This window comes from Vicugna pacos, chromosome 14, assembly GCF_048564905.1.
Source record: "Vicugna pacos chromosome 14, VicPac4, whole genome shotgun sequence".
NCBI lineage: Eukaryota > Metazoa > Chordata > Mammalia > Artiodactyla > Camelidae > Vicugna > Vicugna pacos.
In genome coordinates, this window is record NC_133000.1 from 18,700,975 (window position 1) to 18,769,053 (window position 68,079).

General features: G+C 44.4%; 1 protein-coding gene across 6 annotated transcripts; it reads right to left on the minus strand.

Annotated features, from left to right (window-relative positions):
* Window positions 1-697: 697 nt before the first annotated feature.
* On the minus strand, window positions 698-23,698 carry SERP2 (stress associated endoplasmic reticulum protein family member 2). Of its 6 annotated transcripts, XM_072937371.1 has the most exons (6): window positions 23,566-23,698; window positions 23,260-23,377; window positions 18,458-18,530; window positions 7,861-7,916; window positions 7,503-7,750; window positions 698-1,126 (listed from the first exon to the last, which is right to left on the minus strand). In XM_072937371.1, the coding sequence occupies exons 1-5, from the start codon at window positions 23,574-23,576 to the stop codon at window positions 7,700-7,702; spliced, it is 309 nt and encodes a 102-aa protein (XP_072793472.1). In that variant the 5' UTR covers window positions 23,577-23,698; the 3' UTR covers window positions 698-1,126; window positions 7,503-7,699. The 6 variants fall into 6 exon arrangements, with proteins under 6 accessions (XP_072793472.1, XP_072793473.1, XP_072793471.1 ...); XM_072937372.1 differs by lacking the exon at window positions 7,861-7,916; XM_072937370.1 differs by lacking the exons at window positions 698-1,126; window positions 7,503-7,750; window positions 7,861-7,916 and adding an exon at window positions 11,582-11,838.
* Window positions 23,699-68,079: the final 44,381 nt, after the last annotated feature.

The following is a 68,079-nucleotide window of genomic DNA, read 5'->3' on the forward strand; positions in this document are numbered from 1 at the left end:
ACGAGCCTCCCCAAGGGAGCTGGTACCAAATATTCTTCTTAGCATCCTCCACCTGCTGCAGCCACCAGCAGTGGGGATTTGGATTTAGCAGGCTTGAGGTGGAACCCAGGAGCCTGCATTTTAAGACACACCCCCTTCACACACGCACCGAGATGGGCCTCAGGCTGCCCACACTTTGAGAGGCTGTGGGGAAGGCTGGCCGGGGAGAGGAGGGTTTCGTCCATCAGCCCTGAGCCTCGCCCTGCCGTCCTCCCAGCCGACCACCCAGAGTGAAGCAGGACTCCTGCCTGCCCCATGCTCTACATCAGGGCAGGGCAGGGCTGGGCCTGAGGTTGGATGGTTTTCCCGAAAAGGCCTCAGACATCAGTGGCTCATCAAGCCCCGAGGCTGCCCACAAAGAAGATAACGGCTAATCGCACTTTAACACACATTGTAGATGCCTTTTCTGGATTGAAAAAAATGACAAAAAACCCCAAAAGACAAAAAAAAAGTCAAGCATGTGGAAAACTCAAGGTCCTGAGAGCCACCCAAGGGCTGCAATTCAGGCGAAGACCCTGAGGGTGGCCAGTCCATCTGGGTAAATCTAGCCCTGGTTCCCTGCCCTTCCCCAGTGACAGAATCAAGTCCCGCCCACCCGCCCACCCCCTGGAGCTAGCCTGACATCACCTTCACTTCGCTTTTCTCACTGGAACCCATGCGTGGTACACAGTTGAACAAAGACATTTATTTGTAAAAGCAATTCCCAGTGGAGGAGAGATTGTATCCATAGAAAGTAAAGCAGTGATCATTCAGAGGCCCCCATGCACACATCAGTGAAACCCAAGGCGAAACCACTGCAGACACTCGGGGAGCCACCAACCCTGCCAACTGCAAAGCACAAGGTCCTTTCTGCTCGAGAACACGGATGCACCGAGATGAACTGTGAGAAGGCAATTTGGTCTGACATCCACGATGAAGTGATCAGGGGACAATTGAGGGAGCCTTTTTTTTCTTTTCTGGGTGGCTTGTTGGCTTCCCACAGATACCCGGCTAAGAGCTGAAGTGGTCCTCCACCCTCCAGCGGGAGGGGGTGGTGTCAAACCTGCTCACATGCCCATCCTTATGCTCTGAATGATCTGGAAGATAGCTGAACAAGGAAAACAAAACAGACGGCTCAGACACCAGACAGCACACAGCTGGAAACCCAATCCCACCACAAGCTCTGCTTCTGCTGCCCCCGGGCCCCTGGCGTGTTAGCACACAGCTGATTAGATATTTCCTAACAAGGAGTTAAGTTAACAAGAGGTCAGTGAACTTCTTTAAAAAGGCAGCCTTGCTCTGTCTGCTGATGGATGCCTCAGGGATTTATGGATAACTCCTGCTAATTCCACCAGGAGTGAGGGCCAGCAAGCCCTTGGGCGCTGAGAGCATTGGCCCCCTTCCCCAGAACCATCCGCTGGGGCTGGAGCGTGGGGCGAGGCTTCCATTTAACAGGTCAGTGACGCTGCCTCTTCAGAATGGCTGTGACCTGGAAAAGAAGCTGCCCTTGAACTGGAAGGCAGGCCAGGTGCTGGGAGCAGACACGCGGAGCTGGGCCCCCCGGCTGCCGATGACAAGTGCATCTTCAGGCGGCCTGGAACTTTCTGAAATGCAGGTTAACATGCACTGAGAGTAACACCGACTTATCCAGGGCTCCATCTTCACTACGTGGAACTCCTTCCTGATCGAAGAGGTGGGTAGACTGTGAGCCCACAGATAATTCCTGGGGTGCCCATCCCCCACCCCCGCTTACTTTGGTGAGATCTGCTTAGATAGCTCCCAGCCTGATTTGATCTTTGTGGTTTCAATGTGTTCCAGTGGAGTAGAGTCCCAGCTCCTTTTCCACATCCTCCCCGGAAGTGAAATATACAAATTGGTCAATCATGATAAAGACAGTCATGATGACAGTAACAATGAACATGTACAGAATGACTTCGTATTTCAGGGGAGGCTGGGGATCATCTCATGTAATCACGTGTAAAAACAACAAACAGAGCATTCGGGGGTCTTACCCCTTCTCTCTTTCATGAAGCCATCCTGGAATACACCCAGGAACGCTGCTTCCTAAGTGACCATAGTGAAGCAGGCTCCCCAGAACCCCCCCAAACCAAACTGTTTGATATTTCATCATCCAATGTTAGTGAGAACATACTGCGTGCCAGGCACTGTGCTTCGGGGGTACAAAAATAAATCACACAGAGGGTCCCAGGGCATCTTCCTCGAATAGCTAGATTTGAAGGGTAAAGTACTAATGCATTTTTTTAACTAAAAATCTCACTGTGTGTATCATCACTACTTTCCTAAATTGGACATATGCCAAACACGATTTAATATTATGTTTTTATGAATGTCCAGGGTGACTATAATAAAAAATTATAACCGGTGAGACTCTGCTGTAATGTTACTACTGAGGACGCACAGTGTTTGATCTGATACCAAAATGGCTCTGGTCGGCTCTACTTAGGTTCTCATTTCTGCTTCTCACCATTTGTGTGTGTGTGTGTGTGTGTGTCAATCATTCTTATCTCTGGTGTTACTACACCAATCTGCAGTGAGCCCTCTTCTGTTATGTTTCTATAGACTCAGTTGAAAACAAAGACTGTTGGAACTACGTGTACAATTAAAGTCAACCAGTTCTGTGTGAGGGTCGGAAGGGCTCCTCTCTTGATACAGTAAAGGAGTTAACCCAACATGCTGCGATAGTTAACTCTGGTTGTGCATAGAGGTTTTCTTGGCTTATTCTGGATTCTGGGCTGGCTCTTGACAGGAGAGGTTGCTAGACGGATGAGAAAGTACCTCACCAAAATGTAGACGCCTGCCGGATGTTTCTGGCCTCCTCTACCAAAGCTGACAAGGAATAAAAATTAAATAAACATTCTGTGTTCTGGCTCCACAGAAGTGCTGGGAGGCAGCTGTGTATTCAACTACATTAGGAAAAAAATATTTACATCTACCATGCCTCGGGCTTTGTTCTTGGGATCAGGAAAACAACCCGAATCTTGACAAACAAGCTTACTTTAGAGGGGATGTTGTGGGCCAGAGGGAATTGGGTTTGATTCCCCGTCCCCCATGTTCCCTGAAGGGCTGTGTGACTACATGAATAATTTAACCTCTTCAAGCCCGTTTCCTCTTCTGTGAACTGAGGACCATGATGCTTGCAGCGCTAATATAGGATTTAAACGAGATGACATACAGGAGGCTCCTCACTCACGGAAGATCGGATGCCTGGGAGCTATTGCTATGACTACCGTTGCTACCACTACAACAATGGCTGCTGCCTCTCCACGTAAGAGGTATGAGCATGAAGACAAGAGCTCAAGCTCTAACTGCCACCCTCTAGAGGTGCGAATTTGGGGAATTCACTAAATAGTTCTGAGCCCTGATTCCTCTATTTATAAAACTGTAGATCATCTGTATCTCAAAGGATTGCAAGGAATAAATATGATAACACAAGTAAAAGATCTGCCCATCACAGATGCTCAAAAATGTCATTTTCCCCTGAGTTTTATTTCTAGACAAGAAATCCTGATCAGCAGGATGCAGGTCAATGAATGGGAAAGAGTCTGTGCTTTGGTCCATCATACCTCATTAAGTTAAGTCATGACTTCAAAAGCGCTGGGTAAGGATAAAGCCGCTCAATTCTTTTTAAGGAACTGTTGCAAATTTCTCTTAAGAATCTTAAACACAATTGGCTTGTCTCAGAGTAGCAACACTTCTATTGAAACAACTTACCTATTTGCAAGTCTGCTTAAAAAGCTCATTAAAGATCATTCCTGCCCCTAATTGAATCCATGAATTAACACGTAAAAATCTAACGGTCCTTAACAAGTTTGTAGGCGACCCTTTAAAATTGAACCCTCTTGGAGAAATTACTTTGAATATAGCCGATTTTAAGTTCACCATTTGTCTCCACATCTAAGATAACGGAGAGAAGGCTGGGTTTTATTATCCCTTATTCAGTTGTATCAATGTCTTTTAGAAGCCTTCAACTTCCTATACCAATTGCATTAACTGTACTTCTGTGTGCCTGCCAGGAATGACGCACAGAGCAACCCAGGCCTCCCCATCGCTGACTTTCCTAGGTGGTGAATGGGGAGGGAGCCAGGAGTGGGTTCAAAGTGAGAAAGAAAGTGGGGAGTCTAGACCCTGACAAGTTAATAGCTTAACAGTGGGTGAACAAAGCAGAGAAAACAGCTGAGCAGCGGCAGGGAAGGGGCTGCGGGCAGGAGGGTCAGCAGGGAGGGGCGGTGGGGAGAAAAGAGGGATGGTGGGCATTCAAGATCAGCAGGTCACAGAGGTCCAGAAAAATCCAGGCTCACGCAGGAACCACAGAACCCCAGAGCCTCTGCCCTCTCCCACCTGTGCTGAGGGTCCTAGTCCTCAATAACCATGGATAGTCACCTCTTTTATCCAACCATCCTCCTTCAATGAGATTCTTAGGCTTTTACGTGCAAGAAGCACTTGCAACTCAAACATCAAACCAGAACAATCCTCTTGACTCCACATCTCCCAACAACAGGTGCCCACTCTTCCTCTTTACAACCGTTTCCCGGAAGCTGTCTATGGTATTCGTTTCTCCAGGTCCTCACCTTCCACTTCCACCTCCCTCCACTGCATTCTAGCTTCTGTTCTCTTCACTCCACTGAAATAGCTCTTGCCAAAGCTACAAATGACCTTCCATGTCACTTAATCCAGCAAGCATCCTTAGCTGCCTCTTACTCTACAACCCTACTCACCATCGCCGAGTGCTCCCTCCTTGAAACTCTCTCTTCCCTTGCCCTCTGTGACACACTATCACCCTGGTTTCTAGTTTTCTTCCTTCTCTTTGGCTCTTTACAACTCAGCTCGTTTTATGGGAGCCATCCCAACCCCACCTGCCCGGTAAACAAGAATGTTGGATTCCCTCAGTGAGCACTCTGATTTTCTCCCCTTCATCACATTCCTTCCCCCAGGTGACCTCATCTGGCCCACAATTTCAGTTGCCACTCAGCTTTTGATGACTCACCAATGCATACTGCCAGGCTTGACCTCTCCCCAGAGCACTAGATGCACACCTTCCCCCGTGTAATTGATACCTACACACAGGTGGCTCAAAGGTACGCCAAACAAAACAGGACCTTCTCACGATCTCTTCCCACTGCCAGACCTGGCATCATCCCCCTCCATCTCACATGCAAACTAAAATCGCCAGAGTCATCATCAACACCTCTGATTGATGACCAAGACGTGTGGACATTACCGAATAAGCTTTTGATCATGCATCTTTCTCTCCATCCCTCCAGAAGCTACCTTAGTCCAAGTTATCACCATCTTTCCCCTGGCTCCCACGATGACCTCCAACTGGTCTACTTTGCTCCTCTTCAATTCTTTCTCCATACTGTGGCTAGAATTATTCTTGAAATAAAAGCAAGTGAGATTGCAAAACATCCTTGTGTTTACAGCACACCAGAAGCTTTCTATTGCCCAATCCTTGATGACGCCCCCATGACCTGCATCTCCTGGCCCCGGCAACTGGCCCAGACCCACCTTCTCCACTCTTCTCTCTTCCACGACTCCCTCATGTTCCAAAAGCTCACTGCTCTTACTACTGGGTTTCCATACATGCCATTCTTTGTATCTAAACTACTTTCCCCACCCTACTCTACTGACTAGTTTTTCTCTGTAATTCAAAAGTTATTTCTTCAGAGAAGCCTTCTTTGACCATCTGGAGCAGGCATTCTCAAACCTGTATATCACAGTCCCCTGAGGATATGTGAAAATGGATGCAGGGCTCCACCCCTAGAGTTTCTAATCCAGTGGGTCTGGGCTGGGAACTGACAATGTGTATTTCTAATGAGTTCATAGGTGATGCTGAGGTGCTGGTCACTGACCTGGAGCACGCCAGCCCTTTGTGTTACAGGCACACCTCATTTTATCGCCCTGGGCTTTATTGCACTTTGCAGATATTGCATTTTTTGTTTGTTTGTTTGTTTGTTTTACAAATTGAGAGTCTGTGGCAACATTGCATTGAGCAAGTCTCTTGGCACCATTTTTCCAACCGCATTTGCTCACTTCGTGCCTTTGGGTCCCATTTTGGTAAGTCTCACAATATTTCAAACTTTATTATTATATTTGTTACAGTGACCTGTGATCAGTGATCGCTGATGTTACTCTTGCAAAGAGGTTACGACTTACTGAAGGCTCAGATGATGGTTAGCATTTTTTAGCAATAAAGTATTTTCTAATTGAGTATTGCACTTTTTTTAGACATAATGCTATTTCACACTTAATAGACTACAGTACAATCTAAACATAACCGCTGTATGCACTGGGACACTGAAAAATTCATATAACCTGCTTTGTTGTGAAGCTGGCTTTATTTCAGTGATCTGGAGCTGAACCAGCAGTATCTCCAAGGTCTGCCTGCACCTGCTCTCACAGCCCTCCATGCCTCTCCTTCCAATATTTTCATGTCTGAAATTGGACATGTTTTAGCAGAATTACTTGATTGACTCATCTTTCCTCCCCACTAGACCACAAGCTCCAGGAGAGCAGGGACCATGTATGATTCTGCCCGCAGCTCCACCCCTGGGCCTAGCTCAGCATCCGGCACGTAGTAGGTCCTCAGTCAATACTTATTAAAGGACTGGAGGTGAAAAATTGCAAAGAGCATGGAGGAAAATACATTTTAAAAACCTAAAAACCTCAATGGATCATTTTTGCAAACCAAAAGAATCAGCATCAAATGGTGACCTTGAGACTCAGTTGTCCCAAGAGCTCAGTCCTTGAGGAGAAGCAAAGTCATGACAACATAAACTCCTTAAGGCTGTCAGCCCCCTCCACTCTTTCCCTGGGGCCGGACCCACCTCCGCTAACTGGGAGTGCCAGAAGGATGCAGGGATGTCCCAAGTGGGTCCTCTAGGAGACCGTCAGAAAACTGGACTCCAGCCAGACAACGGGGGCTTCTGGAAATGGCATTTATTGAAAGTAGAGGGTTGATGATAAGAGAGCTCAAGGAAGCTGCTGAGAGGAGAGATCAAGACAGAGGCCAGAGGCAGATTCTGTAGGAGAATAAGGCAACTCTAGAAATCACATCCCTTTGATTATTTTTCATTTAAAAACTTTTTTAAAAAGTGAAAGCACTGGTAAGAAAAGTATGGGCCCTGCAAGAGACAAGCAGAAACGTTAGGAGACAAGACATCGCCAAGGCGGGTGGTTAACGTCTCCGTAAGAATCAGCACAAAGAAAGTCAAAGGCAAGATGCCATATCCTGCAGCTTCTGCAGAGATGGAAGGAGAGGAAAGAGCGGGAGCCAGGGTCAGGCGAGGGCAGGAGAACACTGTTAAAAGGAGGGATATTATTCGCAAAGAATGGGATGCTCTCTCTCCACATTAACATGGCAGACAGAAGAAGCACTCTTCCGAGAAGGGAACCATACGCAAACCCGAATGGACCAAGGGGCACAGGGCAGAGGGAAGCACGTGACAAGGGAGGCTGCTGGTCACCTTGAGGGAGCCAATGGCTGATGAGACATCTTTTCCAGATTGTCCATCTCAGATCCTGAGGCAGGAGTTCCAGAGCAGAGGCATGTCCTCAGTCTTTCCTTCGTGGTGAAACAGAAGGGTTTCTCCAGGACCGGCCAGTTTCTCAGACATCCCACTTGCCAGTCTCTGGGCTGTGACTCCCTCTCGGTGTCACAGTCTCAAGATAGTTCTGGCAGTCTCCAGGAAAGGCCAGTGTTTATGCGGTCGACCTGCAAACATGATGAATTCAAATCTGCCCTGGAGCAAGTGTCCAGGAAAAGAGCGAGGTGACGGAGCACCCCGGTGGCCCAGTCAAGAGGTGGACCATGGCTTTACCCACCTGGGAGCAGGCCCAGGGTGGCTGGACCTCTGGAACCTCTGGACGATGCACCTTTCCTGGCAGGGGAAGTAGGAGGGAGATGTTTTAACACGGCTTCTTTTCAATGCATAGTCGTATGCTACAGGCCTTAAGTTGGTGGAAACCTGCTCCATAGCATTGTGGGTGAAACGGTAAGAGAAAAATTGCAGGGTAAGTAACAGCCTTTTGGGCTTTAGTGTGCAGGTTTTGGTCCTAGCTCTCTTCTTGCTATGGGACATTGCCTGATTTCCTCTATAAACCTCCACTTTGTGATCTGGAAAAATGAGCACCATAACGTGTGATGAGAAGAGAAAATATAATTATAGGGCCTGGAATTATAATAAGTACTCAGGGGGGAAGGCACAGCTCAGTGGTAGAGCATGTGCTTAGCATGCGCAAGGTCATGGGTTCAATCCCCACTACTTCCTCTAAAAATAGATAAAAACCTAATTACCCCCCCCAAACCAAATAAACAAAAATAATAAGTACTCAAGAAACGGTAGCCAAAACAGTCACATGAAAAGACCCTGTTCATCCCCACAGGCTGGTTTTTAGAGTTCCTTCTAGAAGTAGAGAGAAGGTCCCAGCTCCAGCTGCCCCTGCAGAGGTGACAAGCTGCCCTCTGGCCGGTAAACCCTGCCCTCCGCCTGTCCAGGTGGGACGGGAGCTCCTGGCTGGGGCTCCAGCAGCTTCCTTGATCTCAGAGCCATGCTCCCCCACTACGCATTTTTCTCGCCATCACAAAGGTCAAAGGGTTAGCCTTCTTTCCAGGGAAGCATTCAGAATCTTGGTCAGAACCTTGCCGGGGGGTTGGGAAATGCTGACTAAGGGCCGCAACACGATGATGATGATGACAACAACAACAACAATCTGTAAGACCGTTTCCAGGACTCCACTAAGCGTGTGGCATGCATCGTCTCGTTTAATGCACGGATGGATTTCCCTGGGGGTGCTAGGAGTCAGGAGCCAGTATGATCCCTTTTGAGAAGGGAGAGCTGAGACTTAGGGTGGGCGTGGGTCACTTGGACAAGGCGGCACAGCTTGGAGGTGGCACAGCTGGGATTTGAACCCAAGGGGGCTGGCCCTGGAGCTGGTACACATGTGACTCAGCCCTCTCCCTCCTCCGCACCGTCCTTAACAAAGCAGCCAGGCCCAAGGAGGGCAGGGGCCCGGGCCCTTCCAGAAATGGAGAGGCCTCCAGCGTGGTAAGGAAGGGCGAGGGCTGGATGGACCACCCGAAACAGGAAGCTGGGAGGCGGGGAGGAGTTCGGGCCAGCCACGAACATCTTGGGGAATCGCTTCTTCCTATCTGTGTGGAATAGGTTCTCCTGAAAACCGGCCCTGTCTGGGACACGTCATCTGTCCCCCCCACCCCCAGGCAGAGTGCCCAAGGGGTACAGAAGAGGACAGACTGCTAACCAACAGACAAAGGGAACATCCTTGCCCAGCAACAGGGCAGCTGCTCCCTGCTGATGGTGTCTGCTGACCTGGTAGGCTCTCGGGAAAGGCATTCACTCTAATCACAGAGGCCAGCTCTGGGCCGGACACAATTTCCTATTTGCTGGACAAAGGGGGTCCAGATGTGTATTCCCTTCTAGGGGTGAAAAAAATCAGAATATCCGGCAACACAGGAGGAACCCCCTAAACCCACATATACACAAAACACACAACACACGGATACACAAACACACACACAAAGATGTACTCACAGACACACACATATGTACGCACACACAGACACAAGACACACACACACAAAACACACACACACAAACACACAGATACACACACACAAGATGCACTCAGACACACAAACAGATATGCACACACAGACAAAAACACACACACAAATGTGAACACAGACACAAAAACACATAATCGCACACACATACAGACACAAACGTACACAAACACACACACATGACAGATCCCACTTCAACCAGAACAGCTACTCTTTCATTTGTTTCCCTCGGAGATCTGAACAAAGAGTTCTGCTGCTTTAAAAAAAAAAAAAGGAAAGGGCTAAAACCACTAGTCTAGATGCTTTGTTCTTAAAATATGCTTATTTTTTCTGATTATGCAAGTAAAATATGCTCATTGACAAAACTGGAAAATGTAGGAAACTATGAAGGAAGTAGCAGTCACCGTTGATCCTGTCACCCTGGAGGTTCCCTTTGATGGGGGCTGTAAGCTCATCAGTGTCAGGACCACCCAGGCTTCAGGAACCACTAGGACTGGCACCATCTCTAATTAGGACGTGAGTATCCGGCCTGGCCAGAGAGAGAAGTCAAATTGAAAGTTGGGGATGGATGAGGGAGAAACAGTCTGAGGGAGATAAGTGGGGTGTGGCTGGTGTGCCAGTTTCCCTTTGAGAATCAAACATGATGGTGTTAAATGGTGGCTCCACTGATCCCAGCTGGAGCCTCAGTGAGGGATGAAGACGGAGGAGATTCTCTCAGATCACTGCTTCCCGTCCACGTACGGGATCACACCAGGGCTCGGAAGAGGTCAGCGGTACCACAGGATCAGAAAAACTTGGATGCATGCATTACAACCCAACTGTGTGATGCACTAGCATGTGAAGAAACAGAGCTCGTCTCAGAGTCCAGGTGAAAGTTCTAGTCCAAGAGGAAAGCTGAAAATGCTGCAGACAGTCGCCCTAGGAACACTGTGGCACTGACACTGTTAAGAGGGTAGGCCAGGGATGTCCCTGGTGACCCTGCTGTCACTACCATGCTCATGACAGACATTTCTTACTTTTTAAAAATTTTTTATTTTTATTTTTAAAAACACTTTTGATGGAGGTACTGGGAATTGAACCCAGGACCTCACTCATGCTAAGTACGTGCTCTACCACTGAGCTATACCCTCCCCTCATGGCAGAGAGTCCTGATCAACAGCAGGAGGCTTCCCACGGAGCTTTGGAGCTTTGGAGCTTTGGAGTTCTCAGAGTCCTTCCCCACAAGGCTCTTGGAAGAGCCGAGGATGCTTCCATGTCTTGGCTATTGTAAAAAGTGCTTCTATGAACACTGGGGTACGTGTTTCTTTTCAAATCAGAGTTTCCTCCACATATATGCCCAAGAAGCAACCCAAATGTCTATTGACAGATGATTGGATAGAGAAGATGTGGTATATTTATACAATGGAACACTAAAAAGAATGAAATAATGCCATTTGCAGCAACATGGTTGGACCTGGAGATTATCATACTAAATGAAGTAAGTCAGACAGAAAAAGAAAATACCATATGATATCACTTATATACGGAATCTAAAAAAAATGAGACAAATTTATTTACAAAACAGAAACAGACTCACAGACATAGAAAACAAACTTGTGGTTACCAGAGGGGAATGGAGTGGGTGGGGAGGGATAAATTGGGAGTTCAGGATTTGCAGATACTACTATATATAAAATAGATAAACAACAAGGTCCTACTGTATAGCACAGGGAACTGTATTCAATGCCTTGTAATAGCCTATAATGAAAAATAATATGAAAAGGAATATATATATATGAAAACCTGAATCACTATGCTGTACTCCATAAGTTAATACAACACTGTGAACTGACTACTTCAATTTAGAAAGAAAGAAAAGAGAAAGAAAGAAAGAAAGAAAGAAAGAAAGAAAGAAAGAAAGAAAGAAAGAAAGAAAGAAAGAAAGAAAGAAAGAAAAAGAAAGAAAGAGAGAAAAAGGAAGGAAGGAAGAAAGAAAGAGAAAGAAAGAAGGAAAGAAAGAAAGAACGGAAGTAAGTACGAATGAATGAACGAGCTGAGGACAGAAGGGAGAGGAAAACATCAGGGGCGAGGGCTCCAGGAGCAGTGGGACGGGCTTCCTCCATTGTCTGGGGACACGCACGCAGACAGCAAGTGTCCCGCGCAGATAGCATTTGTCATATCTGTGTCACAGCATCTCTGCCGCCTCAGACGGACATTCCAGGTCACGCTTGTCTCTGAGTCTCAAGATAAAAGCAAGTACTCTTCAGAAGCTATCAAAAGCTCTCTAAAGAGGCAGGTTTTGAAACTGGGGACTCAGAGAGCCAGGATGAGCTGCTTATCTGGAAAGAGCCCCACTGCCTGCAGGAACGGAAGATAATGTTTCTATAAAAACAGGAGGGAAAAAAACCGGCCAAGTCTCTAAGAAGGTTGGGGGTGGTGGTGCTTAAATCCTTGGGGCTTCAGTGTGAATCTGCGGTCCTAGGAGATCAAATAAAGACAAATAAACGTGACCAGTTAAAAAGGCTCAAGCCAAACAAAGTCCCGGCCCAAGGCCTGAACATGAAAAGTTTCTGGTCTGGTTGGAATAATCATCCAAGGGGACCCAGGACAGGTATTTGACTGAGAAACAGGTTTTTGATTTCTGCCGGAATGTATATAATATTAATGACACAAAGGCTAGCTTCCAAACTAAATCAGACAAAGCAAGATAAGGCCCTGAGAGGTCCTATATGCACAATTCTGTGTCTCAAAAGAACACCCTGTTCCCAAGGCTTTTGTATCTCACAAAGGAAACTTTCTTTCTTTTTTTTTTTAATAGCAAAACAGTGGTGGCTTTGGGTTGCTTTAAGGGCATGAAATTGACACTTTATTTCTCACATTCAACTTGAAGTACAAACCCCTATTCATTGATTTTAGTCTGCCTGTGGGTGCTTCCTTTCTCCCGCGTGGGTTGGTCTGGATGATCCCGATGCTTTCTCGTGGGAACGTAGTCTCACATGCCTGGAGTGTTATCACTTCATTTGCTCACACTCCTCCTTGGAGTGGAGAGGTGGGGCCTAGACTCTCTGGAAGGTCAAGACCACGGTGCATGGCTGAGCGTGCCCAGTGATGGCACAGCCTAGGAGGATGAGAGCCTAAACAGCCCACAGCTCACCAGTCCCATTTATGGTGCCACTACTTTCCACGAGGGCGATGGGGATCTAGGAGGTGGTGACTGAAGCTGCAGGCTTCAAGCTCGCTGTGGGCCAGCACTTAAGACGTCCCTGGAACCGCTCAGTGCCAGGACAACCTTCGGGGCAGGGGGTGGGGGTTGGGGGTCCTACTAGCCCCACTTGATCGATAAGGAAATCAGTACAGAGGGAGAGTCATGAACGTGTCCCTAGGTTTTTCCACTGATCCCGAGCAAATCCAGGCTTTGAACCCACATCTGGCAGAGCCCAAAACTATCCTCCCTTCTGAAGCCTCTTATCCTTTTACTGCCCACTGGTCAGTTTTCAAAGAAGTGTCTTGCCTAAGAGAACTGTTGCAATTCTGGAAAGTGGAAATTGACTTCCTCTGAGGAGGGATGTATTTAGGATTGAGATGACGTCCTCTGACTGCCTCTCCATGGGGTCACGTGTGAGAGCTCACACCCATGGACCTGGGCTGGACTGGGACCCTGGGGGCCGCCGGTGACTTCCTGGTGAGGGGTGGCCATTCCCTGGGGTCTCGGGGTGCCTGTGTGCTGTGCCTTCACTGCTCCTCTGGGTTCTCGTCCCTCCTTTCCAACATCTGGCTCTCATCAGCACCAGCGCTGCTGGCGTGAAAGGCGTGTGGAGAACGAGGGAGGCCACCGGAGAGCGGCCGAGGGGGACGGGGTTAAGAGTTTGCTGAACACGTCACTCCCCATAATAAAGGGGTCCCATAACCTCTTGGAGGCTTGTTAACTTGTTTTTCCACATAAAATGGAGTAAGAGTGACCAATAAGTGAGCATATACTTAAAATGTCAACATTTCAACAGCTTTCATTCTTTTCCAGAAGATCCTAGGACGAGAGATTAAACATGCATTCCTTATGACTTGCCTGACCTGAATATTTATTTACCCTCGGCACACTGACCCTAGTTCTAAAAAGACCAGATCGCCCAAGCAACCGTGAATTACAGGACTGGGTTAACAGAGTGAGGAGAATCAGATCGACGATCCACGCCTTTACTAATATTAGAAGACTTCATATTTTTCCTGCCTGTGTAACAATCTACCAAATATGAATAACCAACCCCATGACCTCAGAGAGGGCGAGCGACCGCCGAGGTCTCCCTGGGACTCGGTGAAATGGAATGCAAGCCTGGTGTCTGGTAGACCCCAGACAAAGGAAGAGAGACATACTGGACGGGGACAGGAAGGCGTGTGTCTGCAGAGGTGGGAAATCCCAGCAGAAAGTCCGGGGGCTTCTGTGTGAGCCTGGCGGGCAAGAGCAGGAGGTGGGGGCTGCTGTGCCCAGCCCAGGCGGACGGCCGGGTGTGAGGTGCGGGGTCTCTCCTGCTCTGTGTTAGAGAACTGGAACAGAGCCAGAGGGAGGACAGCGAGAAGGGGCCCCCATCCTCCGGGCACCTGCAAGGCTCATGGCGTGAAGCAGAGGAACTGATAAAGAGGATGGCTAGGCTTGAGGGAATCGCCTTTTTTTAAACATAGAGAAGAGAGAGATAGGAGTTTATGGCCCTAGACTCTGAAAAGGGAGAAACTCGGGAGGAACAGTGGGAGCTGTGAGATAAGCTGATCCCAGAGAGGTGGGAACGGGATGGATCTAAAGGAGCTATTGTGTTTTTCAAGGCATGTTTGGTTTAGAAAAGGACATGTACAAAGACAGAAGGAAGGGCACAGTACCAGGGGCAAACCTAGAAGAGGGACACATTTCTGTAAGAACAGTATTCGACTTGAGCTGAAGCTTGGGGGGGAAAAATGTCAAAGTTGACAAAAAAAAAAAAAGAGAGAAAAAGAAAACAAAAAGGGGGGGGTGGTAGTGGATTATTTTTATTTATGATTAAAAAAGGGATGGGGCCCATTGCTTGGGGATCATGGAGCATGTTAACAGAGGGTAGAGACGGTTAAGGTGACCCAACTCCCGTTCAGTGTCTAGCCTCTCCACAGAAGCCAAGTGGTATTAACTAGAAAGATTTAAAGAAGCATCATTAGAACAATGCTGGACATGAAGGCAGGGGATGTGGTGTGTCCTTTTAGTCAGTTTAAGTCCAAATCCCCAGGCCCTGCAGGCTCCCAGGCCAGGCCCCTGGACAAATCTACAGAGAGGCCAACAGAGACAATGTACTTGATCCCAGAAAAAACGAATGGAGACTGGGAGGGTTCCCAAAGATTGCTGTCAGCAAATGTCCCAATTTACCCAAGGGAGTGTAGGGGGAAGATATAGTTCCTACTCTGTGAACCAATACGCCTGACAAAATTTTAATTAAAATGTAATTTAGAGGAGGTTTTTCATCTCTTTATAAGGGATGGATACTGGGAGCTAGTTTGAGAAGAATAAACCAGACTAAGTAACTCACTGGCTCCCCCCACTCCCCCGCCAATGCTACCTCAGGGCACAGAGCCAGGAGGGCCCCATTACTGTGTATCTTGAAGCCAAAAAAGAAAAAAAAAAATCAGCTCTGTATCTGTTCAGTCCCTGATAACATGGGCTGCATGATGGCTGGGTTCACAGATTCCTGTGACTGGCTTTGGCCATGCTTGAGCCCGGGGTACTATCTCAGGCCTCTGAGTCTTTGTCACACAGTGTCCCTTCATGTGGAATAACCTTCCCTTTGTCTGGCTGTTTGTCCTTCAAACTCAGCTCAACTGGCACCTCCTCTGGGAAACTTTCTCTTCTGCTGAGCATGGTTTTGAAGTCCCCGTGACAGTCTGTGTTCTCCCAGATCCACATGTTGGACTCTTAACACCCAGTCTGATGGTGGTAGAAGATAGTTCCTTTGGGAGGTGATTAGATCCTAAGGGTGGAGGCCTCATGAATGGGATGAGTGCTCTTATGCAAGAGACCCCACAGAGCTCCCCAGCCCCTTCTGCCAGGTGGGGACCCAAGGAGAAGTCTGTGATTGGGAAGGGGGCCCTCACCTGACCATGCCTGCACCCTCATCTGACATCCAGCTGCCAAAACAAGGAGGAGTAAATTTCTTCTGTTTAGAAGCCACCCAGTCTGCGAGGTTTTGTTATAGCAGCCCAAACGGACTCAGACCACCCCTTATCCGTGCTTGCCAAGCACTCTGGCGGCTCTGCTATCGTAGCGCTCTTTCCCTGGGTTACAACGGTCAGCTTCCTTATCTGCCTCCCCAGGGCCCGCTGCCCCCGGAGGAGTTAGTATTTCCAAAGCCCACACAGTGCCGGGGTGCACCCGGGACCCTTAAGACATGAGGACTGCTTGCAGGAGTTTAGCTGAGAGGTTCAAAGTCGACCTGAGGGGAGCTGTTGCTAATTGTGTCCTGTGGGCTTCTCCAAGTCTAGACTTTAATCAGTGACTTGGAAAAATAATAAATTTCAAGAAACCATAAAGGAGAAGAGAAAGATAATTAGATAAAAGGCTCAAGGTTCAAGATCGAACAATCTACAGGCTGGCCATAAAGCCTGAAAACATTGATAACTTTTTTTTATATAGATGGCTTTTTCTTGGTTTTTCTGTGGCATGATAAAGGCATGGATTTTTTTTTTTTTTTGGTTTGGTTTGTGTTTGGAAGAAAATCAGAGACAGATTGTCCGAAGCTCAGCATCATGGATGAATATGCTGCATTGATGTGCTGCATTCATTGCAATTTTTCACAATGCTCTGAAGTATGCATCACTAATACAAGGCAATACACTGAATACACCATGTAATTTCACTAACCATACTGCACATTATAAAGGAATATCGGTAATCATTTATCATGTATGTTTTATGTTTTCCAGACTTTATGGCTGCTCTGTAGAAAAACAGTCGACAACCAACAATGAAATTAATAACAGAAATGTCCATGAAGCTTTATATTAGGTCTAAAAAAGTCAACATAATATCTACAGCAAGGGAAATATCTGGCTTTATCCATCCATCCATCCATCTATCCAACCAGATTAAGCACTCACCATGTGATAAATACCGTGCTAGGATCTAAAAATTTAGTGGAAGATAAACACTGCCTTCCTTGAGCTCATATCCTAGTAGAGGGAAATTGTTAATAGTAAACATATTAAATCACTTCAAATGTTGATGAGGGCCATGAGTAAAATAAAACCATGTGTGATGCAGCTACGAGACAACTGTAGATGGCAGGGGCAGGGGCGGGTAGAGGCATCTTTGAAGCTTGCAAGAAGTTTATGTAAAGAAGAGCTTGGTGGGACCTGGCTGGCCAATAGCCCGATGTGAGTCTCAGATGTGCCATGACTGTTAAAAACAAACTGCAAGCCTGGGGTGTATTAATAGAAGCCGGGTGATGAGATCAAGGGCAATGACAGCCCTACTGCCTCTGTGGCAGTTGCACCACTTCCAGACCAACTTCTGCAGTTGCAAATGCTATACCTTAAGAGAGTCATGGCGTGGAATCAGAAGAAGGGTCTAGAAACCACATCTGATGAGGACGAGGTTGAGAGAACTAGGGGAGTTGAGTCTTCAGAAGGAACTGCTAGGCAGTCTTGAAAATATCCAAAGATTCAAGACATTCCGAAGAAAAACAGTCCATGCTGATCTATTAAGAAGACAGCACAATGTTGTAGTTCAAAAGAGAGGAGAGTTTCTAATTGAATCAGAGCTACACAGAAATGGGACAGGCTTTTCAAAGGAGTGAGCACTCCTGAAGTATCCCAGCAGTGGCTGGGTAAATTCTGTTACAGACGTGGGAATTCCCATATGGGGCAGAAGATTCCCTTGGAGGGCACATCTTTGGGAATGGGGAACACTTTTATTTCTCTGAGTAGAAGATCTTTTTATCTTGAAATCAAGCAACTGCAGCGCCAAGATATTCAGGCCCCTCCTTCCTCCTAAAATCTGTTGCTTCGTCGGAAGAGTGGTCTCTCAAGGGTCAGAGATACTGATCTACCTTTAGTCACGGGTGTCTCTTGCCACTGGGGCAGAAGGACATTTTCCTGGGAGGCCTAGGTCTTTGCAGGAAGATATGGACTCTTTGCTTTCCCTGCCCTCAGCTACAGTGAAGTGATGGAGGATGGGAGCGGCTGAAGGCCGACCTTGTTACTAGAAGGGACCTCCATCAGTGGTCCTTCAGAGACTCAACCCATGGGGACCAGGAATTATGTCAAGGCTCCCAGTTACGAATCAACAAGAAACAACTGCATGATCCATTTGGTCAAGTCTCCACTGTGTGTGTGTGTGTGTGTGTGTGTGTGTGTGTGTGTGTGTGTGTGTGTGTGTGTTCGAACCTGAGTCTAAGCAAAGTTCCAGCATCAGGTGACTGAACCTTGAGGCGCAGGTCTAAGGCTCTGTTCTATCAAGCAGCTCTGCACAACTTCTCTAAAGGCACAAGGCCTCTCCCTCTCTCTGGAACGTGGATTTATCTCAGGCAGACAGGTGCTCCACTTTCTGTTCCAAATGCCCTTTTTAGGCCAGGTCTTCAGAGAAAGCTTTAACTCTAAAGTGTCGCTAGCCAATTTAATTGCTCAGTGCAATCATTTTATGATTATGATTTGATAGTATATCAGTACTGTCTGGACTCATATTTGGTTTGCTGGGATGGAAACTAAATCAAAATCCATTACGATGAAGCCTTCGGGCAATGATTGACTTGAATCCCAGATCAGTGTAATTTTTATCTATTTGCCTTGTGAATAAAACATGCTTTTACAGGACAGAGGAGACCATGGGATACAAGGTCAGTGAAAAACCCATACCTGAGCCACAGACAACAAAAACAAAGAGGGCCAGCAGCCACGGTCCCACAGGGTATTTCTCTTCTTGCGGCCTCTAAAAGGGAATGGGAGGGAGAAAGCAGGATTAGGCTCATTCATTGAAGGAACTTGTACTAGGCACCACTAGTCACTGTACTGGGGGCTGGGACACCTCTGTGAAGGAGACAGAGCCAGTGTCAATGCCCGTGGGCAGATGGAGGCAAATAAAGTCAATTTTAAAGGATCAAGATAGGTTTGGAAAAATCCGTCAATAACCTTATTTACACCCTGTAACTCAGTGAACTCGGTGGTCCTTAAACATTCTAGGGATGGATAATGTATAAATACATAAAGCGATATAGTGATTTTGGAGCCCAAAATGATTATACCATAATACTAGTTAATGACTGTACTATAATACTAATAATTGTTTCCACTTGCTGAAAGCACACTTCATGCCAGATGCGCTAGGAAGCAGCCTGCATCTACTGTTTCCAGCATTCACAACTCCACGCAAGGCAATCTTCATCCTGCAGTTGAGAAACTGAGGCTCAAAGTTTGCTAACTTGATTCAAATTTAGGTCTGCCTCATTACAGAGCCTGGGGATTTTCCTCCAAGAAATTCATCTTGAATTCCTCTATCTGTGGATTCCAAGTTAGGGTCACAGAGTATAGCTATTTTTCTCAAAGCCTTCTAAGTGCTCCCAAAATTGGGAAGTCCATGCAATGGAAATCCTGAGAACGGCAGACGGACCACAGCAACTGTGCATGGAGGCGAGGGAAACAGCATTTTGTAATAAAATTTGGAGAAATCTCCACATCTCTGGGAGGCACCGGCGGTCTGTGGTCCCCACATGGACCAGCCCTGCATCCCTTCTCCCCTTCCCAAACCCAAAACACAGACATAATAGGAAAGTCCGTCTGCAACCCCTCTGGGTCTGTGTGCAGGTAGGGTTTGGTCTTTAAAATCAAAATTAGTCAATGGAGAAGCAGTATTTTCTGAGAGAGGCATCTAAAAAGTGGGGAATTTCTCAAATGAAAAGGAAGCAGGCAGAGTTAAAAAAGTAAAGAACTCACTAAATATTTCCCCATTGGCATGAGCCAAAAATAGGTTGTAGCTAATATAGGTTAAAGAACTCACTTTACCATCGACAAGGCAACAGGTTTTTGGTTCTCAGCTTACCTGTTCTGTTCTTAGAAAACCTTCTCGCTTCTACCTCAAATGAGTTCACTTGGCACCTGTATCACTATGCGCTTCTAGGTAGCATTTGTCTCCGTTTGTATCTCGCTGTTTATCCGTGTGATAATGTGTTTAATATCTGTCTGTCCACTAGACTGTAAGCCCCCCGAGGGCAAGCACTGTCTCTCTTTCATATATCAATATATAGCAATGCCTGGCCCGGAACTTAAACACACTATATGCTTAATAACTGTTCATCAAAGAATAAATAAGCATACAGGCGTCACTAAAAATGACGGCTTCGTTCAGCGAGAGCAAAGACACAACCTAGAAAGGATATTGTCTCTTTTATTAATACTTCCTAATTGGTGATAGGGCCAGTCCTGCATTCTTCTTACTAGAGAAGTATGGATGAAAGTTTCAGCGGCAGGTCGGCTCTGATTCAGGATTAAAACCATTCACTTCTTTGTCTTTGACAAGCTTGTATCCAACACGAATCTTACATGGTGGCAAATCACACTGAAAGGGAAGAGGTGGTTTCTTTTGACTAGACAAGGACAAAATCAGTCTTAAATAATTGCATATGACAACTGTAACCAGCGCCTTTATTGTGTTATTCTTTGGCACTTAAGACCAGGTCAAGGTCAGAGCAAGTAAATAATAGAGGTATTAAATCAAGTTACCTGAACAGAATGTGAGATTTACCCCTCTCCACTCCCCTTCACCAACTTCCTAATAATTTGTCTTAGTTGACCAGAAACCAGTTCTGTTGCTACTATCTCACCAATGCTACATGAAAAATTCACTTAGTTCTATCTCTAGCAAAGTCAACAAGTGAATTCAGGAGTTTGTAAATGGATTATTGGTCTACTGCAAATACCAAATGGTGTCCTTTATTTTCCCTTTGCAGAAAAACACAAATTATCAGGATGCATAGCTTGGAGCATATAACACAAAACCCTTTCTGATGACATTTCACAGTGAACCAGTATTATCTGGGGACTTTCAGCAGTCAAGAACACCTTGGCTGATCATAATACAAATATATCCTCTTTTTTTTTTTTTTTTTGAGAGCTTTGAGTTACTCTTTTTCGGAAGTGGTGCCCAGCACTAATCTGTTGGAACAATTCACCGAAGCCTGCATTTATTGCTGGGAAAGGTAAGAAAAGCAGTAAGATCCTGCAAATGACATGGTTCATTTCTAGTAAGAGTTTGCCACTCCCGGAGGCTCCAAAATGTTAGATAGTTTCCCCTGCGATAAGATGCCAACAGGGCAACTCAGAACTCTGAAATTTAAATTGCCCATTCACTCTGGAGAAATTACCACTCTATAATCATGAAATGATTATTCCCTTTCTCTAGGTCTTAGATTTATCTGTTATCTGGGAGAACAGTATTGATTCACTCCACAGCTGTAAGCTAATAATGAAATACCAAAGCATCTGCATACAATTAAGGGAGTTTATTTCTGAACGATTAGTCTGAATCTTCAGTTAAAATCTGTTCACGTGTCTGCATTTCTTGAACTGCATTCTGAACAAGTTATCCCTTGTTAAGTTACTTCTTCCAAAAGATAAGCATGTCTGATTTGTAATTAGGAAAATGAGATTTAGGATTTACAGTGTTTCTTTTGGAAAGATAATTTCATTTTTCTTTTTGGATGCTGATCTATTTACAATAAGGTTAACCCCAAAGCCCTTCTAACCAAGGGAAAATAAACAGACATTGTAGTTTGGTTTGAAAAACTTTCATTACAAAGCTAGTAGGACCATTTAAACCCCTGATAGGAGCCAGGCACTTTTGAAGGGCCCAAAGCATGGTATATTAGAACGTATTAAAATCCACTCATTTCATACATTCAATATAATTTGAAAGTTTCTCTGAAAGTTAAGTGGAGTTGAACTGCAGTGGAGTTGACTACATTTTCTAGATATTTGAACAGCTTTTCCTTCCATTTTTCCATTTTCTTTTCTTGTTTTGGAGCCAATAATTATTCAGGTCCCAAACATTTTCCAGTGGTCTTGAAAAGCTAGAGGTGGCAGACGCTGACTTTACCACACCCAGTGGATAAAACAGCTGTGCAAATTAGTTTCTGTTTTGCTGTTACTTTTGCAGTCAGATAAGTTGTCAACTGAGTTCTGAACTCTGTTTTTTTTTTTTTAGTTCATTAAAAAGAATCACATGACTAGAAATTTTCAGTAAGTCAGCTTGTCTGTATGACATCCTGGGAAGAACTGATCTCTTAGAGATATAAACCCTGAATGTTTTAATATCCGTTAAAAATTGTTTTTCAATGTCAATTTGGACAGAAAGTTGTTGTTTTTCTGAGTAAAAATAGGGAAAACACAGATTTATGTGAAAAATGGTTCCAATTCAATGGCATATTGGCATTTTGCTACCCAAACACAACTAAATGCTCTAATTCCCAAATGAGAGAATGTCAAGCACAACTTAAGCTTGTAGTACATACAAAGTTCCAAACCTGATCCTAAGGTTTCTCTACTTGCACTGATTGGTTCTGCAAGAATTCTGGTGTAATCAAAGCAGATTCAGCTTTTTGCTCAGTTAATCAAACAAGCATCGTGCCTTTGGCTAAGAGCAATTGCCTCATCAAGTCTGCAAGCTTTTCCAGGCAAACCCCAAATTTCAGCCGGACTTCCACTGAAGGTCTGGGATAATAGATTCAAAGCGCCTTTGTTCATACACTTGGAGACCAACACTGCCCAACAACTCATCCGAGGTCTGCCTCTGAATATCCAGAATCACGGGGCCTGGCATTTTCTGTTGAAGATCATTTGCTTTACTAAAAACAAACAAAACACACAAAACCCTGTGCATAAGGCAGATTTTACAAATTGTTACAAAGCTTTGATCTACAGTTTTGGAGGTACAGAATGCCTGGCAATAAATTAAGTCTCTAAAGCTCTGGATCACACCATCAGGATGAGCCTCAATTCACGGGATGAACAAGAGGAATGTTGCTTTTAAACTAGCCCAGTGGTGAGAGGCCTTACTGGAGAAGAGACAAAAATAGGAGAATGGAGGGGCAGACAGGTCTGAATCTCATCCCGCACTTCCAGTTCGTACAAGGAGACCATTATAAAGGCGCGGGAAAGAAATCCTTATCACGGTGTTTGTTGGTAATGGAGGGCAGGGGGTGAAGCCTGGGAGGAAGAGATAGCAAATGGCCTCCCATTATTCATTCACTCACTCATTCGTTCATTCATTCATTCAACAAACATTCTGTCACCTACTCGGTTCGGTTCCAAGGCCCTGGTCAAGCAGTTGGTTTAACTGTTCCCTTAAGGATGTGACTTTCCGTCTTTACCAGGGGCAAAGGCCCATTTCACTCCTGGGGAGGCCTTTCTGCCCCTCCGTGGGAGCCCCAGCCGCCACTCCCAGAGGGTCCACGGCCAACCAGTGCCCTCTCCACCCACGAGAGCACAAGTCCGCGTCCCTGGGAGCCCGGGCCTCAGCGCCCACCGCGCGGGACCCCGCGGGAGGGGCGGCCCTGGGCCGGCAGGAGGGGAGGCCGGCCCTGCGCCCGGGGCCCTGCGCCCGCCCCGCCCCGCCCCTCCCCGCCCCGGCCCCTGGCCGCCGGGTCAGCGCGCCGTCCCCGCCTTACCAGAGTTTTGGCTACGTTCCCCCTCTGGGTGATGTTCTTGCTGTGCTTCTCGTTGGCCATCCGGATCCGCTGTTTGGCCACCATGGCTTGGGCGCTAGGAAATGCTCTCGGCTCCCACCTGCAAGGATGCCCCGCGTGAGCCCCCGACCGGGCCGAGCGCGTCCCGCCCGCCCCGGGCGCTGCAGGTGGCAAGGCGCGGCCCCCGAGCCCCGCACACCCCGCTCCCCAGCCCCCAACGAGCCGGCTCCAGAGAGAGGCCAGAGCCCGGACGGAAGTAATCTTTCATCTCAGGAAACCCTCTCCTACTTCCTCGCCATCCTTCCGGTCCCCCCAGCTGCCTAACCAGCGCGGCCGCGAGGCGGGCGCTGCGGCGCTGCCTCCCCGCAGCCGGGCGGCCGGAGCGCAGCGCGCCGAGCCGCTCGGGCCCTCGGGCCCCCGGAATGTCAGCGTCCAGCGACCAAACGCGGCGGGGCCGAGGGTTCGGGCGACCGCGGGCTTTGCGCGCGCATAGCAGGCGGGGCTCCTGGGCCCAGGACCCATCGAGGCCCAGTCTCCCCCGCCCCGCTGCTCTCTGGCCGAGGACTAGGGTGGAGGCGGTGGCCCAGGATCCTCGAAAGACAAGTCAAATCAGACAGGCTGGGCCCGCGCTGGTTGGGGGACAGTCCGAAGGAGCCTCCCCTTCGGGGGTCTAGGGAAGGGCCTGTGCGAGGAAAGCCCACTCACGGAGGGAGCTTTCTCAGATGCTGCAGGAAGGGCTAGATCTCCCCAGGGATGGAGGTGGGGAGGTGAGGATGGATTGGGGATAGGCCTTCCTGCCTTGCTGATTGTGGGGCTTTCAAGGAAGACAGGCTGGCAACACTTGAGAGTGAAAAGAGGAGGAAGGCCTGAGGCCTGCTGCCCAGGTAGGATCTGGTGGTCACTGCCCAGAGGTGGGTAGCTTTGACCAGGTTTGGCTCCCCACCCACCTAGGGCAGCTAGGATCTCCTCCAGCCACCCTTGTCCCCCGGAGTCTGAACTGGGAGTTTCCCTGCAGTACAGGGATAAAAATGGAAGTTTCTCTGATCACAAGCGTTGGTACCGGGGCCCTACACATTGCCCAGTGAGGGAGCAGGGGAAAGAAGGGCTTAGTCCCTCATGTTTCTGTGTGCTGAATGGACTGGAGTCAGCTCTTAGAAGACCAGGAGAGTTGAGAAGAAGAGGGGAAACTTCAGCCTGGAAGATCTGGGGCAGTGGGATATGGTGGGGAAAAGAGCTGCGAGTTAGACCAGCTTTGGCTAATGCACTCCAGTCCTCCCCTTGCGGGCATCTGTGGCTGGGTTTCTACAGGGTTTTATGGGGTGAAATTCCCCTGTGTCAGTGGGAGGTTAGGGAGAGCGCCTTCTCTCTTTTGGGGACACTTTGCCAAGCTCATCTTATGCTGCTCCCCATTTCTTGTCATTCAAACTGCAATATAGACTGTTTGGGGGCTGCTTTTGGTTACCCAGGAGAAGTCAGAAGCTACCTGGCATCATTAGGAAAGTCTGGTCATTTCTTTTTCTTCTCTAAAGTTCAGTTGAGTTTCCAAACTAGTTTCCATCCGTTTCAAAATTACCAACACCCCCACCATTATTACAGGACTGCAAACCAGCAGGCCCACCCACCTCTAGGCCGTGCTGTTAGTAACAGCTGACTTCTTGGTGGGAAGGGACGAGAGGGCTGTCCCTCCCCCAGTGACATTGCTGAGCCTGGCTGTGGTGTGAGACCCAGAAGGTGCCTCTCCGTAACTCCCCTCACTCAGATCTGGTCCAAATACCTGGAGAGGAGGCAGAAGGTAGGTCCAGCCTGAGCTGAGTGCAGACCTGGCTCTGAGGAATATTAGGGAAAAGATACTGAGAAGGGTTTCCCTTCAGGCCTGCAAGCAGGTAAGTGTTACCATGAACAGAAGCCTGCCTTCCCAGAGGTTCAGGTGAGCTGCCTCGTTTAGGAAAAAATTATTTTTTGACCGCTGACTCCTGCTTGATATTGGCTAATTTTTCTCCTTTTTCTTGCCATGCTTCACTTTTACAACATTTTAAGTTAGTTTGTTTTAATTATGGACGGCGTACTCCCAGGAGACATTCAAAGAAATAGGATATAAAGTGAAAAGCAAAGATTCCATTTCCTTGCCCTCCCTCCCTAATTCCCACTGTTTCTCGGTGACCCTTCTGGTATTTTTCACTCATATATAAGCCAACTTGTGTATTCCCTTTTTAAAAGCAAGCAGAACTGTACTACACACACTGTTCTGCCACTTGTATTTCTCATTTATTACAATATGATCACATCTACTCACTTCTTTTTTAATAGGTACATAATATCCCACTGTATGATTTGTGTGTGTGGTTGCTGACAATGCTTTAGTGAACATCCTTGTCTATAGATCTTTACACACTTCTGCAAATGTATATGTCCACCTTTTCATGTCTTTGGTGGAATTACTTCTTCCGTTTTGGTGAGGCAATCTGCTGTGACCTCCACTTTATGCGTCCATAGCCCCCTTTGCACACTGCAAGTCTCAGGCCTGTTTATTGCCTAGATCATCACCAATATTAAGTACGAAGAGTTTGCCCTTCCAGCGTGGATCTTGTCCCTTCCTTTCCTTAGCCCCCTAGCCCACCCTAAACCAGAAGTTGAACCGGCTCATCCCAGAAGCCCTTTTGCAGGGGAGCTGGGGCCAAGGTCGGAAGCTGTGTCCCTGGAGTCCTGGAGTAACCACTGGGCTACAAGGGAGCAAGGCCTGGAGTCATCTTGCCTTTTTGAGGGGGGCAGTATTGAAGAGGGGAATGGGAACTCCATCAAGAGTAGGAAGTTCCTTGGAGTTAACTGTGCTGGCAGTAGGAATTTTATGACCTACCAGTAGCATGCTATTCTCAACCACAACTTCTGAAATTGCCTTGGGTAACCAATCAGGAAACTGCTAACTGATTAAAATTTAATTTGGGCTGGTAATTTTTTCAGCTTCAGAGCAAGAATTCATAACAAGCCCGTGTACATCAATCATGAGTCTGCCCCATTTAGGGCACTGCATTTATGACTGTAGAGACTAGGTTTTACCCATCTTTATAAATGATGGATGATTGAAGCTCACTGATGTGACACTCTTGAGCTGTGATGTAGTAGACACTGTCACTTTTCTGTGACTGACCAGCCTGCAAACCTGGTTTTTTTTCTGGGGGGACTCCCCCACTGTGTGAATCTTAGGACTTCCTTTCCCACTATGGGAGCCCAGTGGGGCCTTGGTCTCCCAACCACTGGCAGGTAGGGCGGGAGTGTGTGACCCAGCTTGGCCAATCAGATACTCCTGTTTGGAACTTTGAATCTTGAGCAGGCAGTGCACAGACAGAGGGATGGAGTTAAACTTCACCCTAGGGGTGGGGTCTCCAAGACACAGGCAGGGTCTAGCAGTGTTGGTGGGGGTGTTGGGACCAGTGGCAGTATTCCACTTATTTGATAGTATCTGCATTCCTTACAATACATTCTTCTCCTGCTTCCACCGGCCAGAGTTTATATATGTGGTTCACAGCCAAGAACCCTGATGAATGTCCATGATAAAACCAAAAATCCAGAATGTCCTCCTTGGTCATTCCCCTTTCTAGATCTAGAATGACAGTCGTCTCACTTGAAGTTTTCAGATGTTGTCAGCCAGTGGCCTCTCTTTGACTTAACTCATCAAGAGAGCCTGAGTGTAGAGGCCTTGGTGACAGGTGCTGGGGGTGACCAGTTCTGGATTACGAATGAGAGTGATTGACAGGTACACTGTGCATAAATAAAACCAGCGGATCACAGACTCTTCAAATTCGTATTTTCAGTTTCTTCCTCATCCAAACCATTCTGAGCACAGCTCGAGAGGAGGCAAATTTGGCAGATCTCAGCATCATCTCCCTCTGCACATAGGACTTATGTTCCAGTGGAAATGTTCATGATGATGTCTCAACAGTAGGCAGAGACAAGTAAGAGAGCTGACAGCCAGCGTTACCTGCTGCATGCGATAGAATCAACTCAATGCACTCAGTTATGATTTTATAGAATCATGTCACATTGTAACTGGAAGGAAACTCAGTCATTCGTTTGGTGTTTATTGAGTATCTACTATTTGCCAGACACTATTTTCAACCCTGAGAATTCAATGATTGATACAAGAGTTTGTGCCTTTAGAAAGCTCTCACTAGTATGGGGGAGACAAGGAAGTAAACATTGGGAGACTGCCCTAGTTTCTCAAATGAGCAAAAGTCTTGGATTTGCAAAGGGAGTTGTAGCAGAGCTGAAAGCAGAATTGAGGCCTCTTGGCTTCCCATTTTCTCGAAAGAAACATTCACTAGGTAAACTTGAATGGGAGCCAGGGTGCAGCTTTGGGAGATCTGGAACAACCTCTACATGCACAAAAAATAAATCACACACACACACAAGCATACACACCCGCATGTATCCTGCAGAACAAAGATAAACGATGTTCTAGACCTCTAAGTCTTGAACTTTGGTCCGTAAATGGTGGCACAAGACAGACTTTAACCATTACGATAACAATGTCATTCCCTGACCCTAGAGGTGATCAGATTAAGCTTTAAAATGCAAGATGTGATTACCCATCTCCAGTCTGTAATTGCCTGGCCACAGCTGTTATTAATAGCAGTAAAACCCTCATATCCCAGGGCGGGGGAAGAATCATCCTCTGGCACAGTGCTTTCCTTAATGACGTCCCATGGCAGTCCACTCACGGCTGAATAGAGGTGAGATGCTTCCACATGTTTGAACTCCAGCTGTGGCTGTGTACCACACTCCTGACCCTGCAATTCCAACGGTGCTTTCAGGACAAAGCCACCTTGTTTCTGTTCAGCCGGGTGCATGTTTTTAATGGCTGGGAGAGTTTCCTGGTAGGGAAGAAATAACATCAGTAATAATATCTAACATTTCCTAAGCACTTCCTGAGGGCCAGATGCAGCTAAATACTTCACCTGCACTTTCTCACTTCTTACACAACCCTCTAAGCACATGGATTCTGGGAACAGACAAATCCCAGTCCCTCTACTTAACAGTTTGGTGACCTAAGTCTCTCTTCTCATCTTTAAAGTGGGGATATGGCAATAATGCTTATTAGAGTTGTTTTGGGAGTAGATGAAATTATTCATGTTGAAAACACTAAACACAGAGCATGGACCCATGGTCATTAGTTAGTAAATGTCAGCCCCCAGTGTCATTACTCTGTACACCACTGAGGAAATTGGTTTGCAGAAGTTAAGGAACTTGCCTAAGGATGGTCAAGACAATGAGCCATGGTCATTGCCCTCAAGTCGTTTGGAGTTTACTTGAGGTACCTAAACAAATACTGCTGAATGCTGGAAGCCCAGATGAGCCCAAAGAGCCACTGAATTGACAAACAGAATGTGTGGACCATCTTTCCAGTTCATTTTTGTCTTTTAAATTAGTTAAAACATCTGAAAAAAAATTCAAGCATTACCGTACCAAAGGGATGTAGAGAAAAGTCAGTTCTTTCTCATCCCTGACCCTAAATTCAAAGCAACCACCATGACCTGTCTTTCTATGTATATTCAAGCATGTATGCATAATACATTTTTAGCATAATAATTTTTATATTTGTACATATATTAAACCTGTTTAATTATGTATAATATATTTAAACAAGCACTTTAGAAGATCCCTTTTAATTCCTCTTTAAAAATCTCAAACAGTATCCTATTATTCAGTATGATCTGGAACTTATTTTTGTTTTGTTCACTTGATACCATATCATGCAGATTGATCCATATCATTACATCTAGATCTATTTCATTCTTTTAAAATGCCTGCATGGTAGGGGGGTGGGTATAGCTCAGTGATAGAGCACATGCTTAGCATGTAGGAGGTCCTGGGTTCAATCCCCAGTAGCTCCATTAAAAAAAAAAATGCACAGGGAAATATACACAAAATGTTATGATAAATCACAGAGAAAAAAATGTGACAATGAGTGTGTATATGTCCATGTATGACTGAAAAATTGTACTGAACACTGGAATTTGACACAACACTGTAAAATGATTATGAATCAATAAAAATGTAAAAAAAAATGTAATGGCTGCATGGTATTTCGTGTATAGAGATACCCTAATTGATTTAACCAATACCCTATTGATGGATATTAAGATTGTTTCCAGTTTATGGCTGCAAAAATCAATGAATATTTGATATGTGTTTTGTAAACACGTATGCTTCTATTTATTGGAGGACTTCCTAAAAGTGTAATTACAGAGCCAAAAGTTTTGTGTGTAAAAGTGTATGAAAATTGCCAAATTATTCCCCAGAGAGGCTGTATCAATTTTTAATACTTCCTCTATAAAGTATATGAGTGGGTTCAGGCTACTGTTTGCTTAGTTATATGGCACTGGACAGGTAGCCCTGGGTCAATAGCATTACTTCTTTTTGTTTCTTTATTTTGTTTCCTCGTGAGGCTGAGTGCTATAATGAGGCCGAGTCATGAATTTATCCTCTAAGTCAATTAGCTTTGCTGTCTCCTTAGTTCTTTCCTTAGTCTGTGAGTCACAATAGGAAGCAGAGGAGAAAATGGACAGATAGGCTATATTTCTGGATTTACTTAGATTACTTTTTAAAATAATAACAAATTATCAAAAAATTTAGATCTTTAAAAATAATATTGTTTTTTCAGCTTCACTGTAGCAAGACATACTCATATCAAGTACAGAGCACTGAACTATTTAAAGAAAGAGGACTTCTATTTGTGAGTAATCCTTATTGTACAGAAATTGCTTTTAGTAGACAAGTTAACTCCTTCAAGTTATAGACCTTGAATGTTTTTCAGCCTAACTGATGACATGTATTAAATAAAGTAAATATTGAATGAAAGAATAGTGAAAGGATCTGAGGGATTTGTATATTTATAACAAATATCTATTTAGTGTTTCATATAGTTTGTATTTCATTCATTCAGAGGACACGTCAACGTGCGTTAAAGTACGCAGAGCAGGCTCCTACTCCAAGTTGTAAGCCAGGCATCTAAAATCGATAACAGTGTAAGCCCTAACTTAACTGCCTGTTAGTTTCCTTTGATCTAAGTTAAACGTTATATTACCATTTAAAATAACATGCACATTATTTCTGAGCCAATTCACTTATTCCTCATTATGGTTGTTATTTTTATCTCTGTCACGTCAGACTGAAAAAAAAAAAAAGATCTAGTCCTTTCCATAACGTCATCACAAAGTTGCTTGCAAGGAGCTTTGTGGATGATCGGGGATGCTATTGGCCTTTTTGAATGTCAGCACATTAAACCGAGGATCCCAGCTTCTGGAAACCTGTCACATCTAATAGACTTTAAAAAGCTTTTGTAAAGCGCTTATTGGCAGTGATATGTATGGATTAGTAAACCATCTGCAGAGAGCCCAGACGTTTGCACGGAACTGTTTCCACCAAAACCACAGCAGCTTTTTAATCACACAACATCCCTGCGTGACTTTGCATGCGGCGAGCCTGGGGCCTCTCTGGTTTTCCAGCTTCCTCTGCGTGGAAGTGTGTACTGGGCGGGGGCTGCCCTCAGATTGTTAAATATCAGAATGAAATCTGAACAGGTGTGAGGGAGAACAGATGAGGGAGTAGAAAAATGAAGCTTTGAAAGGAGTTCCTTCTGGTCACTGAAGAAGCATTAGACCCCCAGCCCCCCTCCCCTACCATGTCACCTTGAAGCATAAGCCTGGGACCAGAGCCATGATCCCTGTCCCACACCCATGTGCACACCCATTTCATCTAGGGGCAGAAATCAGCAAAAAGCCAATCTGTGGGAAGCGAGGAAGTGATTCAGTGCTGTTGGTAATCAGTATTCGTCGGCACTGAACTGATTCCCAGGAACTCCTCTGAGCCTGAAATCGGCTGACCGTGTGGTTTAAGCTGCCCTTTTACTCCAGAGCCCTTTGTCCAAGTGTGACAAAGATACCGGCCTAGAGTGACAAGCGATGCAGCATGGGCCGAGGTGCAGGCCTGCAGGAATGTTGAGAATTTCTTTGGAGAAACAGGCAGAGTGTTCTTTTGTCCATTTTCCGAGGCGTTTCACAGGCCTTGGCTCGTCAGCCACCATGCTACTGGGAGATAGGTCAATGCTACTACTTCCCCGGGCTTACAGCTGAGAAAACAGCACACAGATGGGGACCTGGACAGAACTCCCAAAAAGGAGAACCTGAAAGGCAACAATCTGGTTAGAAGAGCGGTGGAGTGGACAGTGGTAGGAGTGATGTTTGCCTATCATTCTAGATAAAATTGAGAAAACCACAGACATGCCCAGCCTCTATCCCCGGCGCTGTCTCCTCCGCACCAGCAAGGCCCATAGTGCCGGATGCGGCTTAGCCAGGAGGTTGTCGCATATATACCAGTAGTGGCATCTGGTGAGGGTTCAGGTTGCTGGTCCCTCAGCTCTTCATCAGGCTCCCCATGTAACCATCCCTGAGCCTACCTCCTGCACAGACTCATGGGACTTTGGGGTTGAAAAGGACCTTGGAACTTACTCAGTCCAACTCCTTGTTTTAAGGTGATGCAAAACAAATGTCCAGAGAGAAAAATTCATCATGACGGTTGCTTGGTAACCAAGAGTGATAATTTTCATATGCAAAAACCATACTTGATGAATTTGTGTGTAAGTGGGGAGGGGTCATTTTTTTTTTTTTGCCTTCTCCATCATTTCGGTAATATCTAGGGCATGTGGTTAAAATACATTTCTTCATTTTAACACAGCTAATTATCACTTGTGAGTTAAAGTCATATACAGAGTTTGGCAATAAAAGGAACAAAGTCTCGAAGGAAGAAAATATGACAGGTTCGACTGATTTTTGTTTCTTTGCTCTGAAGGAACAGAAATATGTTTCTTTCGGATTCGTCCTGGTTAATGTCAGCATGGCTGTTTTAATAACAAAAGTTCCCCACTGTACTGGCAGCCAGGTTCCCTGGGAAACTCCCCGGATCGATTCCATCCAGGCGCTGTTTATCCTGGTCTTCTCGTGGCGCGGGGCTCCTTTTCTGCATCAGTTCTTTGTCATAATTGCTGTTCCATGAGTGTGTTCATTTGGTTCATGTTTGCATGATCTGTTTTCTCCTTCTCTGGTGACCTCCCCTGCAGTGCTTTCTGCAGTGTTCTGCTGCACAGGAGAGCTTCCAGCGGCACTGACGTTAGGCACAGGGACTTGGGGTGGGCAAAATTGTCCTCTATTAAAAATGGTATTGCCCGAATGCACATTCAACGTCTTGATTCCATGCAATAGGGGAGCACTGAATATTTATACTAGTGCCTCCCGAAAGGGGAGCCTCGACTCACAGACAATTTATTCGGCTTGTTCTGCAGTTCTACGAATCTGATTAAGAAAACAAGGCCTTAATGAACTCCACCCACAGCAAACAACTGATTATTTTATTTTATTTATTTATTTTTTTAGGCTCTCTTTGCCTTTGTGCTTAAACAGTTCTGCGAAGAGTTCATGGAAAGACCAGGTTATTCTGGGTCTCTCTCTTCCAATGGCCAAGAAGTGCAAGAGAGGGGCCTGTTCACCTTCCCAGGATCCCTGTGTCCTCCTGCTTCCTTCATCCTTCCTGCGGTGCTCAGACCTGGGCAGCCCGTGGGAACCGGGCGGCTCCATGGCCTCTGCGCTTCGTTTGGCCCACCTCTTTCTGTTCTGCTCCTCTTGCGAGGCAGGGAGAAGGCGTCATGTCATGATTGGTGTTCTATCCTTTTTCCCCTCCTGCCCAACCCCACAGAGCCTAGTCAGTACCCAACAAGCTTTATTACAGACTTGGCTCTCTCAGTGACAACTGAATGAAAAGGGACCCTTAACTGTCCTTCTTGTTTCTCTCCCTCCATTCCCTTGACTCCGACTGCACCCCGTGTGAACTCACTCCCATAAATGGTGTGGTCTGCTCTCTCCATCCCCAGCCTGCTGAGATCTGGAAACAATTGTGTCGTCTGACACGTCTTTCCAGGGCTGAACTTGTCAGATTGTGGTCTCTCCTGCTTCCTTGGCTATTTGTTTTCTTAACTCTCAAATGTGCTTCCGCCTTGCCAACCCCCTCCATCCTGTGTATTTTGTGTATCCAGCGTGGGCGGTTGCCAACATAAAAGAAAGAAAATGACGGGCTAGGACTCTGAATAGTTTAGGAGGAGGGGGAGGAAGGGGGCAGGAGGCCAGAGAAAGACGGACCTGGCTATTTGGAAAATTTCTGGCTTAACAGGGCCTTGCCAGCCAAAGACCCAGTATAGATTCTGCAGAGTAGACCGGCTAAATGCTGCTTCGAGACCATAACAGCCCTTTTGGCGACATACGCTGTCCTTCCCCTCCTCCCCCACTTCCAGTATCACCAAGTATTAGTGTTTTTACTTAGGATTTTTTTTTTCTGGAAACGTTCTTTATTATTATTTCAAGTGGCTTTCAACCTTCTGCCTTTTGTATGTGTGTGGTCAAAAACACGTAACATAAAATTTAACCATTTTAAAGTGTATGATTCAGTGGCATTAACCATCACCACTATTTCCAGAATTTTCTCAGCATCCCGAACAGAAACTCTACACCCACTAAGCCACTCCCACCTTTCCCCCAGCCCTTGGTAACCTCTGTTCTATTTCTGTCTCTATAAATTTGCCTATTCTAGGTACTGAAATACAGTTTTGAGGTCTTAGCTTCCTTAAACGGATAACAGTTGGCTCAAAGCCCCAGTTTGCTTCTAGCAGATTGTTGAATGGCCATCTGGTCGACTGAGTTGTTCCTTAAATAATCCAGAAAACAACCACGGTTCACCTGAATTACCCATACTATGGTCCCCAGGAGACAGTTTGACTTTTCTTCATTTAATGCTCTCTGAAACCCTTGTTTTCTCCTTTCCCTTCATTTATGGTATTTTTCAAATAGTTTACCAAAAACTGGTTTGTCATTAAAAGATGGCAATTACCCTGATCACTGCCACTAGATGGTTCTATTTTTCTGACTTCTTTGGGGGGGGTAGATAATTAGGTTTTATATATATTTAAAATAGAGGTACTTGGGATTGAACCCAGGACCTCGTGCATGCTAAGCACATGCTCTACCACTGAGCTATATCCTTCCCACCTAGATGATTCTAATTATGGGTTTTGAAACAGGTTCCTTTTTTTCAAATGGCGATAAAATACACATAACATAAAATTTACCGTTCTAACCATTTTTCAGCGCACAGTTCTGTGGCAGTAAGTACGTCCACACTGTTGTGTGACCATCACCACCATCCATCTCCAGGACATTTCTATCATCCCAAATGGAAATCGGTACCCATTAAACACAAACTCCCCATTTGCCCCTCCCTCAGCCTCTGGGAAGCACCAGCCCACTTTCTGTCTTTATAAATTTGCCTACTCAGTGTGCCTCATGTAATCTTTAATCGACTCAGTGTCTATAAATCCCATGCAGTGGCTGGAACGGGACGCCACATCAAGAGGAGAGGGACCTGTTAAACTTCTAGAGTTTAGTTCAGGCTTCTATTTTGACACGGCTGGACTGGGAGAGATTTACAACTCCGGCTTCCTGGTTATAGATCAGATTTTTGAAATTCCTTTATGGTGATAAGGAAACGACTTTAACAAGTGCCCGTATTGGGTTGGTTGCTTCTTAGGAAACAGAAATTGCATGGGCCGTGTTTCTTTAACCATAGGTGGGGCGTGCTGATTTCTGAGAATGAGATTGTTTCCTTGAGGCACTGTTGACTTAGTTAACAGGTGGAAGGTGAGCCCTTGGGTGATTCAGAGCACTTTCAAACGCCTTTGGGACTGGAGTGTAAATTAGATATATTCTCGAGGCATGGGAAGGCTAGCTCCTGGAACGGAACAGGACACTCAAGTAAACTGTCTCAGTGTTACGGTTAGAGAAGCTGTCACTAGTTTTCATGTTTTTTGGAGAGTGAGAGGTAGGAAGGAGGAAAGGATTTGAATTTGTTTTCTCCCATCTTGGTCCAACAGGGTCAAGATAAATGTGCAGAGGTGCTTAACAATAAATAAATAAAAAAAGAACAAGAACACAACATGATTCCTCGCATGATTCCATCTTCCCTCAGCATTTTCTGACCGTTTGACCTGGGACTTTTGCCTCCTCTGTGGTCCTCCTGCTCTTTGCTGAGTCATTCATCTGATGGAGACCATACAGTGCCTGTGTTTGAGGTCGGACTTTCTCCCCAGTAAGACTGTAAGCGCATCAAGGACAAGAATCAGGTCTTCCCTGAGGTGTTTGCCGTTGCATCTGCCCAGGGCTAGCTTTTCTTAAACACCAAATTTAACACTTTGCCCCCAGAAGACGGTTAATCAAAATTTGGTGAGACTGTGTCTAGAAGGGAAAATATCTGGTTGTGGCTCTCCGGACTTTTTTTGTTTTTGTTTTTCTGACTTCTCATTCTTTACCTTCACCTCCCCCTCTTTTCTTCTCAACACCTGTGGGAATTTCCCTTCTTTTGTCTGTGGTCCACGCTACCCTACAGAACAGGGGCTCATGAGCCTTCAGGGGCCAGGAGACAAGGGATTGAGTCCTGGAACTCCAGGACCTGGGCAGGCCTTTGTGCTCTCATCTGTAGCAACAAGCGTAACATTACTTCCTCTGCAGGGTTAATGTGGGGGTTAAACATGGGCCAGGATGTCTAAGGGCATTCTGATCGGTAATGCTATGTCAGGAGATGTTAGGATGGTTAGGAATGTGGCCTTGGGGACCAGCTTGCCTGAATTTGAACCTGGTTCAGCATTATCACCTTGGCCACATCACTAAACTCTGTATGTCTCAGATTCCTGATCTGATCTGATCCTGATTATAATACCCACCTTCCAGGCTTGTCCTAAGACTTCAACAGTTAATGTGTGTGTAGACACGTGGTAAGCACTGTCTGAATGATGGTAATTATCATGTGATCATAAAGAGTTGTTATTACTGAATGCAGATAAATTCCAGTCTTAGCCCCAGTTTTGTAGTTTGTTATTATCTTTTTTTGCCCCAAGTCTTCAAGGTGTTTCTGCTTGGTTATTTTACCATCACTTCAATCTCTGTACCTAAAATGTGGTATAGAATCACAATCCAAGTATCCCCCAAACATTGGCTGCTATTCAACTCTACCATGGCTGGTGAAGAGCTCTGTTGTTAGTTACCCGTGTCTGTATTCTCACAGTCATCCTCCGCTCTGTTCCCCACCATCCTCTAGGTCCAAGCCATCAGCAGGATGTGCTATTTCAAATGTATTTAGGTTCAGCCAGAAGAACTGGAGACAATGTCCTCTACTCTGAGAAAACACTACGATTATTAACCAACTGTTTTGGCTGGAGTTTCCATAGAATACAAATGAATCTTCTTGGGTCACTCCAACACAGGAAAATAGTGGATGACTGACATAACAACAAACTTTTCTGAACATCAAAATCACTGCTTTGAAGAACTCTGGGATCTCGCTTGCCTGGTTTGAGAATAAAAACAAAGATGGATTCTTGACTAAGTATATCCTAATCCTATCTGAAATGAGTTAAGGAAAAAAAATCAACCATATGATAAACTTCACATATGTTTATGATTACATTTGCTAGGAGTAATTTCCTTTTTGATGTGTTGTTTCACAGATTCTGTTACTAGTGAGTTAGGCAAGATGGGAAATAAGATATCAAGTTGACATCTTGGATAGATGCAACTACAGATTAATGGTGGAGGGGAGTTCACGCAGGGCTGTGAGGAAGTACGCTATAAATTGAGCAGTAATTTCATCAGAATATGCCAGGAGACCCAGGCAAATTGCCAGGCTGGGATATGATGATAGTGAATACATTGGCTTTTGCTGTCATGGCAAACTGTCAAATTTAAAAAAAAAAAGATTATATGGATTCATGAGTTGGAAAGAAAGAAAAAGTTAGTAATTCAGTTGCTGTTGTTTATGAAATAGATTGAAAGAGTGATCAAAAGAGCAAGAAATCTAATAAATTATCTGGCACGTGAGCTCACTGTAACAGACCACAGATAAAATACAGTGGTTTTTTCTGGGTCGCTTTTAGAGTAACTGAAAAGAAAGTTTGATTGAGAATTTGAATATCTGGGTTCTTCTCTTACCTCTATTAGTTTATGTAATCTGAACACACCACTTACTTCATGGCCTCATTCGTCTGATTTGTAAAACAAGAATAGTATAATATTTATTCTCTTAATTCGTGACATGGTTTTGATGATCACCTTAAATAAATAGGTGAAAAATGTTTGAAAAATATAAACTATAATATGTGTTATTATTTTATACATTTTCCCAGGATTTATACCTTATTTCCCTGTCACATTTTTTTTTCATGTTTCAAAATCTCCATATTTCTCCTTCTCTCTCAAAAATGCTCAGCAAATACTTCTCTTGCTTTTTAAGAAGGTGAGCTTGGAGCTTGTTTATGGCTGTTACTGGGCACTTAACAGTTTCTTATGAGGCACCCATCTCTCCTCCCAGCAACCCTGCAGGAGAACCATTAAACACATTGAAGGTGCACTGATTGATTTTAGGGATAAATCCTCCTAGGGCCAAGAGGGAACCCCATTTTTTTCTAAGGAGGCTGAGACGATGGATTAGAATGAGGTAAGTTCTTTTGAAAGAAAAAGAATTTTAATTGAACTATAGTTGTTTATAATGTTGAGTTAGTTTCAGATGTACAGCAAAGTGATTCAGCTATATATATAAAGTGTGTGTGTATATATATATAGTTTTTCAGATTCTTTTCCATTATAGGTTATTACAAGATATTTAATATAGTTTTCTGTGTTATACAGTAGGTTCTTTTTGTTAATTTTATATATAGTAGTTTGTGTCTGTAAATCTCAAGCTTGTAATATATCCCTCCCCTGCTTTCCCCTTTGGTAATCATAAGATTGTTTTCTATGTGAGTCTATTTCAGTTTTGTAAATAAATTCATTTGTATCATTTTTTTTAGGTTCCACAAATAAGTGATATCATATATTTATCTTTATCTGTTTGACTTACTTCACTTAGTTTGATCATCCTTAGGTCCATCCATGTTGCAGCAAATGGCATTACTTTATTCTTTTTAAGGGCTGAGTAATATTCCATTGTATGTATATGTGTGTGTGTGTGTGTGTGTGTGTTACAACTTCTTTATCCATTCCTCCATTGATGGACACTTAGGTTGTTTCCGTGTCTTGGCTGTTGTAAATAATACTGCTATGAACATTGGGGTGCATGTATCTTTTCTAATTAGAGTTTTCATCTTTTCCAGATATATGCCCAGGAGTAGTATTGCTGATCATATGGTAAGCCTATTTTTAGTTTTTTAAGGAACCTCCATACTGTTCTCTAAAGTGGCTGCACCAAATTACATTCCCACTAACATTGTAGGAGGGTTCCCTTTTCTCCACACCTCTTCATCAATGCCATGCCAGAGACATGATGGTGATGAGGCTGGGGTGGAGGCAGACTACTTCCCAGTACAGGGGTTTTTCATGATACCATTTTTATTTTGGATGAAAAGTTTGTAAGTCAGAAACAACAGAGAACATAACAAACACCCCCCGCCTACCAGCCAGATGGAACATACGTATACAGTTTATCATTTGTAATAGAATCTTTAGAGAAAGTCAAAGTCCTTTCTGTTCCCCTTACCAATCCCTCCTTCCTTAGACGTCAGTTGCCACCACTATGAATTTAGTGTCTCTTTTCTTTCCCTATATAACATAATATTTTATTTTCAGAACATTTGCAGAGACGGAAGCATGTTATATTCATCATCCTATGACTTTCCTTGTTCACTTTATGTTATGTTTTTAAGCTGTTACCATGTTGATTTATGTAAATCCAGTTCATTCATTTCATTTTCTGCGTAATGTCCCAGAGTGTGAATATACTGCAAAATCTATTAATTCCCCTATGTTGGCGATCATACAGAATGTTCTAGCCAAACTTCTTATGCAAAGCTCCTTCTACACATAAGGGGCATTTCTTCTAGGGGTGTTCACTGAGAACGGTACAGCTGCGTCTCAGGCTGTGTGAACTTCCTGTGCTACCAAATGTTCTCCAGTGTCTGAATTGAATTCCACTCCTCCCAGCCATGTATGAGAATTCCCATTCCCCCCACATCTTTGATAATGTTTAATATTGTCAAACTTTCCAAATTTTGTAAATCTGATAGGTGGGAAATGGTTAAGTCTTAATTTACTGGTGATATTTTATTTTGACAAGCATTAAGGCTCACTGGAAAGGCCTGTGCCCACAGCACCACAAGTCTCCGCCTCCCAAAAGTTGCAACACGCCATCCACCCTCTATCCTCACCTGAGTTTGGGAAGCAGAGAAGCGGTGGGCGGGCCAGGGTGTGGCCAGCGGTGTGTGTGTAGGAGATGTGTCATGTTCTGAGGCTGATGACCGCCTCTGTTCCCACTTCCTGTTAGTCTGCGGGACTGCAAGGCAATAATAAATATTGACCCCAATTTTCTTAAGTGTAGGTTTCTCTCTGTTTATTGGTTGGGGACATTTAGGAGCCGATGAGCTTGCGGAGTAGAAAAGCCTCCGGCCAGAGGCCCCTGGCAGAATATATCCTGCTTCAGGATGAGCAATGTTTCTTAAGAAACTACGCCAAGTATACACAATGGTAATAACTTGTTGGTTAAGATGCTCCCCTGGCCTCTAACCCTGAACTCTTCAGGTCTACCTGAGCATTAGACCTTGTGCAGGGTTAAGGAAACTGGGATTTGGAGTACATGTGAGCTGATCTCAGCTCTACCTCTTAACAAATAGATAATTTGGGGAAAGTTACCTCTAAGCCACATTTTTCTCATCTGCCAAATGGTGAACTTAACACCTACCCTATAGGATTGTTAAGATGGGATGAGGTAACGCCAGTACACAGTAAGGGCTCATTAGATGCCAGTTGTTTGTGGTAATAACTATCTGATTTTGGTCTGAGCTTACAGGTTACATTACATGATAGGAGAGTCCCAGGATCTGCATTGGTCTCCAAGTTCAATGCACCGCAGGATATACTGTGCCATTTGCATTTTTACCTTGTGTAGAGATTGCAGACTGATGGCCCGTGGGAATGTATTTTAGTTGACGTGCAAAATATTATTTTTTATTTTAATTTGACTCAACTTTCAAAAACTGGGAACTCTCAAATAAATATCTTGATTTCTCACTTCTCTTAAAAAAATTAAATCTCTGGTAATATAAGCCAGGTGCCCATATATTTAAGATAATCCCAAGAGGCTCTCCCAGTGGGCATGCTTTCTTCTGTTCGTCACAGCCCCCTGCCCACACACTGGGTGTCCGTATTTACCTCTTCTGCCTGGCCCTGGTAGGAATCTGAATCTGCAGCTCCTGCTTCTGTGGTTGCCGGTTTTCACAGCTCCTCCACGATGATTAAGCTATCATTCTCTCAGCAGGCCCTTATAATCTCTGTCTACAGCTTTCAAGGACAGAGGAGGAAGGAGGGGAGGTAAATGTTTGGTGACCGGCCAGTTCTGCACTAGATGTTTGTGCTCTCGACTTTACACCCCCGGTATCATTTAATCTTCAGAGCAGCTGTGAGGTAAATACTATTATCCTCAAATACAAGTTACAAAACATATGACAAACGGTGAAGCAAGCTTGCGAAGTTGAATAACTCGCTCCAGGTCACACCGCTACAAAGAGGCAGCGCTGGGATGCCACGCTGGCGCCGGAGAACGCCTAACCCACTTCCGCTCGCTGTGCGGCGCCGAAGGATGGAAAATCGGTTTATCAGAGATTTTTGGCTCTCATCACTGCTAAGGCTCCCCACGTAAATGTTGTGGTGGCTGTTTTTGGTTTATAGGTCTGTTCTTGGGGAGAGGTGGGTGGATGTGCTCATGTGTGAACCCCGGGGCATTGTTTACTGTGCTCTGATTGGAGCCGCCGCCTCCTTCCGCGTCCACCTCCCTCCAGCATCAAGGGACCTTCCCAGGTGAGGTGTGCGTCTGTCTTCAGAGAAGGTTTTAAGTTCGGCTGTGCCCCAACATGCTGTGAGGCAGGGATAACCTGACAAGTCAAGCCGTCTCTTGACCGGTCTGACTGAGGCTTCCCAGCCCTGCTCTGCAAAGTCAGAAAATGTCAGTTTGAGCTGGTGGAAACCGGATGTGTGCCTTACTGAAGGTAATTACGCGGCCCAAGTAGTAAATGATAATGAAGCAGTTGAAGTCACACAACAGAGATGCCTCTGATTGGCTGAGGAGTGTTTCTTTTTAGTGGATAAATATTTTGCAGTAATTACCTGGGTGAAAACCAGCTTCCAGTAAAGGGTTGATTAAAACAAAACAAAACAAAACAAAAAAAATACTCTTGGGAGCTGAGTGCTCTGTAATTATTTCCCAACTAATGATACCAACTCGACTTTATGTAAAGTCAAGTTCAAAAACGATCCTCATTGTCCAAGGACTCTTCCCAAAGGTCTATTGCTCCACAGCCTCAAAGGAGAGAACCACTTGTTCCCTTGTTCTTCAAACAGAATCCATGGTTACAGGAACCTCCTTAAATTAAACAAACAAACAAAAAAGCCATTTAATGTAACATTCACAATTTAGCAGAAAGTCCGGTGTGTGGCCTTACAGGCTGGAAGATCTAACACTGAGATCCCTGGTCAGGGAACTTAAAATTTCTTTAAGCCTGTGTTTTCATCTACATAAATGAGCTAATCATACATCCATTTCTACTCGGTGTTGAGAAGTTTAAGTGAGATTACGTTCAACTCAGGCAATAAACGTTTACTGAGTGTCGGTTATGGGCTAGGCACTGTGCCAGATGCTGGGAACAAAAGATGAAAGGGTCCTTGAGCCTCAAGCGCTCCCAGTTTTGGGGGACAGACCCTTAAGGAGTGACCTGTCCCACGCAGTTGCACGAGTCTGTTCTGTGTGACAGGAGCCCGAGGAAGGCCATGGTCCCACTCTGAGATGACAGTGAGTGGGAGGTGGCACCACACTGGGTCTTAAAGGTGTGTGGGGTCCCCCAGATACAGAGGGGGATGACAAGGAGGGAAATAGGACCTGCAAGGCCTCTGGTGTCCCTCAGAGTTACGTGGGACACTGGACAAGGGTGGGGGCGGGGAGGGAAAGCTGGGGAGTTGGGCGTGTAGAGGCAGGCAGAATCAGACCCCCGCTGCCGGTCAGTGGCTTGGGCTTCCTGCTGGAAGCGAAGGGCCTGCACTGGCGGAAGAGATACTGGCAAATGTTAGCAGGGAGAGGAAAGGGACAACAGAGGTTGTCACAGACAGTTTGTCATCATCAGGTAATGTGGAGCCAGTCACTGTCTACCCAGCCAACTGTGTAGAGCAAACCTCCTCTGGACCTTGATCACCCTGAAGTCTGCTCTTTTATACAGTCAAGTATCTATTCTAAGTGATTTCTTGCCACCGTCCATCTGTCCTTCACCTCACCTGTCCTCGCCCAGCCATGGACTTGTCCTCAGCCAGGATCCCTGCACATGTTGGACGTCACGGTCCTCATTTCCAGGGTGCCGTGTGCAAGTTTCCCTCCACCTCATTCCTGGAGAGTTTCTGGGCTCCAGCCAAGCCCTGCCCCTTGAATCCCAGGACCCAGCTGTCTTTGTCCCTGCAGTTCTGGGGCCTCCCAATCAGATGCTTGCCTGGTCTGCCTCTTCGGCACGACCGTGAGAGGAGAGGTCTTTGGTCTCCTTAAGGGGCTGGGAGCCAAGCTTCCCCAGCAACAAACTGTGGGAAGAGCCCGCTGCTCCTGCTTTCTTTCCTTCAGGGCTGATACCGCATTTCCATGTCCACCGCTCCGTCCCCTTGGACATCTGGACTGCTCACGCGGGAGCGAGAGTTCCGGTGGAGAACCAGGCTCACACACTCGTGTACTGGAAACTCATCAATGGGGCTAGTAAACTGCTCGATGAAATACATTAGGTTTGTCTTCCAGGCAAAACAGCAGTAAAATTTAAAAATATGTGTAAGGGTATAGTTTTTACTTGGCTAACAGTTGACAAAATATTAAAGGAGACTAAATTTAATTGTCATTGTACATGTCTGGATGATCTTTTCATGAGCTGGCAATGAATAAATGATAAAGGCCTGAATAATAATAAATTATTATATAATTATTACATACGTTTTATTTCTCTTGCCTTAATTACTAGTTATGTTATAATCAAGATTTCCACATCATTTATGCTGACTTGATAATAAGGATATCATGGATTAAAATTGCATAGTAATTACTTGAAGGTAACAAAGTATAAATGTATTTTTATTTATAAAGTGAATTAAATGTGAATATTTATAATTATTTTATATACATTTCCAAATAGTTATTTTGCTCCTAAAATAGTCAAAATTACCTTTTAAACAGACAAATTACAGATTAAATTAGTAAATATAAAGCTTCTAAATCAAAATGATTTAGAGCTGCATTTTTAATTTTTTGAATATTTGTATCTGATTAAATATTCTATAAAAATAAATCTGTTTGTATTTCTAGCATTAAATGTCTCTCTAGTTGGCAACATAATTGTGTGTCACGTGTATTAACATGAGTCACTGAATGTTGCAAAATGCCCGGCTGTGAGGAAGTACCTCCAGAACCATGCACTGGACCACAGATTAGTTATCCGGAACTACTGTGAAGCAATATTTAATTTTGCAAGAGTCTACGTCTTCCATGCTATCTGAAAGGAAGGTCTTGGCAAGTTAATTAATTTGTCTTTTACTTTCATGCTTCTGTCACTCAAAAAATGGCCAGCACTTTGTAGCAGTTTTTGCCTCTGACCCTGGCAATGGCCCAACCCACAAACCTTCACAGCATTTGAATGCAGTTGCCTTTTGTTTCAAGGAGAGGAGACCAAGAGGAGTGTACAAGTGATTCCCTGGGGCCTGAATGGTGTTCACTATGAGAATGGTTCAGTTATCAGAGAGAATGTTTATGGTTACAGGTTACACTGTGCCACCAATGAACACCAGGTCTGCATAACTAGTGGCAGAGAGGCCTGTGTGCTTCTTTACTCCACTGTTTTTCTTTGTTTGTGTTAAATGCTTTTATTATGTTATGTAGGGCCCTCCAAAGCCTGGGACAAATAAAATATAGGACCCACAAGTAAATTTGATTTCAGATAAACAAGTACACATACACCAGACTGCATACCATTGCCCAGACCCTTTCACTTGGCTCAAATGTCACCTCTACTGTGAATATTTCCTTCATTTCATCAAGTTCCCACTCTCCTCTCAAAGCACTTAGTAGACACCTGAATCTGTCAGGAGAGGTGGATAACAAACACTCCCTAAATCTTACAAATCTAGAACAACAACGACAATGTATTTCTAGCTGATGCAAAGTTTGCTGTGGGCTTGGGGGGCCTCTCTTGGCTGGCTGACTTCATGTGTTTGCTTGGAGTTGCCCTTAATGTCAACTCATATTTCCACAATCACCAAGATATGAGATGAAAACTCTGTCGAGTCTCCCACTGGCAGTTAAATACCTGGCACATAGTAGGTGCTGAATAAATGTTTTTTTCAACAAATATATGGTCTCCATGGAAAGCTCAATTGTGTGGCTCAGAGAAACCAAGAGTGCTGTGTTTTTGCCTTTTATTTTCTTTCTAGTAAAAAGCAGCCCAAATCCTCAAGTTTCCATTTGTTATCCCGTAAGTTGAAGGATGATCAGCTGCATTTCTCCCAACTTGGCTGAGTCAAATCATAGGGGACTTTTCTCAACTTGGCTGGGTCAAATCATGTGGTTTACGATTTTAAAAAAAATTATGGAAAAGGACCGTTAGTTTCTTTCTGTGGCTGGAATATTTACAACAGTATGATTTTTGCTCATACCTGCTCTCCAGGGAAGGAGCACGATTTGGTTACAGGCATTACCTAATGCAGTCAGGTCTAGGGAGGGGAATGGAGGTACAATAACCTCCGTTGTCTGGGATACAAAGTCAGCAAGTTCCGGTGGTTTACACAAGTACACGTGGGAGCCTGTAGACCTTGATTTCCTGACTTCGGTTCAGGCATCTCTCCCTTCCCTCTATTCTGTCTTAATTTTTCAAATCCAAAAAGATGTATGAAAGTGGCCAATTTTAATTGGCCTCTTTTAAGGGACTATTTTTCTTCTCCAGTGTCTTTTTCATGTTCAAAACAGCTTAGGTTCAAAATCATTAATGTAGTAACAGATCCACCAAAATAGCAAACAGTATTGCTCTGAAGCCAAGGTCACTTCTCAGGTTGGGCTGGAGGAACTCAGAGCATGAAAATTAAATGAGCTCGCAAGCCCCATCCTCTTCTAAGATTCCATGGCTCCACAGTTGAGAACATCTCCAAATGAAATCTCTCCTGATTTAAACAAATATGTCCAGCCCGCTTTTCAACAGCTGTCTCAGGCTGTTTGCCCAGCGCTCTAATGACCTTGGGTGGTCAATCAGCCACTCTGGCTCCTATTCTTTCGGGAAAAAATGATTCAGAGGTTAAAAAAAAACCCATCATATAATGTTGTGAGTCATCTGGCTTTTATGGCTTTTTCCTTCTACTTCATTTGTTGGTTCATTCATTCATTTCTTCAATCACTTATCAAGCATGTCCTGAGTACCTGCTCTGTGCTGGACACTGGGCTTACTGTAGGGCATGGAAAAGCACTCGGCCTCTGGTCTCTAGGATCTCATCATCCAGTGGATGTATGAATAATTGCAGTCTAGATGGTAAATGCAATAACATGCACAGAATATTTTAAGAGCCCTGAAAAGAATCACCTCATCCAGCCTGGGGGTGGCTAGGGAAGAGATCAGGAAGACTTCCTGTAAGAGGTGTTGGCTCAAGGCCAGTGTTCAGGTATGAAGCATGCATCCAGGAGAATGAGAGAGTGAATGGAGGGGAATGGGATAGGATTGTGGGGGTAGATGGTGGTGGTGGGAGACTAGTCTGTCTATCACAGGAGAAATGTTAGAGACTAGCAGTCATCTAAGCGCTAATATCTTCAAAGAGTGGGGACAGGCCCTGGGTGTGTAGGTGACACCCGCCAGGAGCTCTGGTCTGCGAGTATGTGCGTCAGAGTCCCTGGTGGTTTGGAAGAAGAGGTTGGAGGAGGAAGTGAGGAGCCTGGCCTCGGGGCTACTGTAGGGGGAGGTGAGGGCGAGGGCGGCGGAGAGTCACCTTTCTTCCAGTGGAGCAGGTAATGAGGGCCAGAGGGTGACAAGGACTCGTAGAGAAGAGGTTTAGGAGATTTCAGTGTTTCTTTCCATCGTAAGATCAGAGGACACGAGGAAGGATACGGTAGGTTAGGGAGAGGGTGAGATCCAGTTGGCGTAGCGGGAGGCAGAGCTGTTCAGGGGACAGGCACGGTCTGGGGAGGCTTGGTTCCTCTTGGTGACTGAAGTAAACAGAGACACGAGGCATCTTAATTAGTGCTCGAACCCCCCCCACCCCACCATCTGCCAAAAGCCTTTCCCAAGGTTGCACTAATCTCATTCCTCTCAGTTTCTTCACTGAAGCTATCATTTGGCTTTCTACTTAATTTTTCTTTGTCTGTCCTATTAGACAAGTGCATGGTTTGTCTCTGCAATTTGACTGTAGCCTCTTCTTGGGCAGGGGCCGCCTCTGATACCCCCAATAATACCTGGGACCTTCCCAGGCAAGTAGTGCAATAGATTAAGTTCCCTTTGCATTTTATTTTTAGAAGAGAGAATAGGCTGGGTGCCGCCACCACCTTCCACGCCTCCATTTTCTTTCTTGAATTTACCATTTACCGACTTTCCAGTGACTGGAGAATTTTGCTTGAAGTGTCCAGTGATCTTGTTTCCTTACAGATCCAGAATGATGGCTGACCCTGCCTGAGCACTTTCTTTTTTGGGCTGCTGTGCTCCAAGCATTATTTCATTGGATTTAATCCCCCAGCCGCCCGGTGAGGGAGACACGTTTACTCTCTTTCTTTCACAGAGGAGGAAACTACAGTCTGGAAGGTGAAGCAACTTCTCCGGCAGCCACACAGCAGGAAGGTGGTGGAGCCAGGAATCCAATTCAGCTCCATGTGAACCCAGGGCCAATTCTTTCTCACACTTTGATGGGCAGCCTTCCTTTCTTCTTCAACCATGAAACAGCAAACAGTGCTAAGAAAAGTGTTACTTGCCCAAGTAACCGCTTTTAGACTTTACTGTAAAGCTTAATTTTTCTTGTGCAAAATTTAAACCTCCAGAGTCCGGGTTCTTACTATGACTTTAAGATGAGTGTGTGGCCAACGGGCTTCTGGAAGTGTGGAAGTGAAGTCGAGAGCAGATCTCCTCTGATTTGCCAGGAGCACCAGCATCCTTTCTTGTTTATAGACCTGTTTCCTGTGTTTTGTGAACATGTCAGTGAGGCTGAGAAATGCTTCTCCTGAGGACTCGAGCCCTGTGGCCAGTTTCTGCTCTGCGGGTCTTTCCAACTGCAGGAAGGATGGCCCATGTTTTCTAAGCGCTTCATTTAAAACCGTAGTTTAGTAAACTTTCTTTTCAAAGCAAAAAAAAAAAATTTTTTTTTTTTTGTCAGTTTGCTGTTTGTGTTGGGGGTGGTTGGGGGAAGATTAACTTGGGAGCAGAAATTCTGTCGAGGTCCCAAGTGTTTTCTGCCTTCATGGTCTTTCTCCACATTTTCTGTTTCTTTATGCTTGTGTCTGGAGAAGTTGCATTTCAGTTGTATCCAGTGCTCTAGATGGAGAAAATATTCTCAGCCATTCCAGGAAGCAGCCCGATTCTCTCTGAAGGTCATAGAATTTCAAGTCACATAGGGTGCAGCCAAATTCGTGCTTTAAACTACTCCAGAGAGAGGGCTGTCCGAATTCCTCAAGGCTCCAGGGAAGGAAATGCCATGCAGTGCATTTTGCAGTGGATTTCAGTGCCTCACGGCCCTGCGGTCGCTGATTACGACCCAGACATCATCTCTGAGCCCGTCTGCGTGCACAGCACGCCGACACGGGAGCAGATGCAGATTCTGAGAGCCTGTCTGTGCATTGGGTCCGCGGTTGTAATTAAGCATTGGAGAAATCTCCTTAGCACACTCGTGAAAGGTCAGGCGTCAATCTGATTTTAATTGGCCCCGGCAGGCAGACACCTGAGACCTGTGGGCTCTGGTTGTTCCACAGCAAGTGGATGTGATTCTCCAACAATGGTGCGTTAGGGAAGAAGAAAGAGCCTCCAGCTCTTTGAAACAGGCGGAGGCCTGAACCTCTGCACTTTGGGAACCACTGTTGGAGGCACAACACTAGTTATTACACATCTTCCAACCTAGTTGCCTGTTGATGAGATGCTCTGGTTGTAAATGAAGCTGTATTTGTTGTGGGTGACCTTTTACAAAATTGTTTCTCATCACACATGGAAGGGAGGAACTGGAAGATACCGAAGGTGCTCTCTTCTTACGAGGTAGTCAGGAGAAAACCTGCATCGCTGATAAGAAAGCTTGCTAAGAAGCCGCTTGCGGCCAGGATGCTAAAGTGCTTTACATGAAAGCGTCCAGGCTGAAGAAGCGAGAGCTTTGGGTACCAGTTGGAGGACTGCTCGTCACTTTATTTGGTTTCCGTTCTTACTGCCGTTCAGCACACCTGAGGGCAGAATCCTCATCGAATACTTAAAGAAATTCTAAATGACATTGCAGAAAAAAGCGACATCATATTTAGAAGGGAAAAATAGAAGAGTTAAGTCAATGGTTCTGAATGAAGGGGAACTGAGTGAACTTTTGAGTTTAAAAATTGACTAATTGGTACTTGTGCGTGAAGTTTTGCTAAAGGACCAGTTTCTCAAAGAAATGGGCAACAGTCTGGCCGTGAAGGTAACCGAACCTTGTAAGGGAGCCCTTTAGTCAGTCGAATGTCCCCAACAGCTAATCCTCATCCACGCTGAGGGGGCTGAGCCCTGTCAGCCCTGCTGGGATTTGCACATTTGAACCTGGGTTTCTCAGAGTGTAGAGGGGTTTCCATGCTGCTACTTGGCTCAAAAACACCCTCACTGCCTCTCTTATTCCCTAACCAGGTCCCAGCAGGCTGGTATGGGAATTAAAAAAACAAAATGAAACATCAGAACCATGGGGGAAACTGCTACTAAATGTTCCAAGAGACTAACTCTTTTGGAAAATTTCTCCAGGGACCCCGTCACTCCTGGCATTCCCGGGGACTGCATGTGTGTATTTTTAAAAAGGCCTGAGCCTAGCGCTCTGCAAAGAAAGTGACATCCGTCCTTAATAAAGGCAAATGTTGGCTTCCTGTTAGAGCCTCAAGGACACACTGTGAGGTTCTACAAGGCTCTTTTCAGGCCCCACTGTCAAAGCCAGGACTGCCGGGGCCTTGTAACACAGAGGACCTGTGTCTGCCCGGCCGCATTTTCTAAATTCAAATTTACAACCCAGGCAAATATTTGTTTGTGGGGCAAGTGCATGGAATATTTGAAATCAGGACGGCTGTTAAAAACTGCAGGGCTAGAAATATTTCGTCCAGTTCCAGTGCTGGGGTTCAGCCACCATGTTCTCAAACACAAGGCAAGTAGAGAAAAATTGTCTTGGACATAATTTTCTCTCCAGCCCTGTTCCACTTGGAAAGGATTTTGAGGGGCTTATTCAAGGTTTTATTTGCTGTATTTGCTAACGTTTAGACTTTAAGCCTATAAATAAAATGTGAAAGGGAAAGCCTGTTTTATTCTTCCTAAGATGCCCTGCTTTCTTTCCATTTAGAAGAGAATACGTTTTCTGGATTACAAAAATAAATGTTTGTTTTGGTTTAAATTGTTAGAAATGCTGAAATGGGAAAAGTCTCTTGCCCTTTCTTGCTTCTGTTTTTTGCTTTCGCACTGTCAGTTTCCCACGGTCAGCTCTGCAGAGCCATGGACCTTGGATGGAGTCCCCTCAGCTCAGGTGCAGAGGCAGCCAGGGGCACGGTGTTTCCGGCAGGCCGCTGGCCTGTGTTTGTCTGGTTGTCACACAGTCCACCTGATTTGGCCCCAGATCTAAGCTCCCAGTCCTCCCCCGCTGCAGAGACACTGATGAGGGCTCAGTCTCCCTCCTGTCATCGGACAAAGACACCCCACCCCCACCCCCACCCCCGTGGAGAGCTGGGGCTCACCGGGGTCCAGGCTGGAGATGTGATGGGTCAGGACATTCAGAACCCTGGGTGGAAGGAGGAAGAAGGAAGAGAGTGTTTGTTGAATTCCTGCTCTGGACCGTCTGTTTTATGTTCACACTTCCTTAACACTTCTTCAAACCACTTTGTGAGACACAAAATGTTATCCCGTTTAATGGATGAGAAAACTGTGGAACTAGGATTCCAGCTCTGCAGAGTTGCAGGAAGCCCCCAGAAACCTGAGGATATCTCTCCCCTGCTGCTACCTCCACCCGGGACGGCGTGGTGGGGAGAATTTTCCCCAGAAAGGACAGTGTGCTGAGTGCCAGCTAGTCTCCTGGTGGCAAATGCCCCTGACAGAGGGAGGGGCTGTAAGGGACAGCCTCTAAATTTGAGAGGATGAGCTTCACTGAAAAAATGCTTTTCCCTTCTACCAGATCGGGTGAATTCGAATCTCCCAATTCTGGCATGAGGCAGGGGAGATGCCGTAGAATTTGAATGAGGCAGACTTGAGCTCAAGTCTTGGCTTAGCCATTTAACTGGCTGCGAGACCTTAGACGAACGATTCAATAGTCAAGGCCTCAGTTTACCCGTTCCCCTGCAGTTGCAAGCAGACAGGGTTGAGGTCCTCAGAGAAGGAGAACCAGGCATGGCTTTCTTAACATAAGAGAAGCCATTTTGTGATCTAAGCCTGGCCACAAGTCTTGCCCTTGAACAGATCTCAGTAATCACTGATCTTAAGGGAAGTGAGGGAATACAGGGCCAGAGGAAATGCAGTCAAGAGACAGTAGTTCAGCAGTGACACAGTCCTAGTGTCCTCCTCGAAGGATATATATACAAATCAATCTGATACTAGCTGATATACATAAAATAGATAAACAACAAGTTCACACTGTAGAGCACAGGGAACTGCATTCCATATCGTATAGTAACTTACGGTGAAAAAGAATATGGAAACAAATATGTGTATGTTCATGTGTGACTGAACTATTATGCTGTACACCAGAAATTGACACAGCATTGTACACTGACTATACTTCAATAAAGAAAATATAGGTATAAAAAAACCCAAATCAATCTGACACTCGTCTTGCAGTTCTGCAGGAACGCAGGCCCCCATCCAGGTGGAGGATGGAATGATCTGCCCTTTTCTGACCCTCGCGACTTCATTCAACTGAAGCTTGGACTCTGTCGACCTTGGCTCCAATTCTATGCTGAATTTTCTGCTCAAGCCCCCTCATGAATATGCATATTCCCTTAGCTTAAAACTTCTCCAGTTTTGCTGTTGCAGAAACACTGCTTTGGGAAAGATCCCCTGTATTCTCCTCACTTGCTGCAAATAATACATCCTTCCTTCTTTCAGTCTTTGGCTTGGTTGTGTCTTTTGGCTGGACAACCACCAAGAGGCGAATCCAGTTTTCAAGTAACACAGTGAGGTTGCCAGAGGAGGGCACGGACGGAGGTAATAGGGGCAGACGGCATCTCCTCCCTCGACGAGGCCATTGATGAGACCCCAGCCTTGTTAAGGATGTCGGGGAAGACCCCAAAAGGAGATTTCCCTTCAAGGCACTATCCTTCACCTGAGGATTTTAAGACTTCTGTTTTCAGACTTCCTCTACACCCTGGTGGTGGAAAAGTGATGGAACCACTCTGAACTTCGGTTTCTTTTTCTGACAAACAGGCAAAATAATGACATCTACCTCAAAGATCTGTTTGAGAGGGTTCTGTGAGATAATGATGCTCTGGGAAGCATTGAAAAGATAGTAAAGAACTGTTCCCATGCATCTTTCTAATGTGATAATATTTTAATGCTAAAACAAACGAGATGTTCTTTACAATAAGGGAGCTTCCTCTATATGGCTTCTTTTGAGTGTGTCTACCTCTGTGTAGGTAGCTTTTGTTTCTTCAGTTCTCCAGAGTGAAAACTGTACTTTTCATATCCTGCTGGGTCTCCTTTTGCCTTCCCCTTGGTGGGAAGAAAGGGGCTGTGCTGCCAGGGAATAAACAATTAGAGGGGAGTGCCCAGGGCTCATGACTATGGAACTTCGAAAGATTTTGAAGGGGGTCAGGGGAAGGATGCTGCCTTAAGAGATTTTTTTTCAAACAGGATTTTTTGGGGTCACATACACTCCTGAGTTCCTTGTGGGATTGGCCAGGGTTTTGCTGTGCCTATATTGGTTTTGCCCGTTTCTGTCAGGCCAATTCTATCCCCTCCCCTTGTTCTTCGTAGTTGCTGATCCCTAATAAGCATCCTGTATGCCAAACTCCACCTCGGAGTCTGCTTCTAGCAAACCTAGAATCACTACAACCTGCAACAGTTGATGCCAGGAGTGGTCCAAGAAAGCAGGCAATAAGATGGGATGCTGAAGCTGTATTGCCTGCCATCTGTCTGGCAAAGAGGACTCCATCATTAGTGGGAGGTGGCATATAGAGAGCTCCTGACACAATATAGGGGTCCAGCCTCTTAAACTCTCATCCATGATGAATTGGGAGAGTCTATTTGATGCAGGAAAATGGATGTGGGGCGTGAGGAGGGCCATGTCCCAGGTCTTAGTGGAGCCGTTGGGAGCTGCCCTGCCAGGTGTGGGTCTTTGGCTTCGCGCAGGAAAGAATTCAAGTGTGAGCCACGGTTGAGTAAAGGTAGATTTATTTAGAGAGATACATACTGCATGGAGTGTAAGGCAAGAGAAAGGCAAGGAAAGAGGTGTGGGAATTGGGTGCTCAGGTTAAAGTAAAAGTAGGTACACACTCCATAGACAGAGTGCAGGCTGTCTCTGAAGAGGAGGGAGCGAAAAAGGGCAGTCAGGTGTGGTGTTGCCAGTTTTTATGGGCCTGGTAGCTTCACACACCTGCAGGTGGGACCATTCCAACTACCCTGGGGAAGGGGCTGGGGTTCCCAGGAATTTGGCCACCGCCCACTCTTTGACTTTTTGTATTGAGCCTTGGGACTGTCATGGTGCCTGCAGGCATGTTATTGATCACGCTAATATGTTACAATGAGCATAAAATGAAGCTCAAGGTCTACTAGAAGTCAAACCTCCCACCATCTTAATCCTCAAAGGGGTTGAATCTTGCATCATTTTCGTGTTAACTGCTGTCATTCGTTGAATGGCTGTGCCCTGCCCTCTTCCCTTCTGTCTCTATTGGCTGAAGAAAATGCAACAACCAGGGCAATTATCAGCCTTTTGAGAAGAATGGAGGAAGCAAAATGACTTCGAGCAAAAATCCTCAGCATAATAGTTCAGAGGTATCTATCTCAAGTTAGAAATCATAATACAATCTTACTGTCAAGTTCAAAAAAAATTCTTGGAGGCTAGAAGAACTTTGATCTGCCAGGAAAATGTCACTGTCATTGAAATGATGCAATGGAAAGTCAAGAACTTCAGTATCCAGGACTCTTCTGGACACCCAAGAAATATGAATTGAGTCACTTGGAATAAGGAATTGCAAAACTGGTGCTAGGGATCAAATTTTTAACTCCTGCAATGACTAGTCGACGCTTGGCTTATTCAAATTTAATTTTCATTGGTGAAGATGACCCATCTTCTCTTTGGTAAATACCAGTGCTTGGGTATTAATAAGAGGCTTCCTGCAGAAATCTTGATTCCTCATCACTGTCCTCCGTGCTTTGAGCTGGACAGACAACTGCCTTGTGAGGCCTGCATGCACCCACCTCCCCCAACCCAGGCTGGGTGGTGTGTTTTATGAGATGCAGACTATTTGGATCCCTTGATGCTAAAGAGCTTGCTATAGAAAATCCTGTCCATCTGCCTCAGTTTGAAGGCATTCCAGCTTAGATTTCAAGATGCATTCTGTCATCAGCTGCTTGCAAACAGTTCTGCAAAGCTTCAGCTTCGTGAGTTGGCAGCTGTGTTTGATGTGGGCTGAGTTTTATTGCAGAGAACCGAGAGGAGCCCTGAGTAAGCTCGTGTGTCCACGTATTTACAGAGATAATGATGCAACCAGGCAGGTAGAGTTCTGCTGCATGTATTGGAATCCCCAAGGAACACATCTCAGTTCTGACTCATTGCTCTTTACCCGTAAACATAGTCCTGCCAAGAGCCCTGAGTGTGAAGGCTGAGAGGTAGATACTGGGCAGCTGTTTTGTTTTTTGACTTGTGTCTGTTTTATAATAAACACTGTTTTATCTTCTTGATTTCATGTAACATTTTATGCTTTCCAGATCTCCTCTGTTATCTCATTTCTCCCTCTTAAATAGCTCTACAAAATAAACAATAATCATCTCTGTTTGATATATGAAGAAATAAACTTCAAGTTCATTTAATGAACTTAAATGAACTTCATTGCACAATGAATATCTTTTTTTAAAATTGAAGTATAGTCTGTTTACAATGTTGTGTTAATTTCTGGTATACGGCATAGTGATTTATTTATACGTGTGTGTATATATGTATATATATTCCTTTTCATAGTTTTTTCATTATAGGCTATTACAAGATATTAAATATAGTTCCCTGTGCTGTAGAGTAGGACCTTGTTTTTTATTTATATGCAGTAGTTAATGTCTACATATCCTGAACTCCCAATTTATCTCTCCACCTTTTCTTCACCCCTGGTAACCATAAGTTTGTTTTCTATGTCTGTGAGACTGTTTCTGTTTTGTATATAAGTTCATTTGTGTCCTTTTTTTTTTTAGATTCCACATATCAGTGATGTCATATGGTATTTTTCTTTTTCTGTCCGACTTTCTTCACTAAATATGATAACCTCCAGGTCCATCCATGTTGCTGCAGATGGCATTATTTCATTCTTTTTTACAGCTGAGCAGTATTCCATTGTATATATATATGCCACATATTCTTTATCCAATCATCTGTCATGTAATGAATGTCTTTAAATAAAAAGATCTCATAGACTCTAAGTGTTAACAAACTATTTTTCTATAGAGCTACATAAAAATGTACAAATATTCTGTGTGTTTCTACATTCCACAACCACTAAAAATCTAGTTAAATGTAAACAAGACAAAACTATTGATAGCTTTCAAGTCAATAATATTTGTGTCATATGTTAGGTGATTTGCTGAAACTAAACTGCTAATACTGGGCATAATCGTAGACCCATGTATCCATATTTTTCATACTTTGCTTGTCAACATGATTCTTTTCATTAGTTTGAATCATTTGTATTTGAGTCATTGTATTTATCACAGTCACGATCCTCCCATTTTAACCTGACCTTATTTTAAACCCTGGATCCATGATTGTGAAGGACTAAACAATTGAAAGGTGGAAACCAAAATGCCACACTCAAAGTTTAAAGAGTCAGTATTTAATGAGAAAGTCCTCATTGCATATTTGCTGCAATATGTTGATGAACCATTGGAGAGAGGTACAAACGGAAACAGAATCCACTGAAAACATTCACTCACAAAGTGATGTCACTCTGAACTGTGGCTCTGGGATGAGGCCTCTGCTTTCCCACCGTATTTCTCCATTTCAGTTACCCTCTGTTCTAACACTCTTCACTGTATATTAAAATCTGTCCAATTCACAGGGCCGATTCAGATGCTTCCTCTTCCACTCAGCTAGCACCTCCTCTCCCCACGATCGCACAGTTTATCTCTCTGCTCTCACGCTGGCTTGGGTTACAGTTAGCCGTTGCATGTCTGGTTTCCACACTGGGTGGAAAACTTTTCAGCCAGGTACATTTTCATAATCATCATGGTCCCCAATAGGAATGAAATGGCCTAACCTAGGTGGAAACCAAAGTGAGGGACCTTCAGAGGATGTCAACTTGAGCTCCAATAAGAAGTAGAACTCTCTCTAAATTGCTTGCTTTCTGACATAATGGAAACCTCTTCAGCATAGATTGGTTGACACAAAACTTGAAACATTCAAAACCTGAGCAGATTTAGGACTCATCTAACCCAATTTATCTCCTCCAAATCTCTTGCTTTATAGGAGGGGAAACCCAATCTTAGAGAAATTAAATGACTTGCCCAAGAGAGCTAAATAATTGCAAAGCCAGTAATTAACTCCAGGCTTAATGTGCTCAGACAGCTCCCCTGTCTTCAGCTCTTCACTGATCCCCAAGAAAGCCATTCAAAGCAGTCTGATCTCAGAGAAGGGGCTTGGTCCCCTTACTCATCAGAAGTTCTTGAAAATTGATTTATACAGCCTGCTACTTTCCAGCTTTTTATTTTCTTAACCAATTCTACCTACATCACCAAAAAATGAAGTCATAAGTCATATTTAACAGAGACAAAGCTAATTAAGGGCAGACCCATCATGTATCCAGCACACAGTAAGCACCCCAAAATCTTCTATGTTAGAATGAATGAATCAACACTCCACGACCTATATCCCATTGACATTATAAATCCAGACACTGATGAGATAAACATACGCACTTGCAAACACAAATTGCAGATGGCGAGAGTACAGAGCTGATAGTGAGGAGATCTTAAAATGTTACTATTCCCACACTAGATTAGGAGTTGGCAAACTCTGGCCTTTGGGCCAAATCTAGTAGTTCTTTTTACTAATAAAGTTTTATTGAAACATGTTCATGCCCATTTGTTTAAAAATTGTCTACAGCTGCTTTGGTGCTGGTAGAGTTTAACAGTTGTGACAAGGACCACATGCCCCACAAAGCCTAAAATCTTTACTATCTGGTGTTTTACAAAAGACAGATTCTAGACCCTTAAACTTGATGTATTTCTTCGTCTGGGCTTTGTGACTCCAATAAGATCTCTTAGACATATTTCCGGAATTTTACCAGGGCTTTTAAATGTCGTGTTTCATGTCATGATAATCTGGAGTTAGAAGCGGACATAAGCACACTCTGTCTTCTGCCTGGCTTCTCTAGAACCTGGCCATAGTGCCTTGTGCTTTAGTGCCTGCATTTAGATTTGGGTTTATGGTTGTTAGAAACACGAGAAGGTGGAAAGACCTCACAGGAGGCTGGACAAAGTCCTTTTTAAAAACATCCAGGGCTGTGCTAACCACTTTGCCTGTGACTTAGTGGCATCTGCCCACGAGTCAGGTAAACTCCGAACTAGAGTAAAATACACAAGCTTTCTCCACCCGCAACAGACTCATCCTGGCATAGCCAACACACTTCCCCTGCTCCAAGGGAAAAGGAGGGTGGTTACTTTTGCCATAAGGAGGAGTAAGCAGGGGTCTATGCTAAACTTTGCATGGGATGCATTTTCTTAGTCACTTTACCAGTTAATGTCCCAGGGGTTCATGTAGTGGTCGGGGGGGTCTCCAAGGACTTGGGCTTCTGCCAGGGCAAACCAGAGTTACTCATCTGGATAGAGTGATTGTACCATTTTGCTCCCAGAATGGAAATGTGCCTCTTGCAGGAAGTATAAAGTCTGGATTGATCATTCAATTAAAATGGTGTTCTTGAGTCGTTTACACATCCTTGGGGGTCTACATCAATCCATCAGATTCATGAAGAGAGACAGGGAGATGAAAGCAGACAGGCTTTTAAAAGTCCATAGCCTATGAAAGGTAAGACTGACTGGTCTGAGGGGGAGCTTTCAAAGCAAGAAAACAAAACTTGGCTTTATAAAGCTTGAAACCCATGGCAAAGCAATCAAAATACTGATTTCCCTAAAGTAAAAGACTTTTGTGGTATTTCAAACCAAGCAACTGTTTAGAGGAACTCAATTTCAGTCTTGACTTGTTAGGATAAAGTTTTCAGTTGCAAATGGGAACACTCCTTTGGGAAAGAGTTGTACAGTAGGAGACAGAAAGAGAATACAAACTTCTAGACCAGTAATTCTACACGTAGGAAATTGTTTGAAGGACATAAAGCACAGAAACCAAAACTATATAAGCAAAAAGGTTCACTGTGACATTATGTTTAATATAAAAAATAAAGATAAATTTATGTAAAAATTATCAATGCTAGAAGAATTTTTAGACAATATCAAGATTGTAAAACTATTAAAATGAATAATTATAAAGAACATGTAGAAATATGAAGGAATTGTTATGATTTAAGTAAAAGTTAACAGTAAACAAAGTAGGATGGTCTCTGTAGTTTTGGCTATGCAAACAATACATGCAAGAGATAATACCATGTAATAGTTTAATTAGGTAGTGTGATAGTAAGGGTGACATTTACAATAGTTTGTTCAATGATGCTGTGTTTTTTTCAAAAAAGAATGTTGACAGTGACTAGTTAAGAAGCCAAAAGCTCAGATAAGTCAGTTTTTATGGCTGAGTAGTATTCCATTGTATAAATATACCACATCTTCTTTATCCAGTCACCTGTTGATGGACATTTAGGCTGTTTCCATGTTTTGGCTATTGTACATAGTGCTGCTATGAACACTGGGGTGCAGGTGTCATTCTGAAAAACCGACAACATAATACCATTTGCAGCAACACGGATGCTCCTGGAGAATGTCATTGTAAGTGAAGTAAGCCAGAAAGAGAAAGAAAAATACCATATGAGATCGCTCATATGTGGAATCTAAAAAACAAAAACAAACAAACAAACAAAAACAAAGCATAAATACAGGACAGAAATAGACTCATGGACAGAGAATACAGACTTGTGGTTACCAGGTGGGTAGAGGGTGGGAAGGGATAGACTGGGATTTTAAAACTGTAGAATAGATAAACAAGATTACACTGTATAGCACAGGGAAATATACACAAAATGTTATGGTAGCTCACAGAGAAAAAAATGTGACAATGAGTGTGTATATGTCCATGTATGCCTGAAAAATTGTCCTGAACACTGGAATTTGACACAACATTGTAAAATGATTATAAATCAATAAAAAATGTTAAAAAAAAAACACCAAAAAACCCCCAAAAGCTCAGGTAAGGGCGAACATGAAAGAAACACCATATTTTAGTTTTGACATAGATTTGATACATCAGGAGAAAATGAAATCACTTTCTTCAAAACATCATATGAATTCTGAAAAGAATCTAGGAGCTAGAAGTCCCGTGACTGTCTTGTGGGAGCTAATGGAAACTGAGCACTTACTGTGTAGGAATGCCCTTTAGTCCTCAAATAGCCTTTGCGGCCAGCACTGGTACTATTCCCACTTTTCAGATGAGGTGGTAGATGTAAAGAAGCGATTTGCCCAAGATCACAGATAACTCAGTGGCAGAGCTGGGATTTAACCCAAGTCCAAGTCCAGGGCCCCTGCAGATGTTGAGGTGGAAACCTTCCCAGACTCTACCCCCAGACAGCCTCTCAGACTAGAAAACTCTTGGAATGAGTACGTGCTTGATCATCAGACAGCCCTGAGTTTGGATTCCACTTTTTGCATCAGCGGGGATGCTTTTGATGAAAGGGAGATAGACGCTGACTCATGCTGGCGTAGACACTTAGGAAATTTATTATCTCATGTAACGTGGAGTCCAGAGGTTGCGCTGGCAGTGGGGTTGGTGGGGTTGGCAGCTCCGTGCCGCCATCCAGGACCCCTGCTGTCTTCCCGCCTGGCCCCTCTGTCATCTTTGGAGTGATCTTTGCTGGGAAAAGGATGTATCATAGTCTTGTCAGAAAAAGAAGAGAGAGCTCCCCTATCTGGGACACTGTCTCAGGAGAGGGAAGCTTTCCTCAGAAGAATTCCAGCCGAAAAGAGCCCCAGGATCATTCCAGAACTCGCTCCAGGCTGGGGATGGTGTTGCCTGATTGGTTTAGGCTAGTGCAGAGGCGTGGACGTCAGGGAGTCAACCCCGAGATTCATCACACTCTTCTCTTGGTTGCCTAACTTGTTTGCATGCCCATTTCTCTGCAAGAGGGCAGAGCTGAGGATTCAGTGGGATGAGGGTTGGATATGCCTGGTCAATGGGGCGCTTGGAGTTGAGTTTGTTAGTTTGGGGAGGGAGGGGGTGCTGTACTGGTTGTATAAGCTTAAGCTCCCGGAGATGGAATCTTGGTGAGTGAGCTTAATTCTTTCTCTTTACCATCCTTCACTCCATCAATGGTAGAGTGATGGTCTGGTAAAGAATGAGGCGCTAACAGCACTAAACTTTAACAAATTTTCCTTTTTCCTTTTCTTTTGAAAGTAGCTTTATTGAGACATCATTGACATGGAATTTAAGGCAATGTTTTGATATATATCATGTACAATGGGCAGTGATCACTACAATCAAGACAGTTAACATCTATCACCTGTACATAGTTAACTGTGTGCGTGCGTGTATGTGTGTGTACGCATGTGTTGAGAAGACTTAATTTAAAATGTATCCTCTTAGCAAATTTCAAGTATGCGTTACAGTACTGTAAGCTGTCATCACATGCTGTAAATTAGGACTCCAGAACTTACTTGTCCTGCATAACTGAATTTTCTCCTCTCTTCTTGCTCTGAGCCTTCACCCCACTTTTTAATTGAATTTCTATGATTGATAAGAAACATGCACAAACCCAGAATTTTAAGATGTTATGAAGTTCTGTTATTTAAAAAGTGGAAATTATATTTCATACAAAATTCACAATTTTCAAGATCCAAGCCAGACTGTATTTTCTGCTGTTCCCCACCCCTGCTGGTCCTTGTTATTAATGTTTCTCTTAGGCTGTTTCACTTTATCTCTTAACAACAGAATTTCTTTCTCTGCGTTATTACTCAGTTTTTATTTATACTAAATAAAAAGATAGTGAGTTTTACAAATTACAAAATTTGTAGACCAAAACATTCATGGCTCTTCCCTCCCTGGTTCCCTCCTGCAAAATACAGAGCATCCACTTTCTCGGTTAAATGTTCCTTGATGCCTGAGTCCCCTCGAGGAACCATGGCCCTCGTTCTGACTGTCTCACATATTAATGCACAGGCCAAGCTGCTCTCACCTGCCCTGTCTGCTCCCCCAACTCTGGGGACATGCGTATGACAGATAGAATGATACCAGAGGGTCAACACAGAAGCCATAAAAAACAAAAAAAAAAGAGAACTGGTTTGCAAGGCTTGTTAGCATAAATACATAACGATTCTTCTCCTTTTTCTGTCCTTCCTTCCTCCCTTCCTTTCTCCTTCTGTCCCAGTGTCATGTGGATTGAGCCCCTGGATGTAACTTGCAGTTCCTGTCAAATCCATCAGTGGGTTTCAGGAATCAGAGGCATGTTTCTCTATTTGAGTGTCTGAGTGTCAGCTCTGCTTTGAAGCCCAAGTCCTGGTGTAGTTTAACAGTGTATGTGGATTGAAAGATATACTGATTTGGCATCTCTAGTTGAACACCATCAGAAGTGTGATATGGTTAGTTCTGTAGTCAGTTTCTGCTTAATTCTCTAGATTCTACCAATTTATTGCAATCCAAAAGCCCTGCAAACACATCAGAAATGATAAAATCAGTGGGCTGGGCTGAAGGCCACTGAGTTCAACCTATAAGAATGTGACTGTCGGGTCATAAATCGTTTGTGTGAACTTTGTGTATCATAAAAGGATGTTACAGCACTCAATACATATTTTAGAAGGAAAATATTACTTAGAACTCTGCCACCCAAACACTACTGTCTTCATTTTGTATTTCTAGGTAGCGTTAGCCATATGTTTATATTTTCATGAAGTTGTAATCATAATGCACATGTAACATCATATATAATACATGTTATATATATATATATATGTATGTATGATGTAATCATATATTATGAATAATAGTAGACCGTTGGCATTCTTGAATTTGACATTCTCATTTTCAGTTATTTGCCTGGGATGTCAAAGATTCCAATAATTTGTGGTTTTGCCAGGGTTTGACTTTGAAATGACTGGGTTTCAAAGCTGGTGCACAAGACAAAAAGCATCCGCAGTCGGTGAACAAGTCCGCCCACCACTCCTGGGAGTAGCATTTCAATACGGTTTTGTGCTTGCCTAGGGAGCTTGCAAGGAATCCTCATAAAGAGATAAAGATGTTGTTTCTTTGCAGATTTAGGTAAATTTGGGTAAGTACACTAATGATGTGATATAATGCAATCTAGAATTTATTTTATGGGCAGAATTTATTTTTATAGCTTTATAAGCAAATCCTGAGCTCATAGATTCATTAAGAGTCTCATGGGGTGACTTAATGTTTTTAATGACTGCATTTAAAGGGGGTACTTGTGTGCTACAGTGGTTTTCACTTATCTGGGAATTTGCAAATAAATTAGGCTCTATTCCTCATGAAAGTCAATAGTGTAGTGTATTCTACCTTTCCACGTGACAGTTTACTTACTATAAATATTTCCCATGGTGTTATGTAATCCTCATAAAGATCACGGTAAATGACTACACAGTATTCCACTGAGTTGTTTGTTGCATGACTGTTTACCGAACCATCGTCCTGTCAATCCACATTTGGTTTGTTCTCAGTTTCGCACTGTCAAAGATAATGTTGCGATGATAAACTTTGATTCTATTTTTGAAATATTTTCTTTGGATTAATTATTCCATTGTTTCCCAAAGATCTATATAAATTTACAATATGATCATCTGTGTGTCACTGAGTCCAAGCTTGTACTGCTCGTGGTACAACTGGCCAGTAAATTGAGAGATGAGTTGTTGGGGCAAGGAATAGAGACTTTATTGGGAGTGCCAGCAGACCGAGAAAGATGGTGGGCTAGAGTCCCAAAGAACCAACTCACGCAAGTTAGAACTCAGGCTTTTCAGAAAGAGAAAGAAAAATACCATATGATATCACTTACATGTGGAATCTGAAAAAAAGACAAACGAACGTATTTACAAAACAGAAACAGACCCACAGACATAGAAAATAAACTTATGGTTACTGGGGGGGAAGATGGTGGGAAGGGATAAATTGGGAGTTCGAGATCTGCAGATACTAACTAATATATTAAAATAGGTAAACAAGTTCATACTGTAGAGCACAGGGAACTATATTCAATCTCTAGTAGTAGCTTATGGTGAAAAAGAATATGAAAATGAATATATGTATGTTCACGTATGACTGAAGCATTATGCTGTACACCAGAAATTGACACAGCATTGTAAACTGACTATACTTCAATTAAAAGTGTATATATTTTAATATATATATTTAATATACATAATATATATGTGTATATATACACCAAAAAAAATAGAATTCAGGCTTTTTTTAATACAAAAGGGGAAGGGGATGTGGCTGGTTGTTGAAAACTTCTTGATGCTGGAATCCTTTCTTGTTGCATTTGTCCAAGTAAGTCTGGTCACAATGTTTCTATAATCCTCCAATGAGACAAATGTTATTCTCTGTTCTGCAATTTTTATCTCTATATGAAGGGGAAAGTGTTATACATTTATAAAGGTCAGAGCCTTAAGATTGGCTATAGGCAACGTTCCTGTCTATTTCAGGCTATAGGCAACGTTCTTTTCCAAAAGGTGCAGAGCTAGCATGACTAAGCACAGGAAACAGCACAGGGTTAGAGCTAAAGGACTAGAGTCAGTATGAGTCAGGTTTGTTCTTTGTTGTAATGTGCTAGTGTCTGTTAACTGATGCAAAATAGATGGCATTGGGCATGACAATAAATGTTTTCTACTAGTTAAATGGGTACAAAATGGCTTGATATTATTGTTTACCTTTCTGATGCTTTGATTTGCGTCCAGGTTGAACATTGTAAATATGTTTAGAATTCAAATTTTCCTTTTAAGTGATATATCTGTTCAGATCCTTTGTTGGGGATCCCTTTGGGCTTTGGAGTTAAGAGATGTGGAGAGAGAATGTCAATTCCAACCTGGTCCCTTACTAGCTGTGTGATCTTGGGTAAGTTACAAATCCTCCCTGATCTTTGTTTCTTCATCTGTAAGGTGAGCATATCACTGTGTCTCTCACAGAGTTGTTGAGAGGATGACCATGTGAAGAAGTACCGAGCACACACATTAAAATCATTTCGTGAATTTTCAGTCACATGATAACGGTTTTGGTTTGCTGGTTGGTTTTTATCCCAGCTTGAGTCTGCAGTGGCTTCTCATTGCTGTCCACACGAGCCCTCCTGGGGTTCGCAGTCCCCTGAGCGTCCCTCTCATTGCTGTGTTCCTCCTCCCAATTCTTTCACCGGAAGTGTCTGGAATTTGTCTTCCTGTTTTGCAATTCTACCCATGCCTCCCTACAAGCAGTTCCTCCCCTCGTGCCCTCAGCAATCTTCTTCATCCTTCAAAACAGCCCCCAGAAGTTTCTCTGACCCTCCAGTCTAACTTGCCTCCTCTCCCGCCCACAGACCCCCTTTGCCTGTCTCCACTACAACATTCATCAACCTATTCTATGTTGCCAATTTACTTGTAATTTTTCTCCATTAGACTCTAAGCCCCATGTGAATAAAAATCATGTTTCATTTGATTTTACAGCCTCACTTGTAGTCTAACACTTGGCGTGTGGAAAGCACTCAACAAATATTTGTTGAATGAATGAATCAGCACCTTCCATTACTCATCAGGTGTGGATTCAAATGTCTCAAAAAGGAAAGGAAATCACTTTCACAGGACAAATATTTGCCATCACTGGGATTGGTTAAATTTAGAGCAGCCTTGTGGGAGAAAGGGTTTCTTCTTCCAAGGGACTGCTTTACATGTGTAAATTATGGAATTACAAACTGTATATGTACTCTCACTAAGCTGCCATCAGTCAGCCGTCATGGTTCTGAATGTTCCCTAAAACTTCAAAGGACAGAGAACTGCTGTAGGCTATTGTGTTCAGTAGTGTATGATACACATTCTAAAGGCAAACCCCAAAGAGGGATCCCCAAATTATGACGGGTGGTGGCTGTATTGGGGGAAGTGATTAATCTCCCAAAATGAGTACTTTGAAAGTGACAACATCTATTTGGATGATTAAGTTTGGATCTAATTGTCTAAAAAATAAAAATAGGTACCTGCTTTGGCACATCAAACAGGTGTTTAAGTGCTAAAAAAAATACACACATAAGGAATTTAGGTAGAGTCTATTAGGAACCTGTGGAATAAGAAAAACTTGAGCTAGGTCATGAAAAATGGAGAAGTGGGCTGGAAGCTCTCTTCGCAGGGAAAAGAACAGAAGTGAGACGTGCGGTGTGGAGATGGTGAGGTCACGGTAGCTGTGGATGGAACAGAGGAAGTTAAGGAAGGCGGATGGAACAAGTGGCTCACGGGGAGCTGGAAGGCGACCCCTAGAATCCCTCGCTGGTGCATCAGTCTTTGTTGATGCATCTGTGCAGCCACGTGAGGGAAAACCAGAGGCTTACTTCACATGTGGGGTTCCCTAGAAGCAAAGCCTGAGACAGGGATTTGGATGCCAGTGACTGACTGAAGAGGTGTTCTCAGGAAAAATACCCCAGAGAGTAAGGAAGCAGGATAGGAGAAGGAGCGAACCTAGCAGAGGTTAGTCTCAGCCTGACCCTCCGGGGCATGAGGGGAGAATTTTCCCCATGTTCAGGTGTGGGTAGCGGGTGAGGGGAGGAGGGCTGGCCATTTGTGTCCCTGTATATGTCAGTCACTGGCTGTCAGCCAGGCTGAGAGGCAGGGTGTGGCCAGCTCTCTGGTGGGATGCTCTGGTTCGCCAAAGGCAAACCTCAGAGAAGGGGAGTAGCTGGGAGCCGTGAACAACCAAAACCACAGCGGCCCCACCCGCCAAGGGGATCTGGGGGAGACCCCAACCCCTCTGTTACATCCGCAGTTGCAGCCTGTGAATTCCCTCGCTCCCCAACTCCATGTACCTGAATCCTTCCCTCTTTATAAGACATAGCTTAACGCCAGTCCTCCACAAAGCCTTGGTCCCTTGGATGCGGGAGAGTAATCTCTCTCATCACACGTCCTGAAGTATTATACTGACCAGCACGGTGGCTGGCACATGGGGTTCACAGCAAATACTTGTACAACAAGTGTCCAGGGGACGCTGCCGTTGCCCAAATGGAGAAAGAATTTTGGCTGTGATTTTTTTTTTTTCTGGGTTGGCCGCTAAATGCTTTTGGTTTATCATCAGACCATAGTTCTGAGAAGTCCTTTATAATCTCACCCCCTCCCTTGAACATTAATATAATCTTTTTAATCTCCTTTTGCCTGTGTACTGTGAGCATGAGCAGCACAGTAATGGGATTATAGTAACTTTGGAACTGCAGCCTTGGGTGCTTTAGGCGATGCTGTCAGAGACACCTTTTGAGCTACCCAGCATCCAGTTTCACAGACACAGGTCAGGCCTGTGGACTGACTGGAAGAGCTGTATTTGACATGCCTCTGAATACAGACGTCTGCCAACCTGCGGCTTGCAGCCAGGCTGTGGTTTCTTTTAATTCTATTTTTTAATAGATATAGGACTATTCAGATTATCTTTTTAAAAAAATTCTTTTTATTAAAGTATAGTTGGTTGACAATGTGTTTATTTCTGGTATATGGCATAGTGATTCAATTATACACACACACATATATATATGTTTTTTTTTTCATTATAGGCTATTACAAGATTCTAAGCTTCCCTTCAGATTTTCTTTTGAGAAGTCCCTATAGGAAGTTCGGCTAACTGCTTGCCAGCAGAACCGAGTAGTGAGATGCTGTGGAACTTGCCCCATGGAACCCTCTCACCTTCATCCTTCAAAGCCCGTTGGTGTTGGATCTGCACCCGCATTGCAGAGGAACACAGGAGAGCTGGTGTGGGGCGTCCCAAGGCCGCCCAGAGGCCAGTCACAGCTGTCTGCACGCTTCAGCTTGTGGGGCATTTGGACTGAGGGCGAAGAGCATTGGGGGCTGGACAGGAGTCCTTATTCCAGCAGAAGGGCAGCATTTTCTGTGCACATTCTTTTGGAAGAACATCCAGGAAGGTATGTGTTTCATAACACTGTGCAACCAGATACATCCTGGGCAGGCTGGATTCACGACTTACCATGTGTTTTTTAATCAAGCCCAATCTCCTTAAAAATGTTATTGGCAGAGATGGGAAACAGGTCTTCCCTAGAGTCTTTGCTGCCAAGTGTGGTAGCGCTGAACTTTTTATAACCTGCACCAGCCGAAGACCAAACATGTTACACAATTTAAGGGAAATGAAATAATCCAGAGGGGGAAAAACCCCAGCAAATTCTGACTTGTTTTCTAGACTTAGGGACCTGCGTGCAGTCAGATTCTTTGTTTGAGCAAAACTACTCACCAGCCAGAGAGATTATTAGCCATAAGCAGCCAGGGTGCCCATTTGGGATGGGTGCTCTTTGTGGTCATGGGGATAATTAACTCTGGAAATGCTGACCAGGTCATGGGTAAGGCCAATAATTCTAGATCATCAGGGCCAGGCTCTTCCCAAGCACCAGGCCCTGTGCCTTCCAGACCTCTCATTCCAGCTACTGCAGGATGCAATCAGCCAGTGGCCAGAGGAGCCCAGCTGACATCACCCGGAAGTGATGAAAGCAGACAGCACCCCAGAGGGTGACACCTCCTTGTCCTTCTCAGGGGCCACCACTCCTTTCTATCTTCACTCTGGCTAAACTAAGAACATTTTTAAATGACTCCATTTTTGAGATTTAAAGTGCCAGCTCTGTCTATGTTTCTTGATAGGCACTTGTTAATTTTGCTACCTTGGCTCCCTTGGACTTCCCTAGACTTGTGATCCCGACGAATAAAACAGTCAAGGGCCAAACGTTTTAGTGTGACAGCTTGATGTGAACATTACTAGGGAGTGGTACAATGTACCGATCAGATCCTGGAGCTGCATCTCTCCCAGAGGAAGACCCAGAAACAGCTGTGGTGTAGTGGATGGCATGCCCCACCTGGAGTCGGAAGTCTTCCTTCACGTACTGAGTCTGCCACTGACAAGATACCCAATCAGAAAACTGCTTCAGCTTGGTTTCTTTGTGAAACGACGTGATACATAGAAGCAGTGTTCATAATGTTGCTGTCCC

Bases quoted from the DNA above. Each gene is read 5' to 3' on its own strand.
- SERP2 (XM_072937370.1), bottom strand. The intron at 18,531-23,259 runs GTAAGGCGGGGA...ATTCCCTTTTAG, and splicing joins GGAACGTAGCCAAAACTCTG to AGGCCGCAAGAAGAGAAATA. The intron at 11,839-18,457 runs GTATGGGTTTTT...TTTTATCTTGAG, and splicing joins TTTTGTTGTCTGTGGCTCAG to ACTCAGAGACAAGCGTGACC.